Source organism: Rhinopithecus roxellana, chromosome 1 (genome assembly GCF_007565055.1).
Source record: "Rhinopithecus roxellana isolate Shanxi Qingling chromosome 1, ASM756505v1, whole genome shotgun sequence".
Taxonomy (NCBI): Eukaryota; Metazoa; Chordata; class Mammalia; order Primates; family Cercopithecidae; genus Rhinopithecus; species Rhinopithecus roxellana.
In genome coordinates, this window is record NC_044549.1 from 169,340,051 (window position 1) to 169,412,139 (window position 72,089).

The window sequence follows — 72,089 nt, forward strand, 5'->3', positions numbered from 1 at the left end:
AAAGAAGCCAAAAGCTCATCTTAAGGGGAAGTGTGTCGAGAATTTACAGATAAGACTTTAAAACCATCACTGTAACTATAAATACTATCACAGAAGTGCGTTATGTCATTGGAAGTTAACCACAGAGGCAGACACTGCTGCTGCCCTCCCTGTCCTATATCCCCCTGGTCCATGTCTGAGTTCAATGCAACTATGGTAGACAGTTCCTGTGACTACTGACAGCTTCCTACCTCAGGTCCCCAAGTGTAGAATTCCCCAGGTCCTTCTCGTTTTTCCTTTGTCCTGGCCAAGAAACAGAGTGCCTTAACTGCTGTGTGGCCAGCCAGCTGCGTATTTTTCCCTGCAGACTTGAACTGAAGCCAGGCCTTGAATATTCCCAGACACTGATAAACTGGTTTAAGTTGTTGCCTGAACCATGAAAAGAACAAACATGTTGCTAAACATGTTGCTAAACATGTAGAAAGTAGCCCCCAGCCCTAAACGGAATTCCTTAGACCCGAATGTAAACTCCATACCTGGGTCTGCATGTTGTGGACGTACCTGGACAGATCTTGTTTCACTGTCTGTCAAGAGGACACGCTGTAGCCCCTCCATACATAAGTTCCCCTAATAAGTATTTGCACTGATCACCCTGGCATGTAGTGCTTCTTTCTTTGGAATCCCAGCCAGCCCCATCTCAGGATGGTGTGGGGCAGTTGCCTGCAGGAATTCCCCTGCTGCCACTTTTGGGCTGATTCCAGGCTCCAGCTCAGCCACACAGAACACCAAGTCTCTCTGTTTCTCAGCCTGAGGGTTTTCTCTGGTAAGTGGGGACTGGCTCAGCATACAGAGGTAAGCTTCAGCCAATAAGAGACAGAGTCAGTGGATAAATACCCCGACTCCCTCGTCCCTTAGTGGGACAAATCTGAGGCACATTCAGGTGGTCCCCGACATGACTGAGCTCAGATGCCCTTAGTGACACCCAGCTCATTAGGCCCAACACAGGCTCTCCTCTCCCCCTCTGGATTTCTCCCTCCCTCATTTCTGCTTCCTGGCATCAATTCCCAGCAGTCAACTGCTTGTCTCTGAATTGGCTTTGGGAGGACTCAAAGTAAACACCCATTATATGTGTCTAGGTCTGAGTATAAATGACCTCTATGGTCCCTACCTAGTCTGAATTCCTATTATTGTTATCATCATTTCATCCTTTCGTGCTTTTTTTTTTTTTTTTTTTTTAAGATAGGGTTTTCCTCTGTTGTCCTAGGCTGGAGTGCTGTTATGTGATCATAGGTCACTGCAGCCTCGAGCTCCTGGATTCAAACAATCCTCCCATCTCAGCCTCCAGAGTAGCTAGGACTACATGTGCACACCACCATGCCCAACTAGTTTGTTTAATTTTTTGTAGAGATTGTGGCAGGGGTGGGGGGTGGGGCACTCTTGCTATATTGCCCAGGCTGGTCTTGATCTCCTAGTGATCCTCCTGCCTCGGCCTCCCTAAGTGCTGAAATTACAAGTGTGAGCCACTGTGCCCAGCCATGTTATCATCCATTTTATAAACATGGTTACCCAAGAAGTTCTAGAATTGTCCTGAGTTCTCAAAGAAGTCACAGGGTAAAGCCAAAATCACCCCAATGCCAGAGTGGATAACAATGTTTCATTAGTTGATCCCACCTTCCGAATAAAATAAAGCATTTCTTACTCCAAAAAAGAAAGCCCTTGCTCCCATAAAGTAGCCATAAAAATCAGCACTAAACAATGGTCTAAAGTCTGAAAACTTAAGTGAGACTGCAAATAGAAATATCCCAGTAAAACCTAAACTTTCATAGACAGCAAACTTAGGGTAATTGCAATGTCTATAGCTAAGGGTACATTTTGTTTTATTCTTTAACTTCTCATGCCTCCAAGAAGTACAGTCATGCACCACATAATGACGTTTCAATCACTGAAAAGCCACATATATGACAGTGGTCCCATTAGATTATGCCATATTTTCACTTTACCTTTTCTATATTTAGTTATATTTAGACACACAAATACCACTGTGTCAGAACTGCCTACTGCATTTGGTACAGTAACATGTTATGCAGGTTTGCAGCCTAGAAGCAATAGACTATACCATACAGCATAGGTGTGAAGTAGGTTATCCCATCTGGGTTTGGGTAAATACACTCTATGATGTTTACAGGATGAAATCGCCTAATGACACATTTTTCAGCAAGTATTCCTGTTGTTAAGCAACGCATGCATCCAGGCTCACGTTATGCTCTGAAATTAGCTTATCAAATGAATCAGACTTCCCTTGGCTCTTAAATCTTATATAATTAGCTTTGTAACATAATGCGTTCAGTGGCTGTGGGCAAAGCTCAAAGGAGTGAGAAAATCCATTTAGGGCAGTTGCCAGAATTTCCGGTGTTTTCTCAAGCTGAGCTGCTAATTCATTTTCTTGGCATAGCCTAGGATGGATCCCAGACCTGCCAGGCCCTTCTGGCTTCCCCTCCGTTGGAAATGTCTCGAGATTCAGTCTTCTGTTACTTTGAGGCCTTCTTTTGATGTCCCACCTGAATGAAAGAAGTGTGGTCACGGAAACGAGAGAAGTTTATTATTTGTCACACCTCGAATTTGAGCGGGAACTGATTAACTGTGTATGTGCCAAACATCCCCAAAGTTTCTTAACTCCCACAGCGTGTCAGCAACAAAAGTCACAAAACTGCATAGGAGATAGATACACAGTTGTTTTCTTGAAAGAACTCCAGAAACCAAGTTATACAATTTCTAACACTGGGCTAATTCAGGGGCCTGGTAAACACAGAAACCACAGAGGGGAGGGAAGAGGAAACAGGGGAAAGCAGGATGTCTGGTCTAATTCACCATTCACTTTGCTCTGCTCTGTTTTATAACAATGTCAGCTCTATGGAATAAAACAAAATGTGGCTTCTGTGTCTTTAAGGCCCAGGCAGCATTGGCAATGGATAGGTTTCCATAGCAACTTGTAATTCCACTGTCTATTAAGTGGAAAAGCAACAATAGAAAATCCCTAGCAAATCAAGTGTGATACCTCTCAATGACAATTATCTGCTTATTACAGTCTCACTTTGAGTGCTTAAAAATACAAACACCTAGAATCTTTTACTATGTTTGAATGAAGCAGGGCTATTTCTTTTATTCTTTTTCTTTTGAAAAGCTCTTAGACACAAAAGAAGAAAAAAGTTTCTGAGGGTGTTGAGATGTCAAGCCTCTTTGGTGGCCCCAGAAGAAGTCTCCCACTCTACATGCACACTGCACAAAAGCAGCAAGGATGATTAAGCAATTCAGAAATCGACAGCAACATGAGGTAGATTCCTACCACAGGACCTCATCCAATCAGTGGCCATCAGACTTGCTTGTAAAAGGCCTGGGACCATATGAAGTCTACAGCAGTGTACTTTGCACACACAAAAAAATTTTAAGATTATAACCTTAGTAAATATCGATCAGCATCCATCCATAGTCAATCAATTTAAATAACATTTATTGAAAGACTGTTAGGCAATTTGTGAGACACTAGAAAAACAAGAAAGTCCTCTAGAAGCTCACAAATGGGGAATGGAGAGAGAAACAGAAATCTTTATATGACCAGGTTTCCCAAGTGTTACGAGCTGAATTGTACCTCCCCAAAATCCGTATGTTGAAATTCTAACACCCAGTACCTCGGAACATAAACTTATTTGGAGACAGAGTCTTTAAAGAGGTCATTAAAATGAGGGAATTAGGTGGGCCCAATACAATCCCACTGGTGTCCCTAGAGGGAAGAAAATGTGAAGACACAGGGAGAAGATGCCCCTCCACAAGCCAAGGAGAGAGGCCTGGAGCAGCTCCTTCCCTCACAGCCCTCAGAAGGAACCAGCCCTGCCCACACGTTGATCTAAGACTTCCAGCCTCCAGAACCGTCAAGAAATTAACTTCTGTTGTTTAAGCCACCGAGTCCATGGTCCTTTGTTACAGTAGCCCCAGCACATGAATAAACCAAGTTATATTCTTTTTTTTTTTTTTTTTTTTTTGAGACAGAGTTTCACTCTTGTTGCCCAGGCTGGAGTGCAGTGGCACAATCCTGGCTCACTGCAACCTCCACCTCCCAGGTTCAGGCAATTCTCCCGCCTCAGCCTCCCGAGTAGCTGGGATTACAGGCACCCGTCACCACACCTAGCTAATTTTTGTGTGTGTATTTTTAGTAGAGATGGGGTTTTACCATGTTGGCCAGGCTGGTCTCGAACTCCTGACCTCAGGTGATCTCCCCCACCTTGGCCTCCCAAAGTGCTGGGATTACAAGCATGCGCCACCGTGCCTGGCCGATTCTTCTTTTTTTTTTTTTTTTTCAGACAGTGTCTCTGAGTCGCCCGGGCTGGAGGGCAGTGGTGTGATCTCGGCTCACTGGAACCTCCGCCTCCCAGGTTCAAGCAATTCTTGTGCCTCAGTCTCCCAAGTAACTGGGATTACAGGCATGCACCACCATGCCTGGCTAATTTTTTGTATTTGTAGTATAGATGGGGTTTTGCTATGTTGGCCAGACTGGTCTTGAACTCCTGGCCCCAAGTGATCCTCCCACCTCAGCCTCCCAAAGTGCTGGGATTATAGGCATGAGCCACTGTGCCCAGCACCAACCTATATTCTTCCAGAGCAGTGGTTCTCAATCTTTTAGCTGGAACAGAATCACCTGGAAAACTTGTTAAAACACAGACTGCTGGGCCCTACCCCCCAGCCTCTGATCCAGGTGGTCTGCAGTATGATCCCAGAATCTGCATTCTAGGTAGTGATGATGATGGTTGGAGGACTACCCTTTGAGAACCACTGCACTAGGAGGTATTCAAGATAAGGCTGTATCTAACCCTAGCCAACTCAAGTCAAGGCGTCATGCTCTCTCCTCCCTGAATCTAAAGTGGACATGATTCCAACCTGAGTTTCACACCCAGGTGCAGTCCCAGGCGGTGCGCTGCCGAGGTGTGCTGGCCCCGCAGGAGAACACAATCACCAAAGCTGTATCTGACAGAGACCCTAAGCTTTAAGGCACAGTAAGCTTGTCCACTACTAAAACATGGCCCATGAATAAGTGTCCTGGGTTCTGAAATATTAGACCAGCAATTCTCCTTTCATGGGGAAATGAGGCAGGTGGATGGATGAGGGTGGAGGTTTTCTCTCCTATCCAGGCAGAGGCACAGGGTTGGGGAGAGGGGACATAAGTAATCTCCCTCTTTTCTCCTCCCTGCAACTCAGGCTACTGGGGCCACAGAAGGCCCAACTCTGGCCCTCCTCTGACTGTGCCCCTGCCCTAAGCCAAGAAGACACACCTGCCCAGAGCCCAGAACCCCTTATATACCAAGCTCCAATTAACTTAATTCCCTGCCCAGAGGGGACCTGGGTCTTCCAGGGCCTGCCTGAGACTATTTCCTTGTTCCTCCTGCAGGCAGACCTCACTGCCCATGTGTGCAGACCTAGGCCCAAAGGGGTGGCTCAGGAGAGGTGACTGTGTGAAAGATAAGGTAGACAGCTTGGACCTAGGAGCTGGGATGTCCACCGTTATATGTGAGAGGCTTAGCTGCAGGCGGGTACTTGGGGTGGAAGGAGCCCTATCTGTAGCATTTACTGATTTCCACAAAATCAGTAACTATTCCCACCATGGCCAATCTCAAGCTACTAATGTGAAGTCAACTGGCTCACAAAATTCCTGAAACACTGGCTTTCATGAGCTGGTAAGAACTGGCCCCAGCATACCACTGGAGAGGTCCTTCATGCTAGGAGACAATGGCAGGAGTGGAAAAAGGACAAAGGCAGAGTGAGGACCTTCATCTACATTTTTGCTCTGACCCTTCATGTATCTGGCCCTGCATTTCTATCAACCAGGATGTCGTTCTGGTCACTGCTGAGGGTGGCCATCAGTACTGAGCTCACAAAGAAGGACCCTTTCTTCCTTACTATTCGATGTAGAAGATATGAATGACTCTTGGTGTCCGTATTTGTCCGCGGTCACACTGCTATAAAGAACTACCTGAGGCTGGGTGTGATGGCTCACGCCTGTAATCCTAGCACTTTGGGAGGCCAAGGCGGGCGGATCACTTGACCTCAGAAATTCGAGACCAGCCTAGGCAACACGGAGAAACCCCGTCTCTACTAAAAATACAAAAGTTAGCTGGGCATGGTGGTGCACACTCGTAGGCCCAGCTACTCGGGAGGCTTGGGCACAAGAATCGCTTGAATCCGGGAGGCAAAGGCTGCAGTGAGCGGAGATAGCACCACTGCACTCCAGCCCGGGTAACAGAGCGAGACCCTGTCTCGGAAAAAAAAAAAGTACTACCTGAGGCCGAGCACAGTGGCTCATGCCTATAATCCTAGCATTTTGGGAGACCAAGGTGGGCGGATTACTTGAGCTCAGGAATTCGAGACCAACCTGGGCAACATGGTGAAACCCCATTTCTACAAAAATTACAAAAAAATTAGCCGAGCATGATGGTGTGTGTATGTAGTCCCACCTACGTGGGGTACTGAGGTAGGAGAATCGCTTCAACCCAGGAGGTCGAGGCTGCAGTAAGCCGAGATCAAGTCACTGCACTCCAGCGTATGTGACAAAGTGAGGCCATGTCTCAAAGGAAGATAGAAAGGAAGAAAGGAAGGAAGGAGGGAAGGAGGGAGGAAGGGAAGGAGGGAGGGAGGGAGGGAGGTTAAGAAAGAAAGGAAGAAAGAAAGATTAAGAAAGAAAGGAAGAAAGAAGAAAAAATAAATTAAAAACAAAAAGACCTGGCCAGGTGTGGTGGCTCACGCCTGTAAATCCAGCACTTTGGGAGGCTGAGGCGGGCCGATCACCTGAGGTCAGGTGTTTGAGACCAGCCTGGCCAACATGGTGAAACCCTGTCTCTACTAAAAATACAAAAATTAGCCAGGCATGGTGGCAGGCGCCTATAATCCCAGCTACTTGGGAGGCTGAGGCAGGAGAATTGCTTGAACCAAGGAGGCTGAGGTTGCAGTGAGCCAAGACCACACCACTGCACTCCAGACTGGGCTGGCGACAGAATGAGGCTCCGTCAAAAAAAGAACTACTTGAAACGAGACAATTTATGGTGAAAGGAGGTTTAATTGACTCACAGTTCTGCAGGCTATCTATACAGGAAACATGGCTGGAAGGCCTCAGGAAACTTATACAATCGTGGCAGAAGACAAAGGAGAAGCAAGCACGTCTTACCATGGAGGACCAGGACAGAGAGAGAGTGAAGAAGGAGGCAATTCTAAACAACCAGATCTTATGAGAACTCACTCTCACAAGAACAGCCAGGGGAAAATCCGACCCCATGATCCAATCACCTCCCATCAGGTCCCTACCCCAATATTGGGAATTACAATTCGACACAAGATCTGGTTGGGGACACAGAGCCAAACCATATCAGAGGCCTACGCGATAGCCTTTCTCCAACCGCTTCTTTCTGGAAGAGCCCGCTGCTCCCTACAGAGGCTGAAAAATGTTAGATACTTGCTTTCCCAGGCTCCCTTGAAGCAGACCCAGTCTAGCCAACAGGAACTGCGGGGTGAAGCCTGCGAGGGCCTTCTGGAAAAGATTCCCCCTTAATAGACAAGAGGAAGGTCTTTGTCCTTCTTATCTGGACATGGTACCTCTGCTGTAATGCCTGAACTGTGGCAGCCATCTTGCAACCATGAGAGAAAACATTAGAAACAGGCACAGGATGACAAAGAAGGATCAGAACTCCTAGGTTCCTTTTTTTCTTTTAATTAATTGTGGTAAAATGTACATAACATAACATTTACCATCTTAACCTTTTTTATTTTTTTTTGAGACTGAGTCTCACTGTGTCACCCAGGCTGGAGTGCAGGGCACAATCTTGGCTCACTGCAAGCTCTACCTCTCAGGTTCATGCCATTCTCCTGCCTCAGCCTCCCAAGTAGCTGGGACTACAGGTGCCCGCCACTACGCTCAGCTAATTTTTTGTATTTTTTAGTAGAAACGGTGTTTCACCGTGTTAGCTTGGATAGTCTCTATCTCCTGACCTCGTGATCTGCCTGCCTCGGTCTCCCAAAGTGCTGGGATTACAGGCGTGAGCCACTGCGCCCGGCCCATCTTAACCATTTTTAAGTGTACACTTCAATAGTGTTAAATACAATCACTTTGTTGTACAACCCATTTCAAGAATTCTTAAAAATTATTATGGGTGCATAATAGTTGTATGTATTTATGGGGTACATGTGATATTTTGATGCAGGCATATAATGTAAATGTAAGTGATCAAATCAGGGTAATTGGGGTACCATCACCTCAAGCATTTATCATTTCTTTGTTTCAGGAACATTCCAGTTCCACTCTTAGTTTAGAATTCTTTTCATCTTGCGGAATTGAAATTCTGAAATAATTCCCCCTTTTCCCCTCCTCCCAAACCCTATTCTTCTACTTTCTGTTTCTATGAATTTGACTACTCAAAGTACTTCACATAAATAGAATCTTACAGTATTTGTGACTGGCTTATTTCATTAAGCATAATGTCTTCAAGGTGCATCCATGTTGTAGTATGTGTCAGAATTTCCTTCCCCTTTGAGGCTCAATAACATCACATTTTGTTTATTCATTCATCCTTCTATGGAAATCTGGGTTTTTCCCACATTTTGGCTATTATGAATAATGCTGCTATAAACATGAGTACAAATATCTCTTTGAGACCCTGCTTTCAATTCGTTTGGGTATATACCCAGAAGTGGAATTGCTGAATCATATGGTGGTTCTATTTTTAATTTTTTGAGGAACTGCCATACTGTTCTCCATAGTGACTGCACTGACTTACATCCCCAACAGTGCACAGTGCTTCCAACTTCTCCACATCCTCACCAGCACTTATTTTCTGTTGTGTGTGTGTGTGTGTGTTTTTTTCTTCCTGATAGTAGGCATCCTAATGGGTGTAAGGAAGGTGCCTGTGTTTTTTATGGCATTTGTGAAGCCACTGAACCAGCCTGAAATTGTCCTGCCTCTACAAGTCTTGTGTAGGAAAAAAATTAATAAGCATCCTTATTAAGGAACTCCATGTTTTTTAATTTTTATTTTTTTAAAGATAGGGTCTTGCTCTGTTGCCCAGGCCAGAGTGCAGTGGTTACAGTGAGTGCACAGCTCATTGTACAGCCTCAAACCACCACACCCAGCTAATTCTGAAATATTTTAATAAAGACGAGGGCTCACTATGTTGCACAGCCTGGTCTTGAACTCCTGGCCTCAAGCAATCCTCCCACCTTGGCCTCCCAAACAGCTGGGATTACAGGGATGAGACACCATGCTCTGCCTGAACTCCCTTTTATTTTTTTTTTTTTTTTTTGAGACGGAGTCTCGGTCTGTCGCCCGGGCTGGAGTGCAGTGGCCGGATCTCAGCTCACTGCAAGCTCCGCCTCCCGGGTTCACGCCATTCTCCTGCCTCAGCCTCCGAGTAGCTGGGACTACAGGCGCCCGCCACCTCGCCCGGCTAGTTTTTGTATTTTTTAGTAGAGATGGGGTTTCACCGTGTTAGCCAGGATGGTCTCGATCTCCTGACCTCGTGATCCGCCCGTCTTGGCCTCCCAAAGTGCTGGGATTACAGGCTTGAGCCACCGCGCCCGGCCTACTGAACTCCCTTTTAGACAGAGTTTAAGCACCTTCTAATTGATATACTGCTCTTTCAGTAAGACTGAAGACAAAGTATTCATTCTCTTCATGATTTATTTTTGTTTCTCACGCTTTCTATTATATACTGCTTCTTGAACTCTTAGAACTTAGCACAGATTCTATACCAGGGTTAAATCACAAAACAGTGCAATTGCAAATACAAAGGAGTGTTCATAACAGCTTTATACATAATAACGAAACTGGAAACAATCCAGATGTCCATTCAATAGGAGTATGGATAAACCATGATACATCTGTACAATGGAACATGACTTGCAATGAAAAGGAACAAACTGCCAATATACGAATGACATGAATGAACCTCAAAAACATGATGCTGGGGCCGGGCGCGGTGGCTCAAGCCTGTAATCCCAGCACTTTGGGAGGCCGAGACGGGTGGATCGCGAGGTCAGGAGATCGAGACCAACCTAGCTAACACGGCGAAACCCCGTCTCTACTAAAAAATACAAAAAACTAGCCCGGCGAGTTGGCGGGCGCCTGTAGTCCCAGCTACTTGGGAGGCTGAGGCAGGAGAATGGCGTAAACCCGGGAGGTGGAGCTTGCAGTGAGCTGAGATCCGGCCACTGCACTCCAGCCTGGGCGACAGAGCGAGACTCCGTCTCAAAACAAACAAACAAAAAAAAAAAAAAAAAAACATGATGCTGGGTGAAGAAGCCTGACAGAGAAGAGAACTGTTAGTCCAGCTCCTGCTGCTATAACAAAATAGTGCAAACTGGGTAATTTATAAAGAAAAGAGGTTTACTGAGCTTATGTTCTGGAGACTAGAAAGTCCTAGATTAAGGGGCCATATCTGGTGAGGGCCTTCTTGCTGCATCATAACAGAAGGGTGAGCAAGCATGTGAAACAGAGAGAGGAAATCAGGCCAAACTCACCCTTCATAAGAACCCAATCCCGCTATAATCCATTCAAAGAGGCAGAGCCTTCATGGCCTAATCACCCATTTTTAAAATTGTATTTAGTTTTATTTTTTTTGAGATGGAGTCTCACTCTGTCGCCCAGGCTGAAGTGTAGTGGCACAATCTCGGCTCACTGCAACCTCTGCTTCCTGAGTTCAAGTGATTCTCCTGCCTCAGCCTCCCCAGTAGCTGGGATTACAGGCACGCACCACTACGCCTCACTAATTTTTGTATTTTTAGTAGAGACAGTGTTTCACCATGTTGGCCAGGGTGGTCACAAACTCCTGATCTCCGGTGATCCGCCCACCTCGGCCTCCCAAAGTGCTGGGATTACAGGCGCGAGCCACCACGCCAGGCCTAATCACCTCTTTTTTTTTTTTTTTTTTTTTTTTTTGTGAGATGGAGCTTCGCTCTTGGTGCCTTTCTGCTCACCGAAACCTCCGCCTCCTGGGCTCAAGCGATTCTCCTACCTCAGCCTCCCGAGTAGCTGAGATTGCAGGCATGTGCCACCGCACCTGGCTAATTTTGCATTTTTAGTAGAGATGGGGTTTCTCCATGTTGGTCAGGCTGGTCTCGAACTTTTGACCTCAGGTGATCCACCCGCCTCAGCCTCCCAAAGTGCTGGGATTACGGGCATGAGTCCATACACCTGGCACTAATCACCTCTTAAAGGCCCCAGCTCTTAATACTATTACAATGGCAATTAAATTTCTACGTGAATTTTACTGGAGAAAGTCAAGCCATAGCAAGTACATTCCACAATGATTCCTTTATACAAAGTTTTTGGGCAGGCTATTCTAATCTATGATGAAAAAGCAATTACTTAGTATATGTATCAGGCTTCACTGCAGAGGGTCTTTGAATACATCTCCCTCAGTCTTACATCCACTGTAAGTATTTTATCCCTTTTACATGAGAGAAAAATGTATTTGGGTCTGGTGGAAGATAACATTAAATTCCTCTTATGTATTGAATCTTTGATTAGGATCCAAAGCTTCCCCTTTTCTTACTCCCAGACAATCCCATAAATGAGTATTAGCTCCACATATGTACAGATCAAAGCAAACTTACCAAAAACCACTCTGCCAAGGAGGAGACTCCAAGCCCAGCTATGAATACAGTTAAGAGCAGGCTCTGGAGCTCAAATGCCTGAGTTTGCAGCCCAGCACTTATTTAGCAACTGTGTAACCTTGAGTAAGTTCTTAAAACTCTCTGAGCCTTAGTTTCTGTATCTAGAAAACAGAATTGCCTCTTGGGGTTAAGATCAAATGAATTAATGTATGAAAATAGTCTTGCAGTGGTAAATGTTTAACAACCAGCTCTCTGGGGAGGAAAAATGTGTGTAGGTATTTATTTAACTTTACTGAAAAGGCATACAGAGCACAATTTATAAAATGTACAATACTCTTTATTGTAAATTCCATATAACTAATTAATTCTCACAGAAAGCAATGTACTTGATTTCTGCCTAAATTGCATCTGACCAACAGGCATAGTTCTGGCATGAATGTAGATTGATATTTGAATGTATATTAACTAATGAAACAAAAACACAATAAAAACTATGTCAGAATTTGACTTATCAATGTGTGTGATTTCTTTGCTGAATTTTCAAACACTAGAATATTTCTTCAATTTTCTCTGCTATCCACAATGTTAACCGCTAGAGACATGACACACTTTTAAGTTTAATTTGTATTACTAACATTTTCCCCATCACTTTCTCAAGTCTAGATAATCAACAAAGTAATAACACAAACCCTGATTTTCATGGTATTTGCAGATTTCTGTGGTATAAATAATCCCACCTTAGCCAATTCTGAGCTACCAAGTTGCCCTCACTAGCAAGAAAGAGATGTCCAGGAGCATAACATTATGAAGTATTTCCACCATGCAGATAAACAACTAAGGTATTTAACCTCAAAACTGTAAATAACAGTCAAATACTTTGGAAGTAAATTTTGAGCATTGTCTTTTAAAAATACAATTCATTTCATAGAAAGCTTAATGTAATTGGTAATAATGGTTGAACCTATAACTGGCTCCCTGAATTCCTAGAAACAAGAATCAGACCTCAGAAGCCTTCACAACCAGCTCCAGCATATAAGGTCTACAACAGCAGTGCCTGGCAATTATCCTTCAAAATGCTGGGATTGGTAGCCATTGTGCTCCACATGCATAGAACTCCCCTAACACTATCTGAATTAGTTGGCCAGCTTTTCATGGAACCTCATTTTGCATTGGAATTTTTCTTTAATCCTGATACATAGATATTCAATAAATGTGTGCAATTAATAAGTGACTAGGCCAGGCATAGTGGCTCATACCTGTAATCCCAGCACTTTGGGAGGCTGAGGTAGGCCTCCCACTTGAGGTTGGGAGTTCAAGACCAGCCTAGCCAATATGATGAAACCCCGTCTCTACTAAAAATACAAAAATTAGCTGGGTGCAGTGGTGTGCGCCTGTAATCCCAACTACTCAGGAGGCTGAGGCAGGAGAATCACTTGAATTCGGGAGGCAGAGGTTTCAGTGAGCCGAGATTGAGCCACTGCATTCCAGCCTAAGCGACACAGCGAGACTCTGTCTCAAAAAATAACAATAATAATAATAAGTGACTAAACCATTAGTCCATGCACTGAAAATCTGATCAGATAAAACAGCTTAGGAAAACCACAGCCACAGTAGGGAACAAAAAGTTGATCAAGAGAATGAAAGTAGGTAGGTGCTCTCCACTTTGGAAACGACCCTAACTGCATTTAACTGCAGAACTTGAACAGGAAATTAAACAGCTATTGCAGGGGAGAAAACAGATGAGTATTTATAAGCAAAGCAACAAAATAATAGAGGGCAAACTGCTGAAGTTAAGGTGTTCAGAGCAATATGAGACAATAGAAAATAAAAAAATACAGAACTGACTTCAGAGACTTTTAGAAGATCGTATTTGGCTCTGTAGACTCCAGCAGAAAAAATAGAGGGAAAAATTTTAGGAACACCATACTCACCTGTGGATTTTGTTTTTGAGTCATTGTAAAAACACTGATCCGACCCGTCAGCAACTTGCATTAAAAAGTATGGGAAATGCTAACTTTGAGCATTGAGAGCATGTTTACATTCTGGGGAATGTGCCCCATATTAAAGCAAATGGAGAAATTCTGAGCTTCCTCCAAGACCTCCCTTTAGGGCTCCTCTACTCACTGCATTCAGTGTTGTTGTAAGTGGATTTTATACTCTGGTGTCAAAAATCACCCCACAGCATCCAACTCTTACACAGTGAAGAGCAACACTGATGTGGCTACTGAAACACATGCCACAGCTGTTTCTAAGCTTTTATATAGACAGAATAAAAAAATCAAACATAACAAATTTTAACACAGGCCCAATCTAGTGTAAAAACTAAAACCAGATCTGTGAAGTGATTATCTTTATTCCTGTATTCATAGACAGCATTCCTCAATTTCAGAAGGAATTTAATCCATTTTGTTTTCCATCAACCACACGTTTACTTGGAGCTTGCTTATTAAACTGTGTAAAGAAGAGGACAAAATAAAATCCAAATTTGTGCAATAATCCACTGAATTCGATAAACATCCTGACCAACACCCAAAGTGGGTATAAGGTTAACAAGGCTTTTTCTCCTAAAAGCTCTTTCCTAAGAGTCCCAACAAGTGCTCAGCACAGAAAAAAAAAAAAAAAAAAAAAAAAAGGCAAAGGGGTTATTTAAGGAAGAAAGTTGGATGAAAATGGCAACCCATTAACCCCTTCCTTAAAGGATTCACAATGCTCACTGCCTCACTGCAGAGCCAGGACTGACATGGAGACATCTCAGGAACCTTGTTTAACCCAGCATTTCCAAACTTACTTGATCAAGGAGCCCATTTTTCCCACCTAACATAAATTAACATCCACAGAAACATAGCGGATTTTTTTTTTAAGACGGAGTTTCGCTCTTGTCGCCCAGGCTGGAGTTCAATGGCACCATCTGGGCTCACCCCAACCTCCGCCTCCCGGGTTCAAGCGATTCTCCTGCCTCGGCCTCCCAAGTAGCTGGGATTACAGGTGCCCGCCACCACGTCTGGCTAATTATTGTACTTTTAGTAGAGACAGGGTTTCACCATCTTGGCCAGGCTGGTCTCGGACTCCTGACCTCATGACCCATCAGCCTCGGCCTCCCAAAGTGCTGGGATTACAGGCGCTAGCCACCGCGCCCGGCCAACATAGTGGATATTTATGGCAGAAGCTGCTCCAGACAGCCCATGGCTGCATCACACCAGCTGCAGCAAGGAGGTGCCTCCAGGGTTGCATGCTCCATAAAGCCGGTGGGAGGCCCACCCATCTGGGTGCAGTCGCAGCCGCCCAAACATCCCTGCACTGTTTTTGCTGTTGTTTTTTGAGACTGAGTCTCCCTCAGTTGCACAAGCCGGAGTGTGGTGGTGCAATCTCAGCTCACTGAAGCCTCCTCCTCTGGGGTTCAAGCACCCTGCACTCTTGGGTGCATGAGGAAGGCCCCCCCACTGCCCCTGCCCTCACAGGCTCAGAAGTCCCTGTTCCCACTGCCTGGCTTCCCCCTGCTATTGGCACCCTACTCCGACCTTGGAGCAAAGCTGGGGCCGAACCCTGGGGTCATGAACAGCAGCAAGACGCAGACAGGTTCCTGAGTGGAAGGAGGCAGGTCCCCAGTGAGGCCCCACCTTCAGGGCCTGAAGGCTGAGGACTGAGCCGCCAGCCCTGTGGACCCGAGTGGAAACTTGTGGTGCCTTTTCCAGGTCCGCCCATGGCTGCCCATGGACCAATCAGCGTGCACTTCCTCCTCTCTGAGGCCCATAAAATCCCTAGACTGTCAGAGCAGGGGAAGAGGTAGGGATGACCAGCTGCGGAGAGGATCTACCCACTCCAGGGCCTCCTCTCTGCTGAGAGGATGGGGAGACCAAGGGGTGGTCAGCTGTAGAGAAGAACTACCTTCTCTGCTGAGAGCTGCAGAGATGACAGGACCACCTGCCTGCAGAGAAGAGCCACCCACTCTAGGACCTTCCCTCTGCTGAGAGCTCCAGAGAGTGGGATGACAACCTGCCCACAGCAAGGTGCTTCCCACTCCAGGGGCTCCTCTCTGCTAGGCCTAAACACTCACTGGGATACCCTGGCTACAGAAAGGAGCTGCCCACTGCAGGTCCCCTCTGAGTTATTCTATCACTCAACAAAGCTCCTCTTCATCTTACCCTCCACTTGTCTGTGTACCCTCATTCTTCCTGGTTGCAGGACAAGAACTTGGGACCCACTGAATGGCAAAGCTAGAAGTTGTAACACAAACAGGGTTGAAACATGCCCCTTGCTCACCACGCTGTGGGCCAAAGACAGAAAAGCTGCAGCCAGCCCTTCAGGGACCTCACACCTGGGAGCTCCCCAAGCCAAGGCTGTGATTCCCTCTTTGGGGCCCTGTGGTTCCTGGCATCTTCAGCCTTCCGGCCACCACTGCATTCCCCAGTGCCAGCTGGAAAAGCTGCTTATGGTGTGCCTGGTCCAGGTGCAGCCTCGCAGAGAGCCAGCACCTGGAGATGTCCACCCCGTGGCAGCAGCTGACTTGTCTGCACAGTAGCTGGATGCCACACTCGCTCACACACTCCTTGATGCTCCATGCCTGACTCAGTCTCCCTTGGAGGCATGGGATCCAGGCCAGTAGTGTTAGCTGAGTACAGCCTGCCAGGCCAAGTGGGTGGAACAAGCCCAGTGGGCCCAAGCAAATCTCAGGCAAAGGTGCCACCAGCCACGGGTTTCCAGCCAGAAAAGCAACACCCCCAAGATTGCCTAACAATATTACTGCAGACAATGCAGATTTAAGTAGCTATCTTAATTTTGCCAACATGGGAACAACTGATAGGAAAGGAAAAAGAGGTTAGTAGTCTTGGGGAGGTGCCCTACCCCATTCATGGCCAAGGGTGATTTCTGGTTATATCAAGTACCCCATTCCTCTCTCACATCTCCTTCCTAGAAAGACTACCTTATTACACACAATGAACCGTTACTCGGTTGGCATTACAGAAAACAGCAACAGTCCTTGCCGGAATCTCTAAACTCTAAAATCTTTTTTTAAGCCCTTTGTGTGCGTATATACACATACATATATATACACACATGTATATGTGTATACATATATCTATACACACACACATATATATCTATATATACACACACACATTTCCCCAAGCTGAATCAGAGATTTACATAAAAGATCCTGCTATGCTCAAGGGAAAGATACTTGTAGTGAGTTACATTATAGTTTTACAAAAATGGCAAGGTACATTAGACACCAAACACCACAGTTGGTTAGAAATATTTATTATCCCCTCCCCCCACATACAGATTACTTCTCAGAAACATGAAGATATTATCCATGTCCTCATCAATTACAGTTTGTAGAAAATAAACTTAACTCATATCCCATCAACAATGTATTTCTATCATTTTTTAAACAATAGCCATTTCACTTTTCCATGTTAGTTCCAGAATAGCTTCAAGTTTTCTCTTTTGGATCGAATCAAGTCAATCTTTTTTTATAGGTAATAGTTTCCTGACAGATCCCCTCCCCCCAACCCCTAAAAAAATTCTATATCCTAAGTGATAAACTCTTCTCGTACATTCAGCAAACTTTATATTGGAAAAGAAAAAGAATAATTGAGATAGGTATTTACCTTCGTGCACAGTAATAAATCTAGCTGAGCTGCTACACCTTGCTTTGCAAAGATGTTTACATAAAATAAATCATCTCTTATCAAGTTTACAATGGTCATTTCTTGAAATGTAGATATGAAAGCTATACACTTAATCCACTGAAATTTCCTTCTCATTTTTAAATCTGTGATTAAACCATCACCATAAGGACAAGCTTCATCCCAAGATGTTTCCCCTTTTCCCCTCAGCTATTTCTATCAACTTGAATCCTCTCTCAGATCATGTAAAGAGATACATTAAAAGCACAAGAAAAAAAATGTTTTAGCTTGCTGACATAATGCCCTTAAGTTTGCTGACATAATGCCCACATTTTAACTTTAAAATGTAAAATCAAAGTTAAAGCATCACTTAATTCATACAGTACATTATTAATCAACAGTGTCCCACCAACTCAGAAGTTTCCTAAATTGGCTGTCTTCTCTGCATTTAGTACGTTTATAACCAATGACTCAATCAAAGAATGTGCTTGTAATAGGCTGCTGGTTTAATTTTAGAATCAGAAGTTTCATATTGGGCTACTTTCAAATATAGAAAAGCTATGAGTGACATATGAACTATTAATTTTGTTTCTCATTACCTACAGGAGGAATTTATTCAAATAAAATTTTACAAGACAAAATGCAAATCTATATACCTATATAGAGATGTATATATGTATATATTGAACCTAACTAAAGTTTTATAAGCAATACTAACATAGTTCTGGTTATACATTCCTAAAGACTTAATTGTTTTAAAGATACGTTATAAAGAGGCTTATGCAAAAGGCAAAAGAATCAACATGATCTTTGAGGTTTTCAATATTACTTCAAAAAGCTGTTTCTATCCCCCATAGAAGAAAACTATGCATTTGTTTATCTTAGGAAAAAAAATTATAAAAAGATAATGCTATCATGTAAAGATTCACAAAAACTATACTGTATATCCCATAAGAGTTATACCTACTTAAGGTAAATCACAATTATGGTTTATATTGTATTACAGACATCACCATTGCCTTTCCTCTTTAATAATGAGAGGGTTTAACTTTTTTTCAACTTACTTAACTAGTGCCACAGTAAATCAAGTCCCAGTAGCAACAAGTTAAACAAGATTACAAAATAAGGCATTCTGCTCACACGTCCGGAAAGTTACAGGCTTAGTACAGTAAAGCAGGCTCTTATCGTTTTTGCAATTTTATATAATCCAAACATTATATAGAAGGCAATCTTTACCAAAAAATCCAATTAATTGCTGTTTTCCAGGGAAACAGAAAAACATACATAAAATCCTGAACTTTGGCTATTTCTCCTACCACCATAAACAGATGCTGATCTTATCTATTTAATCAAGTCCACTATTAGAAATGTGGATAAAATGTCTTGACTATACCATTTCTAAGCCTGTAGGTCACACACTAGATGATTTTTCAAATTATAAGTTAAATCTAATATGACAAAATCCCTGTAGTGTTATTTAGGAAAAAAGAAGTGGACTTAGAACATACATACACGCACACACACACACATGCCATCATATTAAACAGTTTCTTTAAACATTAAATAATTCTTCTGAAAGAATAAAAATTCTTTAACATCAAGCTGCAGCATGTGTATAAGGGGCAGCAATGCAACCTTTTTCAGCACAAGGTAAGAATATGAATGAATTTTTAAACAACTAGTACCCTGAACCAAAGATTTTGCCAAAGATGAACTCTAAAATACATGGGTTTTTTTTGTCATTGAAATTTGGACTCAATTGCCTGTTGCACTTTTACATTAAGTGTTGCTTAAATAAACAAAAATAGAGCATAAATCCAATATTCTACTGTCTAAACATTTTAAAGCAATGGTTATGCCATCATCAACAGGTAAAATGCACCTAATTTGGGTCTTCTGACACCTCTTAAGTTTACTGTATGATAAAGTTCTTCACAGTTTAAAATATTGTGAAGAAAGATATTTATGTTTAACTATATTCACATACATATTATGTACATGTACTATGTCTTTGTTATACCCATAAACTTCGAGTATGTGTGTATCAGTAGGATACCCCACACATATGCAGGAACCCTGAATAATAATAATATGGTTGGTGTGGACTGTGAAATGATTTCCCAGAAAGGCTTAGAAAGAAGAAAAGAATGTTATTATGAATAATTATAATAACAAAAAATTTTACCTTATTTACATAGTGCCTATCTCCCAAGAGGTAAATATGCTTTACAGACATTTTTTAGTAACTCTGTGAGGTGGGGCATTGGGGACACTATCAATTCTCATTTTCCACAAGCAAGTAAACTACTCAGGACCACACACTTTAACAGTGGTAGAGTAAAATACCGACATGGAGATCTCCTAAATCCCAAAGTCTCCAATTACCAGATCAAATAGTCTTGTGGTAGTAATAAGATTTCCATCATTCAACAGAACTCCTACCACAAAGGATTAATTTCTAAGTCCTCATACACTTGTGATTGTGCGTCATATTTATACCACAGGGAGATCAAAATGGTTTTTGGTTTTGGCAGATGAAAAAGTCTAACATTCAGTGTGATTATACTTCAGTGTAACTTCTCCAGTTTAAGTGCGACACAGCTGATTGGTCTGTCAGGGAGATGCGGTCAAGGTCGAATCATGGCTGAAGAGTTCTTAATCCAAACAGCTATTGCATGATTACAGAGATAGCCTACAATCTTTTATTGTCTTAAAGGTCTTTTCTATCTCCATATATGGTATACACATATAAATACGCATTTTAGCACAAAATGTACAGTTACCATCAGTTCATGTTTAAATAAACAAAGGCCTTAAGGGTGAACTTTAAAGGCCAAGAGCTCCTCAGAGTGCATGTTGTTTAAAGATCGAAGATCTGGCAACTTTAGAAGCAGTTTTGTAAAAATAGAGGCCTCATTTGGATGGTTTTTCATTATTAAGGTCCTTAGTGCACGAATGAGAGTTTCCTGCAAAGCCTCCACAGAGTTGACGTTTTCTATTCCAGATCGATCTAAGAGAGATCAGGAATAGGGAAATATGAAAGACAGGATAAATTATTAACATTAAATATAAATAAAATTCTTATCAGTGTCACTAATGAACAGAAAACAAGGTTATACATTTGAATAAAGGCAAAAGTTGACAAATTTCTCAAAATCTCAGTAACAAGTCGTTAGCTACTTACTATATATTATAAAGCACATATATCACAAAAAACGTTTGATAAATCAAAATTCTTTACTGCTTAAGAATTTTTATTCACAAAAACAGAGGTTCTGACTTTTTAAAATTAGATGTCATCTTATTTCAACTGCTTCTAATTAGCAAAATAAAAAAATGTAGTATATAAACATATTTTCAATACATATGGAATATACTCCCATTTGTATGTCACCATGTGTGGTAGGCAGTCCCTAAAATGGCCTCCAATGATCCCCTCATCCTGGTATTCACACCCTTGTACAATCTCCTATTAAGTGGACCGAGACTTACCAAATTCTAATAAAAAAAAGTATGGCAGAAGTGATAGGATGTCAGTTCTGAGATTAGCTTATAAGAAACTGTGGCCTCCATCTTAGGTACACTCTTGCTCACTTACTCTGAGAAAAGCCGCTGCCTTGCTGTGAGCCACCCTGTGGAGAGGCCCACCCACATGGCAAGGAACTAAGAGTGGGCTCTAGCCAACAGTCAGCAAGGAACTGAGGTGCTCAGTCCAACAGCCTGCAAGGAACTGAATCTTGCTACAAGTGAAAGTAGATCCTTCCCTACTCAAGCCTTCATATGAGACCACAGCCCTGTCCACAACTTAACTACAACCTCCTAAGAAACCCTGAGTCAGAGGCACGTATCATATCCTATCTCTCATATCATATCTTAACTCTCAAAAACTGTGAGATTAAATGTTTGCATTTGCAAGCCCCCAAATTTTGGGACAATTTGTGATGCAGTAATAGGTAACTAATACACTATGCAACTTTATTGCTATGTTACCCTACATTCACTTTCATTTAGCATATTGTGTTTATTAAATTTCTCATACAATATGTTAATAAACCAGTCATTTGGCAAAAGCCTGCAATAAAGTATCTTAAAATTAGGTAAACTTATGTAGGTCACCCATAGACTTTTTCATCAGCAAGAGTATTTTTTTCCCTTTATAACAGGAGGCAGGAGTACACAAAAATATTCAATGGTCCCCCAGATGGGAGGTTGTAATTAACAAGAACAAGACTCCTAACTTCTACAAGGAAGCAAAACTTCTGGCCATTCATTCCCTTTCGTTTTTTAACAAGGATATTGAGGAGGTCTTCCATTATAAGTGGTAGCTGAAAAAGGTCATTTGCAATGCAAGCACTTAAAACAATGACTAAAATTTAATAGTAAAGAGCAAAAAAAGAAAGGTTTAACTCTAAATGCAGAAAAATGGTAAAAAATAAGTTTATCTTTTTTTTTTTTTTTTTTTTTTTTTTTTTGAGATGAGTCTTACTCTGTTACCCAGGCTGGAATTCAGTGGCGTGATCTTGGCTCACTACAACCTCTGCCTCCCGAGTCCAAGCAATTCTCTGCCTCAGCCTCCTGAGTAGCTGGGATTACAGGCGCCCACCACTACACCCGGCTCATTTTTATATTTTTAGTTTCACCATCTTGGCTAGGCTGGCCTTCAACTCCTGACCTCATGATCCACCCGCCTTGGCCTCCCAAAGTGCTGGAATTACAGGCATGAGCCACTGCACCTGGCCAGTTTATCTTATATTTAACAAAATTTGAATATTATAACTATGTGCTAATTATTTCTTGGAAAAAAAGGCCAGGCATGGTAGCTTACACCTGGAACTCCAGCACTTTGGAAGGTCGAGGCAGGATGGCTTGAGCTTAGGAGTTTGAGATCAGCCTAAGCAACATAGTGAGACTTTAGTCTCTACCAAAAAAAAAAATTAATTGAATGGGCATGGTGACACATGCCTATAGTCCCAGCTACTTGGGTGGCTGAGGTGAGAGGATCACTTAAACCCAGGTCAAGGTTGCAGTGATCCATAATCACTCCACTGCACTCCAGTCTGGGTGACTCAAAAAATAAAGAGAATGTTGGGGCAGGACGTGGTGGCTCATTCCTGTAATCCTTGCACTTTGGGAGGCCAAGGCAGGTAGATCATCTGAAGTCAGGAGTTCGAGACCAGCCTGGCCAACATGGTGAAATCTTGTCTCCACTAAAATACAAAATTTAGCCAGTCATGGTGATTGGCATCTGTAATCCCAGCTACTTGGAAGGAGGAAGGCACGAGAATTGTTTGAACCCAGGGGATGGAGGTTGCAGTGAGTCAAGATCATGCCACTGTACTCCAGCCTGGGTGACAGAGTAAATCTTGTCTCCAAAAAAAAAAAAAGTTGGATACTGGTTTGTGGGGGGAGGGGGAGGGTCACAATTTTTCAGACAAAACTACTGGCAGAGATCTCTTTCTCTTGACATTTAACTTTGGCTAATCATAAGTTATCTTTATAAAAATAAAGCCTTCAGTAATGCTTTGAAGAGTCTCTCTTGCCTTTGAGAGTCAAGTAATTGTTTTTTTAAATAACCTTCTTTCACTTGATGAAATCGTTTGCCAAACATTTATTAAATAAATGTACTGGTTACCGTTCTAAGGTGCTTGGAAATCAGCAATGAACAAAACCAGAAATCCTTTAAGGAGCTTACATTCTGACAGAAGAAAATAGTCATGTGCCACATAACAACATTTCAGTTAATGGCAGACCACATATAAAAGGGTGGTCCCATGAAATTATAACGTTGCTGAAAAATTCCTATCGCCTAGTGACGTTGCAGCTTTTGTCGTAACATCATAGCACAACACATAACTAACACATTTATAGTGATACTGGCGTAAGCAAACCTATTACACTTAATAATAGTAAACAACTACATTACTGATTTAAGTATTTACTATACTATACTTTTTATCATTATTTTACAGTATAGTCCTTCTACTTTATTTTTTGTTATTTTTTGAGAACTCCTGACCTCAAATGATCCACCAGCCTGGGCCTCCCCAAGTGCTGAGATTATAGACATGAGCCACCTCGCCCATCCCTTCTACTTAAAAAAAAGAAAGGTAACTGTAGAGCAGCCTCAGGCAGGTCCTTCAGGAGATATTCCTGAAGAATGCAGTTATCATAGAAATACAGAAGGTGATAGATGGTGACAGCTCCATGCATATTACTGCTCCTGAAGACCTTCCAGTAGAACAACACATAGAGGTGGAAGACAGTGATATTGATGATGCTAAGCCTGTATAGGGCTGAGCTAATGTGTGTGTCTGTCACAGATTTTAACAATAAAGTTTAAGAAGTAAAAAAAAAAATTATAAATAGAAAAAAGCACATAGAATAAACATATAAAGAAAATATTTTTGTATAGCTGTACTATGTATTGTTTTTAAACTAAGTGTTATTTACAAGACTCAAAAAGCTTTTAAAAATTTAAGTTTATAAAGTAAAACAGAGTAAGCTAGGGTTAATTTATTACTGAAGAAAAAAACTTTTAATAAATTTAGTGTACCCTAAGTGTTCAGTGTTTATTAGGTCTATAGTTGTGTACTGTAATGTCGTAGGCCTTCACATGCTCTCCTCATTCACTCACTCATTCACCCAGAGCAACTTTCAGTCCTGTAAACTGCCTTCATGGTAAATGCCCTCCATAAGTATACCAGCTTTTATCTTTCATATCTATTGTTACTGTACCTTTTCTTTGTTTAGATACATTTAGACACACAAATACTGTGTTACAAACTGCCTACAGTACTCAGCACAGTAACATGGTGTACAGGCTTGTAGCCTAGTAACAACAGGCTATACCATAAAACCTAGGTGTGTAGTAGGAAATACCATCTAGGTTTATATAGATACACTCTATGATGTTCACACAATGACAAAATTGCCTAACAATGAGTTTCTCAGAACATATTTACGTCATTAAGTGACAAGTAACTCGTTTCAATCATATGATTAGTAATTTATAATACCGAAAACTGAGAAAGAATGACAGTAATCCCCACAAACAAAATAATCTAGATGGGCAAAGAAAGAAACAACTGAAAAGTGGTGAAGATACCTGAGTGGGAACTAGTATTAGTAGTAGTTGGTTGGACAGGTGTAGGAAGAAGTCACACAAAGAATTTAAAAATGTTTTAAGTCGTTGGTCTTTCAGTGGCTATTTTGTGTTTACATGACCTATGCTTCGTTATACAACTCAGAACTTCAGGGAAATGGATGCCTACATCTAAAACCACAGATTGTATTAAATTTTTCTACAGTCTCAATTTCTAAAACCATGGTTTTTAAGATTTCAAGGCCAAAGAACCTAAGGTACAAACCTGGTTGGATGGTAAACAATCTTCTAGAGACTATAATGTTAAGAGTACACATATTGAAGTGGAAATTCATCTTCTAAATGGTGCACTAAATGCTACACTAGTACTGTAGAGTTTAACTTATTACATATCTATCTTCTCTCTCCTTCGCTGGTTCTTCATCACACTCCCAAGCTTGTACTCCTCACCAAATATTCTATTTATTTTCACTTCCTACATGATGAAAAGTCAAACCTTCAACAAAAATCTCTATGAAGACAGCTAAAATCTCTATGTAAATGAGCCTTGACCTCACACCTATATCCCAATCCTTAATCTCCAACTGGAAGTAACTGCTGTTACTTTAAACAACCTGAAAAGAAACTTACCTTCCAGGTATAATTCCCCTTCCATGATATCAGGATTCTTCCAATCTTACAGGCAAATACCATGTTTGAGATTTTTCTACCCCTTAGCAACTAGAGCTATTCTGTTAATAAGCAGTATAATGGAAACGCTCTGAAGCCAGACTAATGGGAGTTCAAGTACTTGCTTAGCCAATAATTAAAAATGGACGTTGGGTAAATTTCTTAACCCCTCTCTTCCTCAAATCCCTTGTCTGTATAACTGTGAATAACATGTCTCAGCTCACAGGGATCTACTGTGAGGATAAAATTATATAATGATACATAGAAATTAGCATTTCTTCTGACAACCCCAAAACAACAGAAGACAACTATACATTCCCAAAAAGAAAAAGGTATTTTAAAGATAAAGCAAACTATGTTACTTAATTCTAAACAATTAATAGATAACTGAAATAAACTATCCATTCATTCCCTGATACAAGGAACATCACCCTTCAAGGTGCAGAGGTTTGGAGAAGAGGTTTCCATTATTTTTTACCATTTCAACCTCACTGTGTGAACACTGTAAGTAGTATTTACACAATCATAATACTATAAATGTGGACTCTTGACTTTTCAACTTTGGGAATCAACTGATCAAACCATGACAAACAGTTATAGAACAAGATATAAATGTTTTAATTGACTACATAAAAGGAATGTTACAGCAAAGTCAGAGTACAGAGGAAAAACAGTGTCTTTGAATAATGAAGAGATTCTATCTAAACTATCCAAAAGACATTATATATAAGTAAAGGTCAAAAAATGTGAGTATATTAAAATTACAAATAAAACCATTAAAATAAATTGAAAAATAAAACATAAGAAAATTGAGAGGGAAAAGTAAGGATACTTTTATTTGTAAGTTATACTTACTAAATAAAAAGAGGTATTGGCTGGGCATGGTGGCTCACACCTGTAATCCAATACTTTGGGAGGCCAAGAAGGCTGGATCACCTGAGGTCAGGAGTTCAAGACCAGCCTGGCCAACATGGCAAACCCCTGTCTCTACTAAAAATGCAAAAATTAGCTGAGCATGGTGGTGGGCACCTGTAATTCCAGCTACCTGGGATGCAGAGGTTGCAGTGAGCTGAGATCATTGCACTCCAGCCTGGGCGACAGAGTAAGACTCCGTCTCAAAAAAAAAAAAAAAAAGAGAGAGAGAGATAGAGATATAAGCATTGTATTCAGAGTTGGGTGGTCAACAAGCAGAAATTAAAAAGAAGGATGTGAAGAAATCCAGTTTTCTGAGGAATCAGGATGGCAGTAGAGGAAAGAAGCAGAGACTTTTCATTTTAAACTCTTCTGTAGCTTTTGAATTTTATTTTCCTGCCTAGATACTGCTTAAAAACAGCTAGTAATTTATGCTGCTGTTTGGCCGGGCACAGTGGCTCATGCCTGTAACCCCAGCACTATGGGAGGCCGAGGCGGGCAGATCACCTGAGGTTGGGAGTTCGAGACCGGCCTGACCAACATGCAGAAACCCCGTGTCCACTAAAAATACAAAATTCGCCAGGCGTGGTGGCGCCTGCCTATGTAATCCCAGCTACTCTGGAGGCTGAGGCATGGAAACTGCTTGAACCAGGGAGGGGGAGGTTGTGGTGAGCAGAGATTAAGCAACTGCACTCCAGCCTGGGCTACAAGAGTGAAAATCCATCTCCAAGAAAAAAACAACAACAACAACAACAAAAAAAGCTAGTAATTTTTAAGTGGTAAGGATTAAAATTTTACATGAAACTTCAAAAATGTGTACTTGTATATGTTCATATAGTGACCTAACAAAAACGAGAATACACTGTATTCTTTTACAATCAGTCTTTTGCACTTAATATTTCCATTTTTAAAATACATCCTACGTAAACAAACAGGTGAATGGACAGATGGGAAGGTAAATGGATAAGGACCCCCAATATTAATAGTGATCTTTGATGGTAGTGATATTATAACCTTTCTTTTTCCATTTTAATATTTCTACACTTTCAAAGAACCCATACTAAATTTATAATCAGAAAAAAAGGCTTCTTCAAAAACAGATTAAATCAAACTAAAAATCATGTTCCTAGAGAAAATATAAATGGAATAACAAGGTTCCCGGCATAGACCGTTTCCCTCTACCCCTTTGCTGTCATTTCTTTCTCTGAACTACCTCTGGGATGTTGGCCCTGCTACTTCCTCTCACCTGCCTTAATTTATTTGAGAAGAGTTCACCCCACTGCCTCATACCTGATGTCCTTTCAAAAGCTTCTCAACCTAACTCTCTAGCACTAATAACTTACCTATCTAATCCGCCCACCACAATAATAATGCAGAATTAATGTTAAACATTACTTTGTTCAACCGGATCACTCTCCTACTTAAGAAGGTACACAGACTTTCTTCTGCCCCATATTTTGGTTAAAACCTCTCTGCTTAGTTCTCATAGCTGTTAGTCCATAACCTGGTGCTCCCCTAACTCTGAAGGCTTTTGTCCCCCTTCCTCCTTGATGTACACTCTAGGCTTTCGCCACCTGACCCTTCCCTGGCCCTATCTCGTACTCTCCCGTGCATTTCCATCTCTTCTTCATTGGGAAAGCCTAATAATTCAACCTTCAAATTCCAGCTCCACTTCTATCTTTCCCCACAGAGCCTTCCAAGATGATTTCATCTTCCTTTCTACAACTCCAACTTACCTCAGTCAGAACTACACAGTTGAGTAGCATAAAGCCTTTGTGTAGTTCCATCTCTCCAAATAGAATGAAAACACTTAGCAAGCTTGTGCCTTAAAGCTTTTTGTCTCCCCCTGAGCACCTAGTAGGTAAGGCATATTCATCAGACAAATAATTTAACAAGTATTATCTTTGGTTTCAAAATAATCGATTTATTAATCTGATGTCAACTCAAACCAATACTAATTACTTATCAAGAGATTCTGCAAATGATACGTAAAATGCAAGAAGCATTATAAGTTAGCAATAAAACAGATATCCCTTACTGACATGTTCTTTCATACTACTCCCATGTATATACACATTTTTAGTTATCCAGGTAGAGCTGGTCAGAAAAGGTAGCCAAATTATGTTAACAATTGGCATGTCTTTATTCTGCTGAGGTAAGGCCCTTAAAATTATACAAATAACTTGTACTCTCTTTTTTTTTTTTTAGACTGAGTCTCGTTCTGTCGCCCAAGCTGGAGTGCAGTGGTGTGATCTCAGTTCACTGCAACCTCTGCCTGCTGGGTTCAAGCGATTCTCCTCCTGAGTAGCTGGGACTACAGGTATGTTCCACCATGCCTGGCTAATTTTTGTATTTTTTGTAGAGATGGGGCTTCACCATGTTGGCCAGGCTGGTCTCAAATTCTTGACCTCAGGTGATCCACCTGCCTCAGCCTCCCAAAGTGCTGGGATTACAGGCGTGAGCCCCCGCACCCGGCCAAGAACTTGTTCTCTTTAAAGAGCTACTAATTTATGGTTTCATCACATAATCAGAGGCTACAACTTATAACTCTCACAATGCCTAGCACCATGCCCTTTACACAGTAGGAAGCAAATGGGAAACAAAGTCATAACCAAATACTAAAAAATTTCCAACAAATGTTGGAAATAAAACGATACCTAAAAGTAGCTGGCACTTACTCAGACGTACCTAGGAAAGTGTCTCAATTTCCAATTTGTTATTGGGAGTAACAATCTCTGCCTTAATGGGTACTGTCTGAATCAAAACACTTCAGGTCAGAAATAACTGCAACGTTAATGCAAGATGGCAGGGACATTGGGAAACATCATAAATGACTCATATAAATAAACATTAAAAACTCAAAAATCTTGCTCACTCATTCAAATAGTGACTGAGTAGCTCTTCTATGCCAGACACCGTACCAGGCTCACATGGTACAACCCCTTCCTTTGACAGGATGAGGAAAGAATCCAAGACGCAAAAGAGTAAAGTTACTTACCCAAGTTACCCACAAAATTCAATGGCAGAGCTGGACTAAAGCCTAAAACTAATTCACATTTCTCTGCAACAAACCATACTAATACCTCTTGATACTTTTAATGTTTTCAAGTATCCCACATTGTATTTGAATAAAAACTGGAATTCATATTAGAACCACCTACCTGGAGATACATACTGTTCTAACAAATCCATGAAATAAAGATTTAGACTCACAAAAAAAAATTATGAACAAAAAGCTAAAGACTAACAGTGGTAAATATAAGGTCTAGATATAAGTATTACTTTATTCCTATAGCACTTTGACATGTATTGTTATAATGAAAAAATTAGTTACATAAAAATAACAGGGTCATACCATTTAGCATCTTCCTTAAGGCCTTACTCCCTCCATATAACTTTCTGGAACCTGTTAAATGCCACCTTCTCCCCAGTTGGTCACTATATGCTAGGTGTGGCACAATTTTGAACCAGCTTGCTTACCTGCAGATACCAGGACAACAGCTGTAAACAAACTCATCTCTTCATCACTAAGTTGGAGGGCATTTAGCTTCTCACTAAATTCAAACATCGAGTTTAGCAGATCCCCTGCTCCCATTGAGTGTAAATCATCCACACTATATTTCTTTCCACTTAAAAAGGTGACAGTACGTTCCTTTGCATCAAATAATGATGCAAACCGTACCATTAAAACCTGTAAAAAGAAAAAGAAATGTATTTGGAGAAGTCTAACAGCAATAACAAATAATATTCAAGTCAGTTATGAATCATCCCACATATATAAAAGAAAGTTATAAAAGAAAAACAGGGTTTACTTTTACTCAAAGCCATTTTATTTTTTTGTTTTATTTTATTTTATTTTTAGACAGAGTTTCGCTCTTGTGGTCCGAGCTGGAGTGCAATGGCGTGTTCTCCGCTCACTGCAACCTCCACCTCCCAGGTTCAAGCAATTCTCCTGCCTTAGCCTCCCAAGTAGCTGGGATTACAGGTGCCTGCCACCACACCCAGCTAATTTTTGGTATTTTTAGTAGAAACAGGGTATCACCATGTTAGCAAGGCTGGTCTCAAACTCCTTACCTCAGGTGATCCACCTGCCTCGGCCTCCCAAAGTGCTGGGATTACAGGCGTGAGCCACCACGCCCAGTGATTTTATTTTTTGAGACAGAGTTTTCTTCTTGTCGCCCCGGCCGAAGTGCAGTGGTGCAATCTCAGCTCACTGCAACCTCTGCCTCCTGGGTTCAAGGATTCTCCTGCCTCAGTCTCCCAACTAGCTGGGATTATAGGCACACACCACCACGCCAGCTAATTTATGTTTTTAGTAGAGATGGGGTTTCATCATGTTGACCAGGCTGGTCTCAAACTCGTGACCTTAGGTGATCCGCCCGCCTCAGCCTCCCAAAGTGCTGGAATTACAGGCATGAGCCACCACGCCCGGCCTATTTATTTATTTATTTATTTGAGACAGGGTCTTGCTCTGTTGCCCAAGCTGGAGGTGCAACACAGCTCACTGCAACCTCAACCTCCCAGGCTCAAGTGATCCTTCCCACCTCAGCCTCCTGAATAGCTGAATACAGATAAACATCACCACACCCAGCTAATTTTTGTATTTTTTGGAGAGATAGGGTTTCACCGTGTTGCCCAGGCTGGTTTCAAACTCCTGGACTCAAGTGATCGGTCTGCCTCGGCCTCCCAAAGTGCTGGGATTACAAGGATGAGCCACCGCACCCGGTCCCGAATCCACTTTCTTAAGACAAATTCTCTACCAAAGCAATAAATACTCCAAGAAGAACATCAAAAGAAATTCTAGCCACTGATGGCAAAGATACTCTGCCATTCTATTAACAAAGATTCTGAAATGCAACATAAAATTAGAGCAAGAAATAGTGCCAGTAAATTTAAAACTGGGCCCTGGCCAAAGGCATTAAAGAAACACTTTAGGCTGCCAAGTATACCACATGGCCTCTATGCCTTAAGTAAAAAGAGCAAAATTCCAATGCAGCAACACTTCGAAACATGAACACATCAAATGCAGCCAAGGCAAAGGAAGCAGATGAAGTCTAACTGAACTGCTTCAAGAAACCATAACCCAAAGAGACTATCCACAAAGAAAGCTATCACAGTAAGTGTTCTCAGCACCATGTTATAATTGACATCCAAGTTAAATCAGTTAACAATTATATTACTTAGTTATCTCACTCCCTCCATTATACTAGATCCAGGGAGAAGTGAAAATACAGCCCTGGCTCACTTCTCCCATCCATCAAAGGTTCAAAGATTTGGCCCACCAAACATCAACTTCCTCTCACCACCCCAATCTCAGAGTTATCCTTAATTAGGTCCCAAGGCATCTCACACCTTGGCAGCAAAAGGGATGCCCTGGGGCAGAGAGAAAGTGAAAGACACCTAATTAAGGACCAGGAGAGGCACTTCTGTAAGTTATACAGTAGAGACTACCCCAAGCTCAGGCAGGATACAGTGTTGCAAGAGAAGCAGGACAGAAAAGTAGTCAAGGATCCTGAAAGCAAGGTGAAGCCAGGAGGAGCTAAGGTGGCACATAAGAAATGTCTGACATATCCCCAAAATATTCTACAGTCTCTCAAAAAACAAAAACCACATTCTATTTGCCCTTCTTATTCTGCATCGGATACAGTAAATGCTAGGCTAGGCTTTCAGGAGGTGTCTAACACTGCAGAAACTTGTTAAATCCACATCTGAAAGGAATACTAGAACTTAGAAGTTCATATGCTGGAGATACAGAATACCTATATTTCAAATCCTAAATAATAAGTAAAAAATAAACACAAAATCCTAAACAATTCTGGATTTACGAAGTCTCTTCCCAAAACCCTGAGATGATTATTTTGTTGATAGTTTCAGACTCTGGACTATAAATACTGACTTAGAAAAGAATGAAAACACCTGCCGGGCACAGTGGCTCACATCTGGAATCCCAGCACTTTAGGAGGCCAAAGTGTGCAGATCGCTTTGAGCTCAGGAGTTTGAGACCAGCCTGGGCAACATGGCGAAACCCTGTTTCTACAAAAAAAATACAAAAAAAATTAGCCAGGTGTGGTGGTTCACATCTATAGTCCCAGCTACTCAGGAGGCTGAAGCTGGAGAATGTTTGAACCCAGGAAGCAGAGGTTGTAGTGAGCTGATAGCGCTACTGCACTCCAGCCTGGGTGACAGAGCAAGATTCTGTCTCAAAAAAAAAAAAAAAAGAATTAAAACATCCATGAAAATAAAATATTACATCCCCTGCCTGCATCAATATTCAGGATAAATAAAACCTACCTCAAAAGTCCCAGCCTTTAAAAGGTTGACCTGGTCATGCTGAGAGAGATCTCTGAACCCAGGAATACGCTTTGCAAATTCCACCACTTCTTTCACCGCTGGAGTGAAGCTCATCGAAAATTCTTCCCAGATTTCATGTCCCGATTTATGAGGATCCACATAAGGAGACTTACTCATTGGACAAACCTGGTATACACAAAACGGAAAAACTATTAAATACTAAGAGGTGGTAAAGAAATGTCAAAAGCGGCATCTCAATTATCAGAAACCCCAACATGAATTTAACCCCCAAAACACAAGTAAAATCTACTGAAATAATAGCACTTTATCCATTTGCTGCCTACCACACTGTAGAAAGCCTCTTGGCAACGTAATATAAATAGCAATTAACTTATCATTAAAAAAACATAGCCTAAGCAAAAATATCATCTATAACAAGCTATTTCAAACACCTGTTGCACAGGTTTAAGAGTTTATTTTGTAACACTGCTGCCACCTTATGCTAGTATATGGTGTTTATAATTTTGCAAACAAATTCACTTGATTCTCAATCTGCTATTTATGGCAGACTATAATTTCCATTTCTTAGGTGGAGAAATGAGACTCCGAGGTTTAGTGATTTGTCCAACACAGCTAGAAGTCACAGGTCTAGGCCCAAATTCACATTTAGTTAATATTTCAAAACTCCCTTATTTCTAAATAGGCAGAATTACAATGTTGTAATTTCCAAGAGGAAAAAACAGCAAGGTGCCTCATTTTGTTAAAAAGGTCACTCACTGCCTGGCCAGGCGAAGTGGCTCACGCCTGTAATCCTAGCACTTTGGGAGGCCGAGGCAGGCGGATCACAAGGTCAGGAGTTCGAGACCAGTCTGGCCAACATGGTGAAACCCCATCTCTACTAACAATTAAAAAAATTAGCCAGACATGGTGGCGTGCACCTGTAGTCCCAGCTACTCGGGAGACTGAGGCAGAAAAATCGCTTGAACCAGGAGGCAGAGGTTGCAGTGAGCCAAGATCATACCACTGCACTCCAGCCTGGGTGACAAAGTGAGACTCAAAAAAAAAAAAAGTCACTGCCCATTTGTTTCAAAAACAATGGTGTGATCACTGACTTCTACTTGTTCAATTAGGAAACAAGGACTGCACATACAGGTGCGCCTTCTAAATGAGGATTAGGTGAGGGAAAACAGGAAGCCAAGGTTATTTTAAAAACACCAAAAAGATGATGAAACACACTCTGTATATTCTGTTAGTAAAATCAGCCTTTAAATTTTCACTAAAACCACACAAAATCTAGGAATGGGATGATTACAAAACCATGGAGAATATCATGAAATCAGAACCCAAATGCCTACAGATTTTTCCTTCATTAAGGCAGCCACTTGGCTAGGCATGGTGGCTCAAGCCTATAATCCCAGCACTTCGGGAGGCCAAGATGGGCGAATCACTTGAGGCCAGGAATTCAAGACCAGCCTGGCCAACATGGTGAAACCTGTCTCTACTGAAAATAGAAGAATTAGCCAGGCATGGTGACGCACGCCTGTAATCCCAACTACTCGGGAGGCTGAGGAACGAGAAGTGCTTGAACCCAAGAGGTGGAGGTTGCAATGAGCTGAGGTCGCACCACTGCACTCCAGCCTGGGCAACAGAGCAAGACTGTCTCAAAAAAAAAAAAAAAAAAAAAAAAGTAACTACTTAGCCTAACATAAGGTCCACAGAATCAAGTAACTGCAAGTGACAACAAAAAATTTAATGAAGATTGAGGTAGAGTCAACTATTTTGAAAATGAAAAAGACGACTTTAATTACCTGTCAGTAGAAAATACCAAGCACTATCAAAGGACCTCATGGTTTAAACTGGAAATGGTGTGGTACTGCTGTTTTTGATGAAATTTTGGCTGAATATGAACACTGTACTTTCATGTAGAATGTCGTATTTGATGGAAAAATAGAAAAGCTTGAATGATATGACCAACATTAAGTCATCTCATAAGATGAAGTCTGAGAAAATCCTTAGAAACTAGCCTATGAAATTAAAATACTCCTAAATTTATCAAGCAATAAAACATCTATGTTCTATACTCAAAGATCTTTTGGCATAAAAATGGTTTAAAAAAAAAAAAATACCTCCTTCTATAGAAATCAAAGAATTTTTAACTATGGCAAGTGAAAAGTTCAGCCCTTTGAGAAAATCCCAAAGCTAGTAAGGTACTAATTAATCAGAATGCTTAAATTTTCAAAGGGATTTCCAAGAATTAAAGGACCAATTGTGCATGAATAATATTTTACATAAAATCCTAATCCCAATCCCAGATCAATCAAATCACATGCTTGTACCTAGCTGGGTGTGAAATTAGGTCATTCATCAAATGATGTTTATTAAAATTATTTGACCTAAAATACTGTACAAAATTAAGTCTGTAAATTTCTTAGGTTTTCTGACACCATCCCAAGTTAGCATATCTCCTAAGTAAAATTTTCAAAGCTTTCCCTGATACAACGTAAGCAAAAAATTGATTTCACTATACCAGATGCATTCTCCCTCCAGTGTTGCACAGGTAACTATTCTTGTTCTCATTCTGAGAAAATCCATCTATCGGAACTCTATCACATACTCTTTGAGTATAAGCATTGGAGAAGTTCATACAATGTCCATTTGCAATACAAATGGCATGCCCATTTGGGTAATGCATTATGTTCCTCCCTTTAAACTGTCCATTGAGATGCTGCTGGCTCTCACTACAGGGAAAATGGCTGCTAAGCCCATTGCCACAATGATCATGATTTAAATTATATTGCTCCATGTTCTTGGGAATCCGTTCTCCTCTCTGAGGCTGCATGCTCTCGGCTGAGTTTTCTCGTTGCTCTTGATTATACATAAAGGTATCCTTGTGAGCTCTAGTCACCATGCCAATCACTTCTTCCTTTGCAAAATCAGAAGAGGGAGGAGAAGAGCTTTTGATGTTTTCTTGTTCCAGTTGGGGCTTGGGTCGCAGCTGTTCCTGAGCTGGTAAGGCTGTCTGTTCATGATGTTCTACTAATGTGTCATTTTGCAAGTGACCACTGAACTGGCTGTTCATCATGGTCTTCATCGCACTTTGCATTTCAATTAGCATCCTCTGTTTTTCACGCTTAGGAATACGACCAAACCGAACAGCTATTGAAGAAAAAGATATTTAACATCTATATTCTAAATAAGACCTGTTTTGTATAAAAGAGTAACACAAAATTATCCAATAGCTATGGCCTCTAGTCATAACACATAAAGAATGAGTCTACACGTCTCTGGTTCACATTTCTCTAAACTTGCTGGTCTTGATACACCAAAGGAAGCAGGAGAGGGAGAGAAAATTTTCCATTTTCCCCCAAAACAAAGCTAAGGAAATGTATCTCCTAGGTATTTTATAAGCAAAGTCTATGAAAACAGGAAATTTGGACGAGCGCAGTAGCTCATGCCTGTAATCCCAGGACTTTGGGAGGCCGAGGTGGGTGGACCACCTGAGGTCAGGAATTTGAGACCAGGCTAGCCAACACGGTGAAACCCCATCTCTACCAAAAATACAAAAAGTAGCCAGGTGTGATGGCAGTCGCCTGTAGACCCGGCTATTCTGAGGCTGAGGCAGGAGAATTGCTTGAACCCAGGAGGCAGAGGTTGCAGTGAGCTGAGATGGTGCCAAAGCACTCCAGCCTAGGCCACAGAGTAATACACCATCTCAAAAAAAAAAGGAAAAGAAAAAGAAAAAAGAAATAGGAAATTAGCTAATGAAAACCAGTTTGAAGCAGACCAGTATTACTACACAGCTCCTTACTAACAAAGCTGAGGACTGTTCCCAGGAAGGCATGCGCGATTCAGCTACATACATCGATTACCATTAATGGAAGCTGGTAGGTACAATCATTCCCTGAACACCTGGCCCTTGTCAATTCATTTTTGTAACTTTACTCTCAAGATCTAACTGTTAAATTATCTGCTGTCTTCTTTTCCAGCCTCTTTAAAAAAAATCCTTAAAAAAAATTCCGCAACCAGTAGAAATGCACTTACTGAAAAATAAACTTGGTAGATTTTAATTAAAACCAGTGAAATAACTAAAAATGAGATAAGTCATACTCTACTCTTTTAGAAGCTAGTCTTAGGTGTCTTGTCTCCAATAATCCTATTGGAGACTAGGAGAAAGAAAAGCTTCCTTCTAGTCTAGTATTTATACAGAGACAGTAAAAATTCAGTATACTTGCCCAGAAAGCCTTGTTAATCTAATCGTAGCCTCTGACATTACTGCTATCAAAAACAAACAACTTAATCATGTTTGATACTTTACCTCTACTCCTCCCTTCACAAATGATTGTCAGTTTTATTCTTTTAGGACAATCACAATATGCATTGACTATTTTTATAGCACTAGTACTTTTAGCACTAAAAAAAAATTTTCAGGCAACTGAAAAAAACATCAATTGCTGAAACTTGTTACTCAAGAAACCCTTGACCAGGCATGATGGCTTACACCGGTAATCCCAGCACTTTGGGAAGCCAAGGCAGGTGGATAACTTGAGGTCAGGAGTTCAAGACCAGCCTGGTCAACATGGTGAAACCCTGTCTCTACTAAAAACACAAAAATTAGCCGGGCATGGTGGTGCAGGCCTGTAGTCCCAGCTACTCGGGAGGCTGAGGCAGGAGAATCGCTTGAACCAGGTAAGTGGAGGAGGTAGCAGTGAGCTGAGCAGGCACCACTGCACTCCAGCCTGAGCAACAGAGCAAGACTCCATCTCAAAAAAAAAACACGAAACTCCTTATTGCAATACTCTATGTCTGCATCAGTAAGATACTAGAGTAACCTAAGGAATTGCTTAGGTGGGCCTTCCCTAGATAAATACGAAGTTCATTTTTAACAATTCTTAAATAACCCTACTGGTCCCTCTGAAAACCTCATACCTGTTGTTACTTAAAATCACACACACACACACACAAAAATTATTCAAAAAATGAATAAGCATAATAGAAGAGTCCAATCTTACAATAATGTCATCCACAGATAATACTTATAGTCCCACAAATTACTCCAAATTTTATTTTGCATGAGAATAGATCATGCCAGAAGTGAGCAACTACCTCCACTCCAGACCCTAATGCTTCTTTCAATTTTGTATCTCCTCTCCATGTGTTCAGAATCTGTGCCCCAAAAGCACCTTACCATCTCAGAGCTAAGAAAGAGAGAGAATTCATGTAAGAAGAAATGAGATCCTCAGTAATGTTAAGAAATCAAAAACAAAGAGGAAAGGATTGCTATACCGAGAAAAGCTATGGTGAGCAGTTTGGGCTTCTTGTTAAAAACAAAATATAAGTTAAAAAACAATTTTTTTTTGGCCCAGCGCAGTGGCTCATGCCTGTAATCCCAGCGCTTTCAGAGGCCAAGGTGGGCGGATCACGACGTCAGGAGTTTGAGACCAGCCTGACCAACATGGTGAAACTCCGTCTCTACTATAAATACAAAAAAATTAGCCAGGTGTGGTGGCGGGCACCTGTAATCCCAGTTACTCAGGAGGCTGAGGCAGGAGAATCACTTGAACCCGGGAGATGGAAGCTGCAGTGAGACAGAGTCTCACTGTGTCACCCAGGTTAGAGTGCAGTGGCACGATCTCACCTCAGTGCAACCTCCACCTCCTGGATTCAAGCTATTCTCCTGCCTTAGCCTCCCGAGTAACTGGGATTACAGGTGTATGCCATCATGCTCAGCTAATTTTTTTTTGTATTTTTAGTAGATATGGAGTTTCACCACGGCTGGTCTGGAACTCCCGACCTAAAGTGACCCACACGCCTCAGCTTCCCAAAGTGTTGGGATTACAGGCATGAGCCACCATGCCCCGCCATACAAAAAATGTTTTTAAACTCCATCGTTTTTAGGAAAAAAATAAAAAGTAATCAAATTGCATAGAAAAAAAATGGCTCTTTTTAGAAGCAGTAACAACAACCAATGTTTAGCCAAAATTGTTTCTGGGATGATAATGCTAAAATATGACTTTAATCAATTTGGTGTCCTGTAAAGCATGAAAATGTGTTTTCTGCTTCACCTTAAACACAAGAGGGTTCTTGGTAACCAGCTTATAGCTCTGGTTCATGCTGAGGAATAAAAGCCAAGCTCCACACACTTTAGGAACACTCTTTAAACTAGGTACATACCATCTCTCGACATTCCAACAGACAGACACTTTTTAAAGCGACATTGCTGACATCTGTTCCTATTCATTCTCATTATAGAACAGTTTTCATTCTTCAGGCACTTCTTGTACTGGATGTTTTGTTGAATACTTCTCCGAAAGAAACCCTAAGAACAAAGGAAGATTTACTCATCCATTTAAAAACACCTAAACGAACTTCTTATAAACACTGTTCCCGTATCTATCTAATATATATGACGAACTACAGTCCATACCAGTGTATGACTCGCTATCTGGGAAACACTATGTCTTAGGACAGAGGGAAATACAACGTTGACACACATAATTTAATTCCATTCTTATTGGCATGAGTAACCTAACACCTACCAACCAAACAAAATTGTTCTTCCCTTTAGAGATTCTTTGCCTTACCCAAAGCACCCCTTGCAACAACCACACGACCGTTAACAGACCCTGCCTGCAGTCTGCACATTTTCCATCTCATACTTTTATTCGCTACAAATTCCAAAACTCTTGAAGTATGAATGACCTTTTTTTTTTTTTTTTTTTTTTGAGATAAGATCTCATTCTGTTGCCCAGGCTAGAGTGCAGTGGCATGATCACAGCTCCCTGCAACCCTGACCTCCCTGGCTCAATCAATTCTCCCACCACAGTCTGCCAAACAGCTGGGACTACAGGCATGCGCCACCACACCCAGCTAATTTTTGTATTTTTTGTAGAAATGGGGTTTTGCCATGTTGCCTAGGCTGGTCTTGAACTCCAGGGCTCAAGTGATCTGCCGGCCTTGGCCTCCCAAAGTGTTAGACTTACAGGGCATAAGCCACCACCACTCCCAACCTGATTTTTTGTTTGTTTGCTTTCTTGAGACAGACTCTTGCTCTGTAGCCCAGGCTGCAGTGCAGTGGCGCAATCTCAGCTCACTGAAACCTCCATCTCCCAGGTTCAAGGGATTCTCCTGCCTCAGCCTCCCCAGTAGCTGGGATTACAGGCACCTGCCACCATGCCTGGCTAATTTTTTGTATTTTTAGTAGAGAGAGGATTTCACCATGCTGGCCAGGCTGGTCTTGAACCCCTGATCTCAACTGATCCGCCCACCTTGGCCTCTCAAAGTGCTAGGATTACAGGCATGAGCCACTGCGCCCAGCCATTTTTTTTTTTTTTTTTTAAGAGACAGGGTCTCACTCTGTCACCCAGGCTGGAGTACAATGATGCAATAATAGCTCACTGCAACTTCGAACCCCCGGGCTCAAGCAATCCTCCTGCCTCAGCCTCCCAAGAGCTGGGACTACAGACATGTGCTACCACATCCAGCTTTTTCACTTTGTGAAACGTAGAGGTCTCCCTACGTTGCCCAGGTGGGTCTCACACTCCACCTCAAGCAATCCTCCAGCTTCGGCCTCCCAAAGAGGTAGAATTACAAGGCCTGAGCCGCTGCACTCAGCCTGAATGACTGCTTAAAAGTTGACTGAGAAATATGTTTGATAGCTACATTCCCCTCACTAGAATTGTGGATTACATGAATAGAAGTTGGTCTTTCCTCGATCATTACCTGCTGACACTGGCAAGGCCTACTTATACATGTCAGAAGTCACTGACTACATGTCAGCAACAGGTAAGTGTTACACCACACACCAACAGAGTAGCTAACTATCCAAGGAAAGACAGTTCCCGACTAGATAGCTACAAACAGCTGCCTTGACTCCACAAACAATTCAAGTACATATTCTGTGATAGGTCTTCAACGATCTCCAGTTTCATGGTACCAGGCAGGACATAAAACTCAAGAATGCAATTACCAAAATTATTTTAAACTGCATTTTCCTTTTATATGACAACTAAACACATTTCCTGCATCTATACTAAGTAGTCATGGGACACAACATTTTTATATTTTATTATTGTGATACTGTACACTTGATTTAGATACAAGAGCTGAACTAGACACATTTAAGAGTACTGCACAAATGTGTATTTATCAAGAATACGCAATCAGCTCATTCAGTTTGTGCTTTTATTTTCTAGCTATAAGAATAATAATCCCTGCCCCAACATTACTTCACATTTTTGTTAAAAAAAAAATATATATATGTGTGTATATATATATGTGTGTATATATATATGTGTATATATGTGTGTGTATATATGTGTGTGTGTATATATATGTGTGTATGTATATATATGTGTGTATGTATATATATATGTGTGTATGTATATATATGTGTGTGTATATATGTGTGTGTATATATATGTGTGTGTCTATATATGTGTGTGTGTGTATATATATATGTGTGTGTATATATATATATGTGTATATATATATGTGTGTGTATATATATATACACACACACAGAGAGAGAGAGAGAGAGAGAGGATTTTTTTTAAACAATGAAAAAAATGCTACATCTATACAAAATACTGACTTGTCTTACAAAGTTACCCAGCCATTAAAAGTTAGCAAACTTGGCAGGGTGAGTGGCTCACGCCTGTACTCCCACTACTTTGGGAAGCTGAGGCGGGCATATCACCTGAGGTCTGGAGTTCGAGATCAGCCTGACCAATATGATGAAATCCCAACTCTACTAAAAATACAAAAATTAGCCTTGAGTGGTGGCATGTGCCTGTAATCCCAGCTACTTGGGAGACTGAGACAGTAGAATCGTTTGAACCCAGGAAGCAGAGGCTGCAGTGAACCGAGATGGTGCCACTGCACTCCAGCCTGGGCAATAAGAGCTAAACTCCCTTTCAAAAAAAAGAAAAACTGGCAAACTCACAATTCATTCAGAGCCACACTTGAAAATATTTCCTCTCCCATCATGTATATTCATTATCTTGTTTACTCATGTCTTGCCAAACTAGATTCCTGCTTGTGGCCTCAAGTCAGAGAACAGCAAGAACATGTGTCTTCATCATGTTACTTTTTGATACTCAGGAGAAAAGATTGCGCCAAGTTTTTTAAAAAGAGAGAAAGACTCCCTGTATACAGGTAGGGAGGTAGAGACCATCCCACTTGGAATTATTTGACCAATACTCTAATAGCAATAACTGGAAAATAGTCAACTAAACTTACAAATAAACTAGCTTTCCCAAGGGCTCAACTTACATTCAGGATTATTTTACTCACTTGGCATTATTTCTTAAGATATCACATATTTTTCAAGTATCTAGGAATTATTCCCAGCTCCCAGTACCTGATGTGTCATTCAGTCAAAGTATGTGATGAGACCTAACTCAAAGTTTGGTTTCAACGAAGTTCCAACAAGGCAGGAGCAGTGCCTGGTCTGTTCTGTTCCTTGTTATTTCACTACCACCTAGAACTGTGCTTGACACATTAATGAATGAGCGTTTGGTGCACTTGGTTTAACACAATAAGTATGTTTAATTGAGACAGCGAATCTACTTTGTTCAAAATCTTAAAGAAAAAAGAAATACTTTCACTGAATTAAGACTATTTTTCAGGACGGGCGCGGTGGCTCACACCCGTACAATCCCAGCACTATGGGAGGCTGAGCGGGCGGATCACAAGGTCAGGAGATTGAGACCATCCTGGCTAACATGGTGAAACCCTGTCTCTACTAAAAACACAAAAAATTAGCCAGGCATGGTGGCGGGTGCCTGTAGTCCCAGCTACTCAGGAGGCTGAGGCAGGAGAATCACTTGAACCTGGGAGGTGGAGGCTGCAGAGAGCCGAGATGGTGCCACCTCACTCCAGCCTGGGCGACAGAGACTCCATCTCAAAACACACACACACACACACACACACACACACACAAAGAATATTTTTCAAAACAAGTTATGCTTATACACTACATAAAATGCTTAGAACTTAAAAAGAGCAGCTGACTTCTCACTCACTCTCAGATTATCAGTTGTGGAAATTGGTAAATCTAAACCCAACTTCTTATCCCAGAATCAGTTGCTTAAAGGAATAAAAGCATGCTTTACCTTACAGCCTTCGCAAGCATGAACTCCATAGTGGAATCCTGACGCCACATCCCCACAGACTTTACACAGTAGAACCATGCCACTAAATTCTAGGACACAAAAGGACATGAAGTAAAAAGCAGGAAGAAACACTGAGTCTGTTTTCTTTCCAATTAGATATTTTATTTCATTCAACTTGTAAGAGCTTTTAAAAGATATGTATCTACTTTCATAATGTAAAAGAAAAATATTTTCAAATCAAAAGTAATCATAATCATAATTTTCTTTTCTTTTTTTTTTTTAAGACAAGAGTCTCCCTCTGTCGCCCAAGCTGGAGTGCAGTGGCGTGATCTCGGCTCACTGCAACCTCCACACTTCCCAGGTTCAAGCAATTCTCCTGCCTCAGCCTCCCAAGTAGCTGGGACTACAGGCACACACCACCATACTGAGCTAATTTTTGTATTTTTAGTAGAGATGGGGTTCTGCCATGTTGCCCAAGCTGGTCTTGAATTCCTGGGCTCTGCCCCACTCAGCCTCCAAAAATGCTGGGATTACAGGTGTGAGCCACCACACCCGGCCATAATTTTCTTTTAAACACAGCTTACGGCACTGACAAAAACACCTCACAGACCTGGATTTTTCCTTTCCTGATTTTAGAATTACACTGAAATTTTGTAAATTTATTTTTTTTCCAGACCTATCAGCACGATATAAGAAATTTTGTAAATTTAGAGTTACTTTACATCAGACATGCAACCAGAACTAAGAAACCAATTCTCTGGATAACAATTAAGAATTCAGGCAGAGAAGTCAATCAATGAAAGGTGGAAAGGGATGTCTCTCCACAAGCAGCTGTGTCAGTTTACTTTACCTACAGGGGCCAGATAGGTCCAAATCCCACTACTCATTTGGTTATCCCAATCCAACATTTCCTAATCCCAAATGTTCCCAACTCCAGTTTCACTAATGTAACCCCTTCCCACAATGAGCAAGTACTCTGTTCTAGAAATAAGACTTAGTTCTAGTAGTCCAGAAGAAAAGTAACTGTGAAATGTAGTAAAAGAGGGTACCCTAGAGGGACCAGGGCCAGGCAGAGTACATAACCACGTATCTTGCTCTGAGGCAAGAATTAATGACAGCCCCTAGGTTATAACTTCTAAAATTATCACTGATTTCTTCCCTAACTACAGATGTATGATCACCCAGCAGGGAGTGAAAACTGTACCCAGAAATATAATGGCCCCCTATATGAAAAGCAGATAAAATAAGCCCCATTTGCAATTAATGGCAGCCATCTTTAGAAACCTAAAGTAACTTACTTGTCATACCACTATGACTTTTTGTCATGCCAGGTGCACTCGATTTGCTTGTTTTCATAGAACAATCTATTCGATCATTCTTCAGGATGCCTTCAATATTGGAGAGATCACCATTCTTGGGATTACCATTGGTATCAGAATTAGAGCTATTTGGAGAAGATGGAACAGAAGAGGAGGAGGACTGGAAACTATTCTCAGAACCCTCACTGTGACAAGAGGCAGGGCTTGAGGCTGAGCTGGAAGAACTGATATAGGCAATCACACCTCCTAGAAAATAGGAGGAAAATCACATAATTAGATACAAGATAGTATGTATTTTTTATTTTTGCAAATCTCAACAGCAAAGCCATTAACTTTAGAAATAGGATACTGATTATATGAAATGTTCGCTTACACCAAAAGCAAAAAGTAAAGTATTTCCTTATTTCCCATTATTTGTCCTGCTTCCACAAACTTCAAAGCATGTGTAACTCCCACTGATTTAAAAAGGGAGATGGGCCCAGCACACTTGCTCATGCCTGTAATCATACCACTTTGGGGGCTGAGGCGGGAGGATTGTCGCTTGAGCCCAGGAATTTGAGAACAGCCTGGGCAACGTAAGATAATGCTGTTTCTACAAAAAAATTTAAAAACTTGCTGTGTGTGGTTTGCACCCAGCACCTCTAGTAGTCCCAGTTATCCAGAAGGCTAAGGCAAGAGGATCACTTGAGCCCAGGAGTTTGAGGCTGCAGTGAGCCATGATCATGCCACTGCACTCTAGCCTGGAGACAGGGCAAGACCCTGTCTCAGAGAAAGAAAAAATTAAAAGTGAGAAGGATTTCACTGGCTTGGATATTCTGAGCACATGCAGACCCTCATACCTAAAGCTTTTCATTTTCCAATCTTTTCCTAAAAGGACTAAAACATGCTCCTAAGTAACTTCATTGCTTAAACAAACTGGTCACAAAGAAATCTGGTTCTGGTGTCTTCTTTGCATCCTCTGTTATACTGTTATCTGACACAATCCTAGAAACAATGAATTTATCATTTGCCTCCCCCAACACTTGGCTTTTATAAAAGCACAGGTTAATCCAGAACAGATGTAACATTTAGAATGGTAGATAAGGGATCCTTTCATAGCCCTTGCTCCCACACCGTTCTGTTTCGGTGTTCCCAGAAGATATATGTGGCTATACACTAACCAATCCCCAGTTAAATACTCTCCCTTCTCTACCCCATTCTGCCATTCACCTCTAAAGAAATCCAGACTCACACCTTGTTCTTCTGACTCGCTCTTTGTAGGTGTTAAAGATGCTGGAAGAATGCATGCTATACCAAAATAACAGTAAGGCTGAAGCTAATTCCCTCTACACAGAGTCATTCTCAAAATGTGATTTGCAATTTTATATAACCTCCACAACCCCTCTGAAAACTGGCCTTGACTTTTTTTTTTTTTTTTTTTTTTGAGACCAAGTCTCACTCTGTCACCCAGGCTGGAGTGCAGTGTCACGATCTCGGCTTACAGCAACCTCCACCTCCTGGGTGCAAGCAATTTTCCTGTCTCAGCCTCCTGAGTAGCTGGGACTACAGTCACATGCCACCACTCCCAGTCAATTCTTGTATTTTTTTTTAGTAGAGACAGGGTTTCACCATGTTGGTTAGACTGGTCTCGAACTCCTGACCTCAGGTGATCCACCCACCTTGGCCTCCCCAGTGCTGAGATTACAGGCGTGAGCCACCACGTCCAGCCTATCAATCATTTTTAAACAAAAAATCCACACAGCAAAATGCTGAGGCCAAAACAATCCCAAAAAGATAGACATTTCCATTTTCAGGCAATTAAAAAAAAATTGTAAGTCATTTTCAGTTTGTCATGTATTAGATATCACATATATATTTAAGCACAAATTATATATACTGAGGCTAAAGGAAAGCACACTCACAGCTCTCAAGGGGTTTGAATGCAACCCAGAAGGGAAGATAAAACAGTTGCCTACTATGCCAAAAAACACACAATGCTTTTCATCAGACAAAATTTTGTGTGTGTGTGTGTGTGTGTGTGTGTGTGAGATGGAGTTTCACTCTGTCACCCAGGATGGAGTGCAGTGGTGCAACTTCAGCTCACTGCAACCTCCACCTCCCGGTTCACACAATTCTCCTCCCTCAGCCTCCTGAGTAGCTGGGACTACAGGCGCCTGCCACCACGCTTGGCTAATTTTTTTTCTTTCTTTTTTTTTTTTTTTTTTTAAGTAGAGACAGGGTTTCACCATGTTGCCCAGGCTGGTCATGAACTTCTGACCTCAGGTGATCCGCCCGCCTCCACCTCCCAAAGTGCTGAGATTACAGGTGTGAGCCACCATGCCCGGCCCAGACACAAATTTAACACGCATAAATTCAATGATATGCACTTGGTTTGTAAAGACAAAAGCACCACTAACGTAGACAATTCCATCCACTGTTTTATTCATGAATCCTATGCCTGGAATCAATCATGAGGTGAGAGGTGCAAATTTGCTCTTCCCACAGTTAGACTCACTGTCCATATGCTCTCTTGCTATGTGCATCTCACCTTAATTAATCCTGCAATTAAAATTTTTCCTGCAACGTGGTCCCTAACTAGAAACCAGCCATCTCAAAGTGTGGGCCCTGGACCAGGGGCATCAGTATCACCCAGAATCTGTTAGAAATGCAAATGATCAGGCTCTGCTCCAGATCTACTGCATCAGAAACTTGAATAAGCCCTCTCGGTGATTCTGATGCACATCCAAGTTTGAAGAACACTGCCACAAGCCAACAACTTCATCTGTGCTCCCTGGAAGACAAAGTGACCAAGGGCAGTTTTCATCTACCATTCATTTTAAAATCTAAAAACTCCAAAACTACCAACACAAGAAAAGATTGCCAACTTATTTTCATCACCCAGAGAAATTATGTAAAATACATATCCTCAAAACTAGCTGGTGCTTTTTCAGAATACATGTTTCCAAGGCCCTGCCCAGACTGGAGAACACATCCTCAGGAATGTGCATTTTCAACAAGCTCTCCAAGCAATTATTTGCACAATGAAGTTTAAAAATGGCTACAATCAGTGAATTCAAACCAAATCGGCCCACAGTTTTAAAGATTGATATTTTCATCGACACAACTGCCAGGGTATCATTAATACCCTGTGAATCCAAAGAGAAACCAATTTAACCCGGAAACCTAGCCAGTGTCATGTTACTGGGTAAAACCATTGTGCCGTCTTTATAAAACTTTAGAGATCTTAAGTTCACATTAAAAATTCCAGGTATTAGCACACAGCTAGTTTTTTCACAAGTGTTTCCACTCACAATAGGACACTTTACAAAGACAAATATTCTTAGTCCTCAATGAAATTCCAAAAGATCTCACAGCTACTTGTCTTCTCTAAAATAGTGTCTTAGGTACTAAATTCACACCTAACATCTCAGGAAAATAAAAGATAAGAAAGTGATGTTTTCACTTGGAAGTAAGACTTTCCTAGGGCCCACATTTTCAGTCATTTATGTTCACAAGATCTGCTGACTACCTTAGCTAAGAAATTCACTTTTAGAAATTAGAGCTGGCCGGGCACAGTAGCTCACGCCTGTAACCCCAGCACTTTGGGAGGCCGAAGCAGGCGGATCACCTGAGGTCAGGAGTTAGAGACCAGCCTGACGAACATGGAGAAACCCCATCTCTACTAAAAATACAAAATTAGCAAGGCATGGTGGCACATGCCTGTAATCCCAGCTACTCAGGAGGCTGAGGCAGGAGAATCGCTTGAACCCGGGAAGTGGAGGTTGTGGTGAGCCGAGATGGCACCACTGCACTCCAGCCTGGGCAACAAGAGTGAAACTCTTCAAAAAAAAAAAAAAAAAAAAAAAAAGGAAAAGAAAAGAAATTAGAGCTATGCAGATGGCTCAAAAATTGGTTGCAAGAAAATTGATGGTAATTAATTAACTAAAAAACAATTTCCTTTGCAAAAGCTTCAATATCCAACCTAAAAGAAATTACTGGGCTATTATCAATCCAGTTAAGATCCAATTCCTGTCTTAAGAAAACAAGCATTTGTGCCAGGCACCAGAAAATCAAAGAGGATCCATCTAGAAATAGCTGCATTCTCCTCGCAAGACCTTCAATATTGATTTAGTTGTCTTAGCATCTATTCTTGCTACTAGACACCCATCTATGAACCTGACTGATAGCAACCCAAATGGGTTAAATTTTAACTTCTTAGAAGATAAGGAGTACATCTAGTAGTTCCTCAACCTAATGAAGAAAAGAAAGTGAAACTATAAGTCACCACTGGATGTCAAGAATAAACGACACAATTTCATCCTCACAAGAACTCTGTGAATTAACTTTCATTAACTCATTTTTGTAAACAAGGAGCTCGGAGCTCAGAGCTCAGAGAGGATAAGTCAGCCACTAAGTGGCAGGCCAGAGTTTAAAGTCAAGGTTGTCCAATTCCTGAGTACAAACTTATTTGGTGAGAAGAACTGAGCAAGCAAGTCACTTTCAATCTTTCTAAACCTGAGTCATCTTCTATAAAATTGGAACATCCGTCACTTATTACAAGATTGAAATGAAATGGTGTTCATAAGGATTATTAAAGTGTTTTCATACACTGTTTTTGATTATAAAGTAAAAATAGTAAAAATCCCTGAACCAGCAAGTCCCAACACCTCCAAGAAACAGGCAGAATGTACCTCTTTGAAACCTTAAGCTAAAATTAGCTGAGGCAGTCTTCTCTACTTTCAGTTGAAAGGGACCCTGGACCTGGGCCAGGTTCCCAGGCTAGGGCTTACCCAGTGGTCAACTTCAGACAAGCCAAAAGTCAATATCCAATTTTGTACTTCTAGGAAGCACTGATATTCCTGCATATCTTCGGGTCTTCTTACCCATTTTCTAGACTTGTCCATCAACTAAACCCTCCCACTCCTACTGTCCACCAACCTGGAAGAGTATGTTTGACTTCAAGTCATGACTGTACTTTTTTGCCCTGTGGCTTACAACAAAACATTTTATCACCAAGAAGCTTTAGTTTCCTCATTTTAAAAGTGTTACAAGTAATTCCTACTCAAAGGGTAGTAGAGTAGATGTAACTGAAGCATTAAAATTCCAATTGTGTCCTGGGTGTCAGGGCTCCAGAGAACAGCACGGTCCTTTCCCTAAAATGCCTTATAAACCAACTGGGGAAACACCCATGTTATCAGGAGCAATGTTTCATACCAACGATTGTGAACTGCTGAGGATCATACTAAAGAGGGCAGAGATCAACAGGGGTAAACACATCCAAGGTGGCAATATCTAAGTGGGAAAATGAAGGGTGTGTAAATTATCAAATGATGTTATCATATAAGAGACATTTTTTTAAATGGGGTGACACAAAAATAAATGGTGTGGGTGTTTTTCGTTTTTTTTTTTTTTTCTTTTGAGACGTAGTTTCAGTCTGTTGCCTACGCTGGAGTGCAATGGTGTGGTCTCAGCTCACCGCAACCTCCACCTCCTGGGTTCAAGCGATTCTCCTGCCTCAGTCTCCCAAGTAGCTGGGATTATGGCTACCCACCACACCCGGCTAATTTTTGTACTTTTAGTAGAGACAGGGTTTCACATGTTGGCCAGGCTGGTCTCAAACTCCTGACCTCAGGTGATCTGCCCACCTCAGCCTCCCAGAGTGCTGGGATTACAGGCGTGAGCCACCGCGCCCAGCCAAATGGGTCTTATTTTATAAAATAGATGTCATTTTAATCTCCATGTAAATTACTGGAGAAGGAGGTCAAGGTGTAATCTGATGTCTGGAAATAAACCAGCATGACTAAAGAAAGGACTGATGAAACTGGGAGGCCCTGCGGATGACTATCCTTTTCCACCAACTATAACCTACATATATCTCTGCAAATTGAGTGGGGATCCATACACATGCGGTATCTCCTTCAACCTCAAGAAGACAGGACACTAAGTTGTACATAAATCTTCAAATATTATGCAGGCTAAAATATATTATAGCACAGTAGTTAACAGTCTGTGTTCCCAAGTAAACTTCGTGGATTCAAATTCTGGCTCTACTACTTGCCTGGGTAAGTTATTTAGCTTCAATTTACTTAGCTCCTCACCATTAAGATGGTGGCAACAGCATCTTCCTTCATGGAATTAACGTGAGGAACACATGTAAAGGGCCTGGCACATAAGAAGCTGATGATTTTTTTTTTGTCATCACTATACTAGAAGAGTTCCATCAAAATTGTTCAAACCAAACTAACCCTCCCTACACATTCTTCACCTCATTTTTTAATGTGTCTTAAGGATTCAGTGGTTTCTTTTTGGTTATTTCCACACTCTTTTTGAGTCTCTTAACTGTACTGACCAGTCCAGCAACTTCTTACTTCAATTTTGGCTTTTCCTCACTCCAAGGAAAGATTTCTTTGCCCCACCTCTACAATTGTTTTCCCAGTTTTTCACTCCATTGTTTTCACACATTACTCATGGGGAGAGCAGACACAGAGATGTCATGAAGGACAGTAAGATTACATGATCACTGGTTGAATGTTTGTCAAATGACACCAAACTAGACGGTAGGGTAGAGGTGTGCCACACAGCACTGAATCTGGCCCCACCTTGGTCAATGTTTACAAAAATTCAAAAGTTAAAAGGCCTTTTTTTTTTTTGAGACGGAGTCTCACTCTTGCCCAGGCTGGAGTGCAGTAGCTCAATCTCGACTCACTGCAACCTCCACCTCCTGGGTTCAAGCTATTCTCCTGCCTCAGTCTCATTGAGTAGCTGGGATTACAGGTGCCCACCATCACGCCCGGCTAATTTTTGTCCGTTTAGTAGAGAAGGGATTTCACCATGTTGATCACGCTGGTCTCGAACTCCTTACCTCAGGAGATCCGCCTGGCTCAGGCTCCCAAAGTGCTGGGCTTACAGGCGTGAGCCACTGCGCCCGGCCAGTTAAAGTGAATTCTTATTAGACCTCTCACTTACAGATAGATGGCAGAAACTGTAAATATGGTGGGTAGCAGCTTATAACAGCTTTGAACTTAAGGCCAAATGAACAAGAGTAATTTTAAGAACGATCATCGTAAATTCCTATACTTCAGGTCATGCAATTATCTGCACAATTAATGAAATCTAACTTCATAATAGTTCACATGAAAGGTCCTAGTTGATTGCAAGGTTACTGAGAGTCAGCAAAGCAATATGCCAAAAAAACTAAGCCTGCCAGAGAATTCATTTGCAGCAGGATCCAAGACAAAGAGGGCAACTTGGAACTTGATAATTATCCAACCATTTCCACAAGAGCCTGTTCACTTCTGGGTGCTCCATCCCAAAGGGCAACAAGAATGATGAGTGATCTGAAAAAACAACGCTGGGCAAGGACCAAGAGATGAGAACTGCAAATGGAAGAACCGAAGGGGGAAGGGGATGGTCAACAGGGAAGGGGGGAAGGGGATGGTCAACACTCATCCGGAAGAATTTTTATAACGTGTAGCTCCACAAGGTAAGATTTTGAACAGCGAAGTACTGGAAAAGGGCTCAAAGCAGAGAAAAACTTCCTAATTGAGCCAGCCCTCATGAGGCTACTAAAGCTACTAGAATTCATGCTAAAGGGTAGGTTAGAAGAGGTTCACCCTGATCACCTAAATTCTAACATGTATAAGTTTAGTTCTATGATAAACTCGTAAAATTTTTTAAAATGCCCTCAAAGACTAAGTAGGTCCATTAGGTAATTAAAACACAATTAGATCCAGATTTTTGTGAGGTAAGTTAAAAAAAAGTAAATAAATTTCAAAAATAAGTAAATAAAACACAATTTGAAAATGACTATTTTCACTTTTGGTGAAAAGTTCACAATACACTTGTTACTGAGGCAAGATTCTTAGAGGCGCATTATAACTCAAAAAATAAAACAAAATCTGGCTGTTTCCATAACCTCACTTACTTCAGCTCTGCCCCATCATTTGGGGCAGACAAAAGGAAGGAAGGGCACCCTATTGTTCTGTTGCAATATAACAAAATGTGACAAGAAAAATATTTATAAAGCCAAATTGTCTTGATCAGACTCAGGAAAATTCAGCGACGCACAGGTTTTTTGTTTTGTTTTGTTTTTCTTAAATGAAGACTGGCCAATCTTACATATAGTGTTGGAGTCACCTAGGATCACCTGAGTCATCCTGACCATACGTGAGCTGAACGCTCAGCTCTGGGTATGACCCGTTTACAGGAAAATTCCAGCCCCAGGGGATCTGAAAGCAGTTTTTAAAGACTGTGAGTATATGAGACAGGTCTAGAGGAACCGTTTTCTAGAGGAAACGGGTTTTTTTTGAAAACTGAGGCGGCATCCTAACAGGGGCGGTGCTACCCAGTCTGCAGGGTGTCGCTTGGCATCGAAGCACCTCGGAGCTCCTTCGAGTGTATCCCTTAGGGAAAGCCCCAAGCCTTCCCCGAGGCGCCTCCCCCGGCCTGCAGCACGCCCTCGGCCCGCACTTCCTCCTCGGAATCTGCAAGGTGTACAGCTACCAGCTCGTCAGGCGCCGGTTCGCTTGGTTCGCGCAGGGTCCGCGCCTTGGGTGTCACCTCGCAAAAAGAGCTTGCGGCGCCCGGCGCACTGCGGTGTCAGCGCCCGCGTCGGGTCCCCCTCGCCGCGGGGCTCAGCGGGCGCGCACGCGCGGCCTCCTCCGCAGTGTGCAACCCCGCGGGGGAGGAGGGAATCGCGGCTACGTCACTACCCCGAGGCTTCCAAAGGGGCGGAGCCTCCCGGGAGGCTGCGGCGCTCCCAGCCAGCGCGCGCGCGCGCGCGCGCCCGCCCCCACGTGTCCCTGCGGCCCCGGGGAATGTGGGTCAGGGAGCCGACCGGCCTCACGTGTCCCCGCCCGCCGCCGCCGCCTCAGCGCCCATTATGTAATGCCGCGTCACGCGCCCGCCCAGCCAACCGGCGCCCGGGCGCCGCCGAACGTAAACACACCGCGCACGTGGCTCGCGAGGCCGGGCCATGTGAGGGGGGGGCCGGGTCGGGCGCCGCCGGGCCGCGCTGCGGCTTTGCAGGGAGACGAGAGGGCGGGCGCGGGGCGGCCAGGGGGGCGATGGAAACTGAGCCAGAGGCGGACACGCGGCGCGCAGCAGCCCACGCCGCCCCACCGGCCATGGGGACACCCCCTGCCGCCGCCCCCCGAACTGCCCCGCGGGCTCCGAGCGCTCCCTCTGGCCATCCCCCACCCGCCGCAGTCCGGCTCTTACCCGCATTCACCTCCATGGTGCCCTCGCGGAGGGGGCCGGGGCCGCCCGCTTCCCGCAGAGGGGGCAGCGCCGCCGCCTCAGCGCCGCGCCGCCCCGGGCTGGAAGCAACGGTGGTCGCGTAGCCCCTTCATGGGCAGAGCGGGTGGGGCTCCCGGGCCCCAGGCCGTGCAGCGCAGAGCAGGCTGCAGCCAGAGAGGGTGGCGGCGGCCGGCGAGCGGCGCTCCTCGCGGGGTCCCTGACAACAAAAGCGGCGGCGCGGCGGCTTCCTGCAGCCAGCGCACCGCGGCGGCGAGGGCGGCTGATGGGGAGGGCAGCAGCGACCATGTGACCCGCGCACACACCCCCTCCCTCCGCCCGCCCTCGGCCGGCCGCTGCGGCGACTCCGCCCCGCCGCTCCCCTCCCTCTCTCTCTCCCCTCCCTCCCTCTCTCTCTCCCCTCCCTCCCTCTCTCCCCTCCCTCCCGCTTCCCGGCTCCCCGGCTCCCCTTTTCTCCTGCTTTCCCCCTTCTCCCCTTCCTTCTTGCCGAGCCCCTCCTCTTCCTTCGTTTTTTCCCTCAGCGCCGTAAACCTCTTATCCGTTTCCCTCAGCCGCATATTCCGTCTTCCTCCTCATCTCTCCCCTCCTCCCGGCTGCTCTTCCCGCCTCTAGCCGCAGCCCCCTCCACGACCTGCTCCCAGCCCTGCCCCCCAACCTGGTGGCTCCGAGGTCAGAGCGGTGGCTTGGCGCCGAGCAGAGGTGCTTCCCAGGAACCCGGCTGACTCGGGCTTGCTCAAGCCCTGCGACCCCGGCCCCGCTCCCACCCGACCGACCTCCAAACGGTGGTCTTTGAGGGCACAGACCCTTCCCTTTCCCTCTCCACCCTGTAGGTGATTTTATCCAATCTCATAGCTTAAGTAGACCTATGTTCTGGTGATTCCCAGATTTATATTTCAAGGCGAGACCTCTCTTCTAATCTCCAAATTCTTTCATCCAGCAGCCCGTTTGATTATGCCCCTTTTTTGCATCTCAGATTTTAGACGGGTGTACGCGTGTGTCCGAACTCAGCTAATGTGCAATTAAGATCTGGGCATTTCACCTTGAATGTAAATTTCAGATCAAAAGAAAAAGCTAGAAACAAATTGTATGCGTGCTGAGGTGAATTCTGAGGAAAGTGCATTGATGCCCGCAATTTAAACGCATTACTAAAGTAAGATGGGCTGATAGAGGCATGAATAGATGATATAGTAAGATGTTAAGCAATGGGGATATGGATGTTCCTTGTAAAATTCTTTCCAGTTTGCTCTGAAATTTTTCAGTATAGAAAGTGGGGGAAATGTCACGTGGAAGACATAATTACATGTGCAACACCCTATTTCCCCACCCCCAGGTTTCTTCCCCGTATCAATATTTACTATGTTGGTAAATCTGCAAGTTCCTGAAGCCAGCAAAATTATGTTTCTCTCCTAACACTCTCTCTCTCACTGCCTTTTATTCTCCATTCAATCCATTAGCAAGTCTGAGCTATTCTACCTTCAAAATATGTTCAAACCGTGTTTCTCACCGTTGGCATTGCGAGAGCAAACCATTATCTCTTCCCTCAGCTACTGCTCTGGTTCCCTAACTAGGAGAGTGCTGCTTGGGTCCTCCTACAGTCACTTCTCCCCAGCAGTCAGCGTGTTATTTTTAAAATGTAGATAAGATCTGATTACTCTGTTCAAAAGCCTCCAATGGCTTCGTGTTACACTTTGAAAACATTCAGCCACTTACCCTGACCTGCTTCGCCCTGCACAGATGTGTGTCCTGCTTCTCTTTCCAAGGCTTGCTTGATACCCAAATCCTTCTAAACACAGTTCCCTAACCACGGTAGCCCTCTATTCTTCCGTGCCTCTGGAATTTATTACCCTCATGTGATGCTGATGCAGGAGTTCCCCAGGCCACACTTCGTAGCTTGCTTGCATTTTGATTTTCATGTATCAACCATCATCTACTTCTACACAGGTAAAATGAGGTTAATATGAACAGTCTAGAAGGCAGAAAAATCATAAAAGAGGATACCACTCTAAAAAGGCTATGTACTGTGTGATTGTAACTATACGACATTCTAGAAAAGGCAACTGGGCCGGGCGCGGTGGCTCAGGCCTGTAATCCCAGAACTTGGGGAGGTCGAGGCGGGTGGATCACCTGAGGTCGGGACTTCAAGACCAGCCTGACCAACATGGGGAAACCCCGTCTCTACTGAAAATACAAAATTAGCGGCGGTAGTGGCGCATGCCTGTGATCCCAGCTACTCGGGAGGCTGAGGCAGGAGAATCGCTTGAACCTGGAAGGCGGAGGTTGCGGTGAGCCGAGATCGCGCCATTGCATTACAGGCTGGGCAAAAAGGGTGAAACTCCGTCTCAAAAAAAAAAAAAAAAAAAAAAAAGAAGAAGAAGAAAAAGAAGAAAAGGCAAAACTGGAGACAGTAAAAAGATCAGTGGTTACTAAAGGCTAGAGGGGAAGGAGGGATGAATAGAGCACAGAGGATTTTTAGGGCAGGGAAAGTATTCTGTATGATATTATAATGCTGAATACATGTTTTTATACATTTCTCAAAACCTGTAGAACCTACAATGTCAAGAGTGAGCCCTGGTTGGGCACAGTGGCTCACACCTGTAATCTCAGCACTTTGGGAGACTGATGTGGGAGGATCATTGAGCCCAGGTATTGGAGACTAACCTGGGCAATATGGCGAAACTCCGTCTCTACAAAAAAATACAAAAATTAGCCAGGTTTGGTGGTGTGCACCTGTAGTCCCAGCTACTCAAGAGGCTGATGCAGGAGGATCTCTTGAGATTGGAGGTTGAGGCTGCAGTGAGTCATGCTCTCCCCAGTGCATTCCAGCCTGGGTGACAGAGCGAGGAGACCCTGTCTTAAAAAATTTAAAAAAAAAAAATGAAAAAAAGCTATGGCTTTGAGGCCGGGCGCGGTGGCTCACGCCTGTAATTCCAGCACTTTGGGAGGCCGAGGAGGGCGGATCACCTAAGGTCAGGAGTTCGAGACCAGCCTGACCAACATGGAAAAAACCCCATCTCTACTAAAAATACTAAATTAGCCGGGTGTGGCGGCGCATGCCTGTAATCCCACCGACCAGGGAGGGTGAGGCAGGAGAATCGCTTGAACCTGGGAGGCCGAGGTTGCGGTGAGCCTAGATCATGCCATTGCACTCCAGTCTGGGCAACAAGAGCGAAACTCCGTCTCAAAAAAGTAAAATAAAATAATAAACCATGGCTTTGAATGATATATCAGTGTAGGTTCATTAGTGATGACAAATGTACCACTGTGGTGCAGGATGTTTGATAGTGGGAGAAGCTGTGCATTTGTGGAAGTAGGAGGTACTTGGGAACTCTGAAGTTCACAGTTTTGCCATGAACTAACTGCTCTAGGCCGGGCGCGGTGGCTCATGCTTGTAATCCCAGCACTTTGAGAGGTCAATGCAGACGGATCTCTTGAGGCCAGGAGTTCAAGACCAGCCCGGCCAACATGGCGAACCCCATCTCTACTAAAAATACAAAAATTAGCCGGACGTGGTAGCACAAACCTGTAATCCCAGCCACTAGGGAGGCTGAGTCACGAGAATCCCTTGAACGCAGGAGGCAGAGTTTATTGTAAGCTGAGGTCATGCCACTGCACTCCAGCCTAGGCAACAGAATGAGACTCTGTCTCAAAAATAAGTAAATAAATAAATAGACTATTTAAAAATGTGTAAGAGGTTACCACTACTTAAATTTGAAAAGAAGAATGTAAGTGAAAAATAGCCATTGCAAAGGATGCAAGACCCTCTCTTCGATGATAATGCCTATAAAATAGTATCGGTGTCTATGAGCGTTTTTTAGAGGCTGTCTTCTTCCTATGAGACTTTGCAAGTAACTAGCAGAGGCTATAGAGCCATAACCCAAGTCAGTCACCAGCCACACCACTGGCCACTTGAAATTTGCTGGGCTCCCTAGTGCCAGAGGAGGATGCTCAGCAGCATCCTCTGGTTGGGCAGTACCCAGCGTGCTGTAGCTGCAGTGGAAATTGCATTGTGCTGCTGTCATTCCAAGGAGCCTCATTTATTAATCCTGTGGTGTCTATGGCTCAGTCTGTTAGGATTCTCAGAATATCCATAGTGGATTTCAGCCTACTCCACCTTCCTCATTCTGACCAAAATAACGTTGAATGAAGTGACTGTGTCTTCAAAAGTTATCTGTTAAAAATGCAAATTACTTCCTGGGAAAGCTACCTCATTAGCCCTTACAGACGATTAACAGAGCCTGCCAAACAACACAAGATAGGTCCATCTAGATGTGAATAAAAGGAAGAAGAACCTAAATATTAGAGTCTTCTTATCCCAAACTCAATTAAGATAGGCCAACTGGCGCACTGCAGTATGAGGACCTAGATGAAGGAGGAGCATTAGGAAAAAAAAAGAAAGATGGAGTCTATTAAAGATAAGGCCAATTAAAAACATTTAAGGTCATTCCTCATTTTAAAATGTTCCAATGAGTCCTGCTAGTTGCTAATACCAAAACATCATGCCGCTTAAACAGCCTTTTCTGTGCCCTAGATCAGCAGTTCTCGAACTTTGGATCTCAGAACTCCTCTCCACTCTTAAAATTATTGAAGACCAGGCCGGGCGCGGTGGCTCAAGCCTGTAATCCCAGCACTTTGGGAGGCCGAGACGGGCGGATCACGAGGTCAGGAGATCGAGACCATCCTGGCTAATACGGTGAAACCCCGTCTCTACTAAAAAATACAAAAAACCAGCCGGGCGACGAGGCGGGCGCCTGTAGTCCCAGCTACTCGGGAGGCTGAGACAGGAGAATGGCGTCAACCCGGGAGGCGGAGCTTGCAGTGAGCTGACTCCGTCTCAAAAAAAAAAAAAAAAAAAAAAAAAAAATTATTGAAGACCACAAAGTGCTTTTTTTGTGGACTATATCAAGATCTACTTATTAGAAATGAAAACGGAGACATTTAAAACACAAAAATTTCCAAGCATGTTTGTGTCAGAGCAGTGATGTCATCACATAGCAACAAATAGCTCTGGCAGTTTGCTCTGCCACAGCAAATTGCAGTTGCCATTCATCATGACATTTGTGGCTTACCTTCTTCCAGGCTATTTTTTTCTTTACCTTTCCATTCATGGTATTAGTTTCTATATTGCTCCACAATTCTGCATAATATGTCTTATTTTAAATTTAAAACTATGTCTATACTTAATTTTTAACTAGAAAAGTGATTTTGTTATAACAAAATAATAAAAATTTCTATTTAATTATGATTTGTGTATCACTATGTAAATTATGTTTTATTTGATGTCTTCATAAAATATTCAAATAAACATACTCCACTATTACATCTGTGCATAGAAAAAACTCATTCAAACTGAATCAATTCATTGATACCAACAAGACCAGTGATGTGTTTATGGGCAATACTGAAAACAGTGCACAACTCCAACACACACACTACAATGCAGTAATAATAGGTTATGAGATGCAGTGGTTAAAGTTAAATACAGCCCAACCAAAACTGTCAAGTTGTGTTTAATGAAAAAAAAATTCACACTGTTGCATTTTTTTTTTTTTTTTTTTAGAAACAGGTCTCGCTTTGTCACCCAAGCTGCTGCAATACAGTGGCGTAATCGTATAACTCATTACAGCTTCAAACTCATGGGCTCAAGAGATGCTCCCACCTCAGCCTCTCAATTAGCTAGGACCACAGGTGTGTGCCACCACACCCCAGTAATTTTTTTTTTTTTTTTTTTTTTTTTTGTAGAGATGGGAGTCTCCCTATGTTGCCCAGGCTAGTCTTGAATTCATGGCCTCAAACAGTCCTCCCACCTCAGCCTCCCAAAGTGCCAGGATTACAGGTGTGAGCCTATACACCCTGTCAGTTTTTAAATTTAAATTTAAATTAGTTAAAATGAAATCAAATTCAAAATTTAATTCCTTAGTTGCTGTAGTCACATTTCAAGTGTCAATAGCCACATGTGACTAGTGGCAACCAAATTCGTCATTACAGATTTAGAGGCTTTCTTTGTCTTCCTGAATCAGTTTGATAAATTATTATTCTAGGAGTTTGTCCATGTTGTATAAACTTTCACATTTAATCATTTAATGGAATAAAGTTGTGTGTATCCTCTTATGTCTTTGATTGATATCAACTCTATAGTTTCCCTTTTTTTTTTTTTTTTTTTTTGAGACGGAGTCTCGCTCTGTCGCCAAGGCTGGAGTGCAGTGGCACGATCTCGGCTCACTGCAACCTCCACCTCCTTCCAGTTCAAGCCATTCTCCTGCCTCAGGCTTCTGAGTAGCTGGGATTACAAGCACATGACACCATGCCCAGCTAATTTTTGTGTTTTAATAGAGACAGGGTTTTACCATGTTGGTCAGGCTGGTCTTGAACTCCTGGCCTCATGATCCACCCACCTTGGCCTCCCAAAGTGCTGGGATTACAAGTCATGAGACACTGTGCCCGGTCTGGTTTCCCATTCTTAATTTTATTTATTTGTGCTTTTTCTTTCTTGATCAGTCCTACTAAACTTTTATCTACTTTGTTAACTTTTTCAGTGGTCCAGTGTTTTGCTCTATTGATTGACTAAATTTGTTTTGTTTCATTGATTTCTGCTCTTTATCTTGATCTCCATCCTTCCATTTTATTTTTATCTTATTTTTCTCGTTTCTTGATTTGGACATTTATCATATACATTTGTTCAATTAGACAGTCAGTTTCTCCTGTTTGTAACTAAGGAAACCTCACTGATATAATTGTTCTGAATCATTCTCACCCATTTTAGGGAACATTCCAGTCAACTACTGCAGTATAACAAATCACCCCATAACTTAGTGGCATACGATAACAGTATTATTTTGTTATCTCTGATGACATCTGTTGGTCCGGAAGCTAGGAAGCTCTTGGCTGGGCATTTCTGGTTCAGGGTCTCTTGGCAATCAGACAGTGGGTGGAGCTGGAACGGCAGGGGGATGGAGCTGCTAGCGGCTAGCTGGGCACTTCCCTCTTTAGGTAGTTACAGGGCTTCACCACAGGCTCTCTACATGTGGGCTAGTTTGGACTTCCTCACAACATGGCAGCCTCAGGGCAGTCAGACTGCTTACAGAGCCGCTTAGGGCTCCAATGCAAGTGTTTCATGGGATAAAGGAGAAGTTGCATCACGTTTTCTGATCATGCCTCAGAAGTCATGTGGCATGAATTTTGCTGCATTATTGGTTAAAAAGTAGTCACAAACACACCCAGATCCAAGGGTAGGGGACATGGACCTCATCTCTTTATAACAGGAGCATCAAGGTCATATCTTGAATAGCATGAGAGATGGAATATATTCTTGCAACTATCATTTTCAAAAGGGAACAGTTTTAAAGAATCACACACATATACAGTGCACCCTGACTTGAGGACCACATTACTTTGTTAAAATTTTAAGATGGCTGGGCACGGTGGCTCACACCTGTAATCATAGCACTTTGGGAGGCTGAGGCTGGAGAATGGCTTAAGCCCAAGAGTTCAAGACCAGCCTGGGGAACATAGTGAGACCTCCGTCTCTATAAAAACTTAAAAAATTGTTGAGTGTGGTAGCTCTCACCTGAGGTACCAGCTACCCAGGCAGCTGAGATGGGAGGATCCTTTGAGCCTGGGAGTTAGAGGCTGCAGTGATTGGTGATTGTACTGCTGCACTCCATCCTGGGCAACAATATGAGACCCTGTCTCAAAAAAAAAAAAAATACTGTACTTCTCAATGAGAGGTACCTGGAAGTATTTTTCTAAGTTTTAGGATAAGGAGAATGGATGCTCCAGAGAAAGGAATGAAAGTGAGATAAGAAGTAGGTACAGAAAAGCCTTCACTCCACGTAATGGTTCCACTCTATTTTTGAGGAGCTTATTCTCTGTGGAGCTGAAGGTCAGCAAAATTATATTTCAGATATAGACCCAATCTCTTGCCTATTCTGAGTCTCTTATTGTCTAATCTTAATACTATCTAGTATCTTTTCATTCATTTGGAGAAGAATCTAGTAGGAAAAAGGGTTATGTCTAAATGTAATGAGTGCAGTCTACACAATGATATATATATAAAAATCCAAAACAATCAACAACAGAAACCATCTGGCCAAGATGCTTCATTGAATAGAGTGGAAAAAATAATGCCATCTGGAAACCCCAGTTGAATTTTTTTAAGTGCTGCATTGATTTAATAACATACTAAACATATTTTTTTTAAAAGTAAGAAAGAAAATGAAGAAAAGTTGCATGACAGTTCAATAAATAAAAAATCCTATATGAAATGCCTGATTATTTTCAGTACTCTGTTGGTCACAGTTAAAAAAGAAATCCTACTTTTTCCCTGGGGTGAGGGGAAAAAAAAAAAAAACCCATCAAACACAAAACTTTCCCTAACAACAGGGCGTGCTATCTAAAGGAACAATATATATTGCTGATTCACAGATTTTCCCATTCAATCTTCCTGTTTATTCTGTTGAAAACTCACTTCAATGAGAATTCCTCCCAGCTGTTCAATCTCTCCTAGTATGAGTTCATTAACTGACCATTCTCCTAAGTTTTCTTTTATTTATTTTTCTTTTCTTTTTTTCTTTTTCTTTTTTTTCCAGACAGAGTCTATGGCCCTCCATTCACTGCAACCTCCTCCTCCCGGGTTCGGGCGACTCTTGTGCCTCAGCCTCCCGAGTAGCTGGGACTACAGGCACACGCCTGGCAAATTTTTGTATTTTTTGTAGAGACAGGTTTTCGCCACGTTGGCCAGGCTGGTCTCAAACTCTAGCCTCAAGTGATCTGTCCACTTCAGCCTCCCAAAGTGCTGGGATTACACCGCCCCAGGCGTCTCCTAAATTTTCTATTCTACCTTGTCACCAATACTCAGAGGAGACTTAGAGACCCAGGTGGTTCCCTTTTCAACCATCAACTCTTCACTCAGCTTCCGTTTATCAGCAACTCTCTTCCACTGGTGAATTCTCCAAGTGCAGTGCATTCTTCCCTCACTGGGAAAGTCACCTAGACCAAAAATTCTCAAAATGTGGTCACTGGATCAGCACCATTAGCATCACCTGAAAACTTGTTAGAAATGCAATTTTTCAGCCAGGCGCGGTGGCTCACGCCTGTAATCCCCGCACTTTGGGAGGCCAAGGCGGGCGGATCACAAGGTCAGGAGATCCAGACCATCCTGGCTAACACAGTGAAACCCCATCTCTACTAAAAATACAGAAAATTAGCAGGGGTGTGGTGGCACGCACCTGTGGTCTCAGCTACTCAGGAGGCTGAGGCAGGAGAATCGCTTGAACCCAGGAGGCAGAGGTTGCAGTGAGCCAATATCATGCCACTGCACTCCAGCCTGGGCGACAGAGTGATACTCCGTCTCAAAGAAAAAAAAAAAAAAAAAAAGCAAATTTTCGAGCTCTACCTCAGATTTAATGAATCAGAAACTCTAAGGGCGAGGCCAGCAATTGGTATTTAACAAGCCCTCCAGGTGATTCTGAGGCACTCTGAAGCTTGGGAGAGCACCAGCTTGGAAAGCCAGTAGCCAGAAAATTGATCAGCCCTGTATTCCAGGGCTTACAGGCCAATGTGACTAAGTATATAAGGTTAGTGGCTGCCTCCCTTCAAAATTTCTGCGCCACACATTCAAGCAACCGGTATTTCTGTCCCGTAATATGACAGGATAGAATTTTGAATGCAAAGAGCACATTGCTTAGGTTTGTGATTCCAGATCATCTTCCAGGCCTGGATGGATTTCTGCCTGTAGACTCTAGGACAAACCTGCTAGTCTCATAATAAATACTCCTATTATGCTCCCCAACCCCACTTTTTTTTTTTTTTTTTTTTGAGACAGGGTCTCTCTGTTGCCCAGGCTAGAGTGCAGTGCCGTGATTATAGCTCACTGCAGACTCGAATTCCTGGGCTCAAGCAATTCTCCCACGTGAACCTCTCAAAAAGCTGGAACTACAGGTGTATACCACCATACCAGGCTAATTTTTAAAACATTATTTGTAGAGATGAGGTTTTGCTGTGTTGCCTGGGCTCGTCTTGAACTCCCAAGCTCAAACGATCCTCCTGCCTTGGCCTCCCAAAGTGCTGGGATTACAGGCGTGAGCCATTGTGCCTGACCATGAGCCTTTACTAATTATCTATCTATAGATGTATTCATCTACATTCTAGAAAACAAATTTACTTCTTGCTAGGTGTGAGGCTCACACCTGTAATCCCAGCACTTTGGGAAGCCGAGGTGGGAGAGGATCACTGGAGCCCAGAAGTTCCAGACCAGTCTGGGTAACATTAGAGAGACCTCATCTCTGCAAATAATGTTTAAAAAATTAGCTGGACATGGTGACATGTCCCTATAGTGCCAGGTACTTGGGAGGCTGAAGTTGGAGGATTACTTGAGCCTAGGTGTTAGTGGTAGAGGCTCCAGTGAGCCCTGATCACACCACTGCACTCTGGCTTGGGAGACAGAACAAGACCCCATTTCAACAAAAAAAGAAAAATAAAAAAAAAGAATTGATTCATTGATTTTTTTTTTTTTTTTTGCCAATCAGAGCCTCAGCCATTAACACCTTTCTTTCATGAACTAATTTCTTCCATCTGCCTTATCAAATTTTGCAGATTTTCCCTTGTGCTAAGATTTAATTTATTATTTTTGAGTTGGCAATAAATTTTACCATATTTAGTTTTAGCCATTGTCAGGGGTTTTTTAACAATAATATTCATTATGAATTTGATATTCTTTTAAAGCCTGATGGTTTCTGCTTCTTTTTTATCCAATTCATGAAGCAGGAGGATCCATTGAGCCCAGGAGTTTGAGACCAGCCTGGGCAGCATAGCAAGGCCCTGTCTCAAAAATAAAAATAAAAACTGAAAAAGCATTAAGATCACCTTCAAGGTACAAAGGGAAAGAGAGGGTGGATTGGATTGGAGCAGGTCCTGCTGAGCAAACCTCACAGCCTTATTTTGCCATTCTTTCGGGATTTAGAAATCATTTATTGCATGGATCTCTTAGGCAATCTTCTATAGATTAAAAAAAACTCAGAGATAATAAGTCTTCTGATATTCTCTGAAAGTTTTTTTTTTTCAAGAGAGCAAGAATGGATGCTTTCATTTAAAGGAGGGAAAAATGCCTCTGAAAAAGGCTTTACTTTCTCAGAAGATGGGCAAGTTGTGAATAATCACCATTGTAGTTAGAGTTAATTCTTGCAGAGTTGGACCTTGTAGGTCAACCAGATCCCTTTCTTGCTTTATTAATTGAGTTGAAATAGTTCCTGCTGACCCGAGAGTGCTGCCAGCACGCCCAGAAGTGCCACCCCGGCAGGCACTGTATAATGAGACAATCCACAAGGCTGATCTCAGCATAAAGAAAAGTTCAAGCTGGGACTTAAATTTTTAACACATTTGCAGTATGAAAGCAAAATAGCCAGAGGAACTGCAACAGAGTGACATCATTCAAATAACTGAATAATCAGTTTAATCATTCAAATTCCCAGTATCACAAGAGACATATCATTATGACAGCATGGCCCACAGCTGCCTAAAATGTGTGCTTTCTTACTTTATACCCATGGCAAAGCATAAGGATACAATTATTTTTGGCTTTTGGTTTTGGTTTATTGGAGTGGTTTGTTTGGGGGTGAGGAAAGATGAGATGACGTTTAGTTTTTCTTCATGAAAAAAAAAGTTTCCGCATACATGTGAAGGAACAAAGGAAGGGAGGGATGAATGATAAAAACATACAGACAAACCTTCCCCTATTTCTTTTGAACTAATGTAAAGTTCAGTTCATTACTTTGCCATTCTTTGAGCTAAATTTAGAAACCTCTTGCTATGGTTTGAATGTGTTCCTCCACATTAATATGTTGAAAGTTAATCACTATGTGATAGTATTAAGAGGTGGGTCGTTAGGAGTTGATTAAGTCATGAATGATGTATTTGTAAAAGATGTTGAAGTGTCCTGGCCCTTTTTGCTCTTCTGCCATGTGAGAATGCAGTGATCAAGGCGCCATATTGGAAGCAGAGACCAGGCCCCTCACCAGACACCCAACCTGCTGGTGTCTTGAACTTTCCAGCTCCAAAAGTGTGATAAATAAATGTTATTTTTTAAAATTTATTTATTTATTTAGAGGCGGAGTCTTGCTCTGTCGCCCAGGCTGGAGTGCACTGGTGTGATCTCAGCTCACTGCAAGCTCCGCCTCCCGGGTTCACACCACTCTCCTGCCTCAGCCTCCCGAGTAGCTGGGACAACAGGCGCCCGCCACCAAGCCCGGCTACTTTTTTGTATTTTCAGTAGAGACGGGGTTTCACCATATTAGCCAGGATGGTCTCGATCTCCTGAACTCGTGATCTGCCCGCCTCAGCCTCCCAAAGTGCTGGGATTACAGCCATGAGCCACCGCGCCTGGCCTAAATAAATGTTCTTTAAGCCACCTGGTCTACGGTAATTTGTTATTGCAGCACAAAGTGACGAAGACATCCCTCAAAAAACAATTTTTACCCCCTGAGGGGTGATGTTACCCCCTTGAGAATGCGTGTATAAAAAAGCAGGACCAAAAAAAAAAAAAAAAAAAGCGGGGAGTGGGAGTGGGGGAGATAGGCACAGAAATTCTTTTCATGTAGACATTTGTCCCCAAACTCCATATGTTAAATAAGCTGATATATGCGTACAACAGGGTTTTCTCAACGGTGGTGCTATTGACATTTTGGGCTGGACAATTCTTTGCTGTCCTGTGCATTGTAGGATGTTTAGCAGCATCCTGGCCTCTATCCACTGGATGCCAGTAGCAATACCACCTACTTCCCAGTTGTGACAACCAAAAATGTCTCTGGACATTGTCAAATGTCCCTGGGGGACAAAATTGTTCCCCTACCCCATTGAGAACCGCTGGGATCGGATAGAGTAATTTACAGGAAACCAGCAACAGTGAGGAAGAATTCTGGAGGCAGGAGGCAGGAGAGAAAATAACTTCTGTGTGTGAGATTAAATGACAAATGCAGACAGCAAAACAATATTGTATTTGTTTTCTATTACTGCTCTAACAAATTACCACAAACTTGGCACTTGACACAATACAGAGTATGATCTTAACAGTTCCCGTAGGTCAGAGTCTAACAAACTAAAATCAAGGTATGAGCAGGGCTATATTTCTTTCTTGAGGCTCTAGGGGAGAAGCTGTTTTCATACTCTTTGGAGCATCTAGAGGCTGCTGACATTTCTTGGCTTGTATTTGCCTCTCATCTTGAAAGTAATGTCAGTAAAGTCATCTCTCTCTGGCTCTCATGTTCTTCTGCCTCCCTCTTCCATATCTCAAGGAGCCTTGTGATTACATTGGGCCTGAAGTCTCCCCATCTCAAAGTCAGCTGATTTGCAACCTTAATTCCTCTTTGTTTTATAATGTAACATGTTGACAGATTTCCAGTATTAGGAGTGGACATCATCGGAGGGGCCATTATTCTTCATCCCACAAATACATATGGAGTGATTCTATTAATATTAACATTGTTGACTCCCAGCATAGAGAAATCACCCAGATTTTGGAGGAAGAGGAAGAAGTAAAAGTGGAACACACTGCTAGTTTCTGCTCTTTCCTATGAGAGGCAGCAGCGATCTCGGCCAGTTTTCTTTCTGAAACTATAGAAGTTAATTTTTTGTTTTTGTTTTTTGTTTTTTTTTTTTTTTTGAGACAGAATTTCGCTCTTGTTGCCCAGACTGGAGTGCAATGGTGCCATCTCGGCTCACCGCAACCTCCGCCTCCTGGGTTCAAGCGATTCTCCTGCCTCAGCCTCTCTAGTAGCTGGGATTACAGGCATGCGCCACCACACCCGGCTAATTTTGTATTTTTATTAGAGACGGTTTCTCCATGTTGGTCAGGCTGGTCTTGAACTCCTGACCTCAGGTGATCTGCCCGTGTCAGCCTCCCAAAGTGCTGGGATTACAGGCCTGAGCCACAGAGCCCAGCCTAGAAGTTATTTTGTAGCAAACAATAATAAATAGTCCTTATGCAAGATTAATTTGTTATAGAGGTACACTTCAGGTCATTACATCACAGGTTAAGTAAGGGACCGCTGCATATCATTTAGTATAGCAATTTATGCAAATCACTGGAATTTCATTATGTGATTTCTTTCTTTGTTGAGTCTTCTTTGATTGAGCCCTGTTTTCTAGGCACTCTCGCGATAACAGATGTTTAAAGGTTGCCTCCTAGGACTAACTCTAAACACCCCTGGCAAACTCTGTCACATCTATAATCACTTCTGACTTCCATTTAGTTGTGAGTTTTCAGTTCCATAATTATATACATCTCATTGGAAAGAGAATCGAACACTTCAAGCCACACTCCTTTCTAATCACCTGTAGTCAGTTGGCTTTGGGGTAGTATAGCTTACAGAACTTCTTCCCCATCTCTCCCCTCAAAATTAACCTCTCCATTTTAAAAACCAGCAGCAGACCCTGCTGACTAATAATAAGCATCATTGCTCCAGACAGAGACTTGATAGAACACCCTGTCTCTGCCCAGTGCCCATAGAAAGGGGACAGCCTTTGGGGCAAGAAGCCTACAACCAATGCCGAGTTTTTGAAGTCACTGGGTGGTTGAAGGCAAGAAACCAAATTTGGGTCTCATGACCCTTTACTACTTCCTGAAACCCACCCTTCTTCTCCATCTTTCTTTTCTCTCTCTCTCTCTCTCTCTCTCCATCCTTTCCATTTCTTTTTCCTCCCTTCCACTAATACCTATTGAGCGTATTGGTGGACAAAACAAACAAGAAAAGGAATGCATTAAACTTAAAACCTCTGGGGGTGGGAAGGTGGCTAGATAAACAATAAGAAAACACAAAAGCATGTCAGATGGTGACGCTAAGGTGACAAATAAAGCAGGGAAGAGAGATAAGGAAGTGCCAAGAGCGAGGACGAGGAATTTTTAAATTTAAAGAATCCAGGAAGATTCTACTGAGAAATGGATGTTTGAGGAAAGACCCAAACTAAGTGAGGGAGTGAGCCACGACTATATTTGGGAGAACAATGTTCCAGGTAGAACAGGCATTGAAAGAGCCTAAAGCTGAACATACTTAATCAAATTTGAGAGCGAGGAGGCCAGGATGGCTACAGAGGCAAAAGTAAAGAGAAATGTAGTAGGAGGCCGGGCGCGGTGGCTCAGGCCAGTAATCCCAGCACTTTGGGAGGCCGAGGCGGGCGGATCACAAGGTCAGGAGATTGAGACCATCCTGGCGAACACGGTGAAACCCCATCTCTACTAAAAATACAAAAAATTAGCCGGGCATGGTGGCGGGCGCCTGTAGTCCCAGCTACTTGGGAGGCTGAGGCAGGAGAATGGCGTGGACCCGGGAGGCGGAGGTTGCAGTGAGCCGAGATCGCGCCACTGCACTCCAGCCTAGATGACAGAACGAGACTCTGTCTCAAAAAAAAAAAAAAAAGAAAGAAAGAAATGTAGTAGGAAATGAAATCAGAGACATAATCTTGTGATTGAAGGGAAGATTGGTTATTTTGTTTGAAACTTTACCAAGAGTTTCAAACCACTTCAGAAACCAGGTCAATGCTGGAAACACTGTTTATGGTATTAGAGCCACTGATAGCATACACAACTGTAAACAACTGTATCAGGCTGCATACACAAAGATTCTGAATACAGGTGTAAACACCATCTTATAACTTTATTATATCCTGTGATTGAATTGTATCCAGATATTTACATATTTAAATACATACTGTTTTATCACAGGTTACCTTTATTTTGACTGGGTGTGGTGGCTCACGCCTATAATCTCAGCACTTTGGAAGGCCAAGGCAGGAGGATCAGCTGGGCAACATGTCAAAATTCTGTCTCTACAAAAAAAAATAGCTGGACATGGTGGCATGCGCCTATAGTCCCAGCTACTCAGGAGGCAAAGGTGGGAGGATCACCTAAGCCCAGGAGGTGGAGGCTGCAATGAGCCATGATTGTGTCACTGCACAATTGTGCCTGGGTGACAGAGTAAGACCCTGTCTCAAAAAATAAAAAAATTAAAGAGATTACTTTTATTTTTTTCTTCACATTACAATTGGGGCATCTTATTGACTTTTATGATCATTATAATTATGAAATTATATTTATAGATTAGTTATTGCCTATAAATTTAATTTCATAACAGTAAAGAGGGCATTGTAAATTCCTATTATAAAAAGGGAATGTTGGGTCATTTCAACCCCAAATAAGATTGAAAACTGTTTGTATAGTGTAGACTTTTTGGCCTTTTTTGGGGGTCTTATTTATCTTTTATTCTGAGGTTCAAAATCAATGGAGGGTTTCAAGCAAAAGACTGCCATGATCTCACTAGCTTCAGAAACATCACCCTTGCTGCCTTTGGGAGAACAAATTGCAGGGAATCCAACACAAAGTGTAGAGAGCTTAGCAGGACCTTCCCCCTGCACTGCTTATTCCACTACATTTTTATCCCTTTAGCCCACCAAGGCTGTCAGGGTGTTGCTCGGCCTCTCACATACTCAGCTACCCCTTCTAAAATCAGCAAATACCCCCCAGGATGAAGCAGCTCTGAATGTGACACTCTCTCTGGATTCCCCATGTTCTTCCAGCTCTGGGTTCTGTAATTCTTCATTGCTTATTAGCTCTCCAATGCCTTTAAGTAGACTCAATATATATGACATATTCTATATACTTATAATTCGACCTGCCTTTCTAGTTGTCCTTGGAGTGTTTGTTCAGATTATCCATTCCACAATGACTTATTCCATCATTATGAAAACTAGAAATCTTATCAGTTTTTTCCAATTAAAAAAAAGAAAGACTGGAAGAAAATAAACCAAAATGATAACATGGTTCTCTCTGAGTAATGGGATTCAGGTAATTTTTTATTGTCTAGATTTTCCAAATTTCCTGTAATTCAAAAATAAAAGATCTCTTATGTGCTAGTATTATGTTTAAGAAGTCTGAGCATTCCACAAATTTTAAGTACATTGAAACATAGAGGTTGGTTGCAGGGGCTCATGTCTGTAATCCCAGCACTTTGAGAGGCTGAGGCAGGAGGATCACTTGAGCCCAGGAGTTTGATAGCAGCCTAGGCAACATGGGGAGACCCTTTCTCTAAAAAAAAAAAAAAAAAGTTAGCCTGGTCTGGTGGCACACATCTCTAGTCCCTGCTACTCAGGAGGCTGTGGTGGGAGGATTGCTTGAGCCCAAGAGGCAGAGGTTGCGGTGAACTAAGATCACGCCACTGCTTTCCAGCCTGGGTGACAAAGCGAGACTCTGTCTCAAAAATAAATAAATAAATAAATAAATAAGCAAATAAATTTTTTTCAGGTAGTCCAAAACATGGTTTTTATTTTTATTTTACTTATTTATTTTTTTGAGATGGAATCCTGCTCTGTGGCCCAAAGCTGGAATGCAATGGCGTGATCTCGGCTCACTGCAACCCCTGCCTCCTGGGTTCAAGCCATTCTTCTACCTTGGCCTCCTGAGTAGCTGAGATTACAGGTGCCTGCCACCATGCCCTGCTAATTTTTTTGTATTTTTAGTAGAGACGAGGTTTCACCATGTTGGCTGGGCTGATCTCGAACTCCTGATCTCAAGTGGTCTGCCTGTCTCACCCTTCCAAAGTGCTGGGATTACAGGCATGAGCCACCACGCCAGGCACAAAACATGGTTTTTACAGTTAATTTTAATTTTTGTTTTAAATATATTTTCTTTTTTTCTTTTTTTTTTCTTTTTCTTTTTTTTTTAGAGATGGAGTCTTGCTCTGTCCCCCAGGCTGGAGTGCAGTGGCAGTAGCGCAATCTCCGCTCACTGCAACCTCCACTCACTGCAACCTCTGCCTCTGGGGTTCAAGTGATTCTCCTGCCTCAGCCTCCTGAGTAGCTGGAACTATAGGCATGTGCCACCACACCCAGCTAATTTTTTGTATTTTTAGTACAGACAGGGTTTCACTGTGTTAACTAGGATGGTCTCAATCTCCTGATCTTGTAATCTGCCCACCTAGGCCTCCCAAAGTGCTGGGATTGCAAGCGTGAGCCACCATGCCTGGCTTTTCTTCTTTCTTTCTTTCTTTCTCCCTTTCTCTCTCTCTCTCTCTCTTTCTCTCTTTCTCTCTTTCTCTCTTTCTCTCTCTCTCTCTCTCTCTTCTCTTCTTTCTTTCTTTCTTTTTGAGACAGACTCCACTCTGTTGCCCAGGCTGGAATGCAGTGGTACTATCACAGCTCATTGCATCCTCAACCTCCTAGGCTCAAGCAATCCTTCCACTTCAGCCCCCTGAGTAGCTGGGACTACAGGTGCACACTACCAAGCTCAGCTCATTTTTTTCAGTTTTTTCAAGAGACAGCGTCACGCCATGTTGCCCAGGCTGGTCTTGAACTCCTGGGCTCAAGTGATCCTCCTCCCTCAGCCTCCCAAAGTATTGGAATTATAGGAATGAGCCACTTCACCCAGCCTGAATATTATCTTAAATAATGTTGTGGGCCGGGCACCGTGGCTTCCACCTGTAATGCCAGCAATTTGGGAGGCCAAGGCGGGTGGATCACCTGGTCAGAAGTTTGAGACCAGCCTGGCCAACATGGCGAAACACCGTCTCTACTAAAAATACAAAAAATTAGCTGGGCGTGGTGGCAGGTCCCTGTAATCCCAGATACTTGGGAGACTGAGGCAGGAGAATTGCTTGAACCCAGGAGGCAGAGGTTGCAGTGAGCTGAGATTGTGCCGTTGCACTCCAGCCTGGGTGACAGAGCAAGACTCTGTCTCAATAATAATAATAATAACAATAACAATAATAATAATGTTATGAAAAATTTAAAGCAACTTACTATTCCTTGGAATACTCTTCATACTTCATTAGGAAGTGAGCCAAACATATGTTTACTACTTTTTCAGAATTAAAACTGATTTAGGGCAAACTTTGTTAAAAACACTCTCATGTATTTTAAGATACGTGAGAAGATTTTTTGCAACATCCTTGGCCTAGAATTTACAATATTTAGTTGCTTATTAGAAAATCATTGTATGTAAGACAGACTATACGTAATTAAATAATTATGCGTCTGGTACAGGCACAAATGTATTTTGAAACACCAAATTTAAATATTTACCTAAAACTGGTTAAGTTTTAATGACAGTTCTAAAACATCCAGTGAGATAAATAATGCAGAATTGTTCACTGGCTTTGTCATACTTGAAATGGTGGTTTATTGATAATAAAAATGCTTTCAGAAAAAAATCCCAACTAAG

General features: G+C 42.3%; 1 protein-coding gene across 1 annotated transcript; it reads right to left on the reverse strand.

Annotated features, from left to right (window-relative positions):
- Positions 1-16,864: 16,864 nt before the first annotated feature.
- NR1D2 (nuclear receptor subfamily 1 group D member 2) lies at positions 16,865-53,184 on the reverse strand. Its single transcript, XM_030933250.1, has 8 exons — positions 52,856-53,184; positions 43,637-43,903; positions 42,339-42,427; positions 38,398-38,542; positions 34,754-35,382; positions 32,227-32,412; positions 29,416-29,626; positions 16,865-20,262 (listed from the first exon to the last, which is right to left on the reverse strand). The coding sequence occupies exons 1-8, from the start codon at positions 52,869-52,871 to the stop codon at positions 20,066-20,068; spliced, it is 1,740 nt and encodes a 579-aa protein (XP_030789110.1). The 5' UTR covers positions 52,872-53,184; the 3' UTR covers positions 16,865-20,065.
- Positions 53,185-72,089: the final 18,905 nt, after the last annotated feature.

What these genes read in the sequence shown, in the direction of transcription:
- NR1D2 (XM_030933250.1), bottom strand. An exon ending in AAGTCATAGTGGTATGACAA is followed by an intron (nt 42,428 to 43,636) that starts GTAAGTTACTTT and finishes TTTGTGTCCTAG; the next exon opens with AATTTAGTGGCATGGTTCTA. An exon ending in ATGCTTGCGAAGGCTGTAAG is followed by an intron (nt 38,543 to 42,338) that starts GTAAAGCATGCT and finishes CTTTGTTCTTAG; the next exon opens with GGTTTCTTTCGGAGAAGTAT.